The sequence below is a fragment of the Cornus florida genome, unplaced genomic scaffold (assembly GCF_030987335.1).
Source record: "Cornus florida cultivar Cherokee Brave unplaced genomic scaffold, ASM3098733v1 CherokeeBrave_3.0.0_Hap2_Chr11, whole genome shotgun sequence".
Lineage (NCBI taxonomy): Eukaryota > Viridiplantae > Streptophyta > Magnoliopsida > Cornales > Cornaceae > Cornus > Cornus florida.
Genome location: NW_026775581.1, coordinates 124,002,781 through 124,074,869, shown reverse-complemented (window position 1 = coordinate 124,074,869; position 72,089 = coordinate 124,002,781). Strand labels below are relative to the sequence as shown.

General features: G+C 37.2%; 2 protein-coding genes and 3 pseudogenes across 2 annotated transcripts; 3 read left to right on the top strand and 2 right to left on the bottom strand.

The window, feature by feature from the left end:
• Window positions 1–20,182: 20,182 nt before the first annotated feature.
• LOC132285088 (xyloglucan galactosyltransferase XLT2-like) lies at window positions 20,183–22,056 on the bottom strand. Its single transcript, XM_059787254.1, has one exon. The coding sequence runs from the start codon at window positions 21,729–21,731 to the stop codon at window positions 20,295–20,297; it is 1,437 nt and encodes a 478-aa protein (XP_059643237.1). The 5' UTR covers window positions 21,732–22,056; the 3' UTR covers window positions 20,183–20,294.
• A 3,217-nt stretch (window positions 22,057–25,273) lies between these two features.
• Window positions 25,274–33,253, top strand: LOC132283689 (zinc finger protein 3-like; annotated as a pseudogene).
• Window positions 33,040–34,045, bottom strand: LOC132283688 (probable indole-3-acetic acid-amido synthetase GH3.1). The gene is made up of 3 exons (XM_059785686.1): window positions 33,542–34,045; window positions 33,293–33,394; window positions 33,040–33,199 (listed from the first exon to the last, which is right to left on the bottom strand). Exons 1-3 carry the CDS (start codon window positions 33,862–33,864, stop codon window positions 33,040–33,042), a joined length of 585 nt encoding a protein of 194 aa, XP_059641669.1. The 5' UTR covers window positions 33,865–34,045.
• A 5,743-nt stretch (window positions 34,046–39,788) lies between these two features.
• LOC132282053 (indole-3-acetic acid-amido synthetase GH3.10-like) lies at window positions 39,789–41,765 on the top strand (annotated as a pseudogene).
• Window positions 41,766–52,931: 11,166 nt separating this feature from the next.
• On the top strand, window positions 52,932–59,882 carry LOC132284265 (zinc finger protein 3-like; annotated as a pseudogene).
• Window positions 59,883–72,089: the final 12,207 nt, after the last annotated feature.

Sequence of the window (72,089 nt, the reverse complement as noted above, 5' to 3'; positions counted from 1 at the left end):
CTTCTTTAATGACCCAATGCCCTATTTACGGCTGTCGATTGGAATCAAGTTGGTCTAACTGTATCGATGGTTAAGATCTTCTTCATCATTTAACGGATTTCGTTGAGCTATCTATGGTTGAGATTTGCTTTATCATCAATAACCGATTTCATTTATCCTCGTAAATATAATGGCAACATCTTTATCATCAGCAAGTTGATTAGAAATAGTGGTTGGTCAACACAGGGTTAATTTTTTCCTCATCAGTTGCCCCATATTTCCTGGTTCGGAACGGATTAAGAAACATATATATATATATATATCCCAGACACTATTCACGTGGTGATTTTTTTTTACCCCAGGTTACTATTCTCGAGGTGAATAGCACTTCCGGGTACGGCTCCCGATATGGGATTTTTTTTTTACTTCGTGTCAGTATTCTCGAGGTGAGTACTGTTCCCAATGTGGGTTTTTTTTTTCCCACCCCGAGTCACTTTTCTCGAGATGAACAATACCTCCGGGTATTGTTCGATTCCGAGGTGGGATTTTTTTTCACCTTGAGTCACTATTCCCGAGGTGAATAGTACCTCTGGGAGATGTATTAGCCTTTGGCCCTATGAAGGAATTGAAAATCACTGTAACTTAGCGGTGCTTGTTTGCCTTTCAAAGTAGAAGATTAAGGGTTCAAATTATAAAAATAAATGGGTGTGTGACTGTGTTTCATGATAAATAAATAAATAAGAAGAAGAATGGGTTAAAACACAAGTATATTTCTGTTTATATATTTCCTTATTGAAGATGCAAGAAATTCGTTCCCCTCTTTCTCTCTCTAGAATTCTTACACTTCAACCAAAAAGATCCCCTTTCCCTTTCATTCATTCCCTTATTTATAGATATTTACAAGATATTTACAAATATTGACTGATTGCTGGATCTGGGCCTATTCCTCCATAAGTCCTGGTCACCTTTGATGGGCTTACTCGCATTCGGCCCATATGGCAGTGTCTTTATATGGGCCGACCCAGCAGTACGGACCGAATGTAATGCTTGCAAGTCGGATCCGGCCCATGTCGTCCTGGGCCTCCTCAACTGCCCCCATAATTGCCCCTTATTTAATAAGGGGTAATTATTGATGGCGTCTCATCATGATGTTGACGGCTCGAGAGAACCACGTGGGGGAACGGACGGTCAGATCCAGAATCAATGTTCCGGGGCTCGAGGAATTTCTCGCCTTCCCGACGCTTCGGCCCTCGGGCCCCCTCGCCTTTATAATGCTCTAGAATACCACTTCACGTCCTTTTACCGTCTCCATCATCAGTCAAATCTCTCTCTTTCTAGAACAGTGCTAAGCTTTTCCTGGTGAAATCCTTCAAGAGTCATTCTTCCAGCGATCTTGCAGTCCTCTGAGGTTAGTTTTGTTCCTTTTTACTTTCGGCAGGCTTCTATTTACCCCCTTTTAGATCCTTCAAGCACTTCCACCATGGTTGTAGATCTGGATGTTCTTCGTATGAGACTTAGACTTCCTGACAACATCGAGGTTAGAGTTTGCCCCCAGGACGTTAACATTATGACCGGTGCCGGCCTCCTGCCCGGCGAAGTCTTATTCACGAACCTTCAATTGAATGTTGTTAGGTTCCCTCTGCACCCTTTCTTTAGTTATGTCTTCAATAGATTGGGGATATCCCCCCTGCAGGTCAACACCAACTTCTTTAGAATCATATCTGTTATGCTCCTGTTGATGCGTGACAGAAATCTGGACCTTGACCTCATAGACCTTCTTCTGTGCTATAAGGTCAGTAAGATCCGTACTAACGAGCCCTTCTACCACCTCTACCCGTTCGAGAAGATGTCTATATGTACGGACACAATAAAATCTGAAAAGGGTTGGAGGGATAGCATCGTGGGCATTAGTGGGGCTTGGTCTTCGCCGGCTGCAGAGGGTTACCCAATCCCGAGCGCCTTTGGTGTCTGTTCTGTCTCCTCCTATAAGAAATTCAAATCCCATAAACATGATTGCCCCTGCGAAACATGCGTTCCCCGTTTTTGTACTTTCTTATGCCGTTCCTTAGGAATACCTTGTGATGACTTGAGCTACAGTGTTTGCAGGGATAGGAGTAATTACTTGAAGAAATACGTTCTGAACGATATTCCTTCCTGCTCAGACCTCCTCACTTCAGACAACCTCTTAGTGCTCTCATCACTCGGCTACAACATGAGCAGGCTTCAGATTCCTTCTTTTGGCAGGAAGAAAAATACTCCCCCAGCCACTCCTGCTGCTGGGGCGACCTCCTCTCCTGCGTCAGCCTCTTTCTCAGCCACCATCTCTGACACTGTCCCGAGCACAGTGGCTATTAACTCTGTTGCCAGCACCCCTGCTGCCAACCAGAGCGCGTCTCCCCAAACTACCATATCTCCTGCTGCTGCGGGGGGCGTTCGGGACAAAGAACGAGGCAAAAGGCCTCATCCTGACAGTGAAGTCGATCCTGAGGAGGAGCCTCTCATAAGAAGGACCCGGGTCTCCGGGCCGGGTGCTCTCTTGCACCGTGCGATCAGAGCTCCTGCTCCCTCTGGGCCTACTGCAACTGGTGGCTCCGCTTCTGCTTCAGGCCCCCCTTCTATCCCCACCTTACCGCCATGGGCCCCTCGGTACACCCGAACGGATGGGACGTTCGTGAAACCGAACGAGACCATGCTGAAGGATGGCCAGATCGCCATGGCCTACTATAGGAGCATGTGGACTCCAAAGGACCTTGAGGCGGCAAAGGGCCTATCCCAGAAGGATGTGTTCAGCCGCTTTCCCCGATCTGCTATGGAGGTGACTTTTATTTTCCAACTCATGAATTCTCTCATATTATTTGGTCTTGCCTTCGCCCGACCTGACTATTGGCTTAACCGTTTTTAATGTGCACCTATGCAGACATTGTTTGGAATGATGGCCATGCAGAAGCAGGTGGAGATGGGGAACGCCAGGGCTCGTAAGTTTTCTGATAGCCTGGAGGTGGCTAATAAAGAAAACGACCTCCTCGCCATGAAGAATACCAAGGTACTGGCTCGGCTTGACAAAGTTGAACAAGAGAGAGATGTCCTAAAGAAGGAGAATGACTCCCTTCAGGATGAGAAGGACGCCCTCCAGCTTGAAAAGAGCGTCTGGCAGACTGAGCGTGACTCAATTAGAGAAGAAAAGGGAGAACTCCAGCGCCTTCTAGCTGATGAACAGTCTGCTCGGATGGCTTTTGAAAAAAGAGCTCTGGACGAGCGTACCGCTCTGATCGATGCGATCAGCAGAGTGAGTGGTGGGATGCTGGCTCTTCACGCTCGGTTCTCAAGGGTCGGTGCTCTTAGGTATGCTCAAGGATTCCGGGAAGGTTTCGCCGACCGGGTTCCGGATGAGGGACAGACCAGCTCCACTCCGGATGAGGTCGACAAGGATCTGGGGATCGAACCTCTGGGGGTCTATGTCGACCCAGAACCCACCGAAGCGGAGCGCATATTCGATGAGTGCCAGGACATTGCTTCCTCAAGGATCATCACAGCTCCTCCTACCGCTCTGCCTCTGACCGCTCCTCAATCGTCAACCGTGGTACCTTCCATAGCCACTGCTGACGCTGAGCCCTAGCCGAACGATTCAGTCATTCACCTTGATTCCCCACCTCGTGAAGGTGAGACGGCTGATGGGACCGAGGAGGCGAGTCGGCACGACCAGGATGCTGTTGGTACTGAGGCGTCTAGCTAGGGCTCCTTTGGACTCTTCCATTCCATATCTTTTTGTAATGATGGACATCTCTCTTTTGTAAACTCAATGCTCAATATTAATGAAACGACAGAACTCTTTTTCCCTATGTGTTGTGCTCTATTCAACTTATTTTCAATACATACATATCTTTTCTCTTTTTTTCTTTTATATTAGCTTTGCCGTGTGTTTGTTTATGGCAAGTGCCTGGCGCTCGGCTAGAATGCCACTTGCCACTTGGCTTTAAATTTTTAGCAAGTGTCTGGCGTTCGGCTCATGGTGCCAGCTGCCACTTGTCTTGCTTAAGTGCCTGGCGCTCGGCTAGAATGCCACTTGCCACTTGGCTTTAAATTTTTAGCAAGTGTCTGGCGTTCGGCTTATAGTGCCAGCTGCCACTTATCTTGCTTAAGTGCCTGGCGCTCGGCTAGAATGCCACTTGCCACTTGGCTTTAAGTTTTTAGCAAGTGTCTGGCGTTCGGCTTATAGTGCCAGCTGCCACTTATCTTGCTTAAGTGCCTGGCGCTCGGCTAGAATGCCACTTGCCACTTGGCTTTAAATTTTTAGCAAGTGTCTGGCGTTCGGCTTATAGTGCCAGCTGCCACTTATCTTGCTTAAGTGCCTGGCGCTCGGCTAGAATGCCACTTGCCACTTGCCACTTGGCTTTAAATTTTTATAGTAGGCCGTTGGAAAAGAAAGTTATTTTTTGTAAATTTCAGTAACTTGCTCATTCATACGTATTTGATTGACAACAAACAACATCCAATTAAAGCCGGAACTTAGCTTTTATTGGTAGTACCTCTTCAGAGACGTGGCGTTCCAGGGCTTGCTGACCAACCTTCCCGCCATGGTTTCCAACGTATATGCCCCCTTGCCAATGACTTCTGTAATTCTGTATGGGCCTTCCCAGGGTGGCATCATTTTTTTGACCATCCCCACCTTTCTTTTCAGAACCAGATCGCCAGGGGCAAAATCCCTGTGTTTTACTCTCTTGTTGTGACTATTCGCCAACACTTGCTGATACGATGCTAACCTTATAGCCGCTGCGTCCCTCCTTTCGTCTATCATATCGAGGTTCAATCTTAACATCTTGTCGTTCTGATCTCGACTCCATGCTAAGCTTCTGATAGTGGGGACTAAATGCTCAACCGGTATAACTGCCTCGGTACCATACGCCATTGCGAACGGGCTCTCCCCAGTCGGCCGCCTTGGGGTGGTTCTGTAAGCCCATAGAACGTTCGGGAGTTCATCCAACCACTTCCCTTTATGATCTTCCAGCTTCTTCTTAATGCAGGCGAAAATGGTTCTGTTTGTGATTTCTGCTTGTCCGTTGGCCTGAGGATGACTTACTGCAGCCAACTTCTGGTTGATTCCATACTCCTCCAGCAGCTTTCTTACTTGCCTGCTGTCGAGGTTTGTGCCATTGTCCATGACTATTGATCTGGGAACACCGAAACGGCAAATAATATTGTTCCAAATAAATCGTCTCACATGAGTCTGAGTCACGCTAGGATATGGTTCTGCTTCCACCCATTTAGTGAAGTAATCCGTGGCCAGTAACACATACTTGTTCTGAGCTCTTGCAGTTGGTAGAGAACCGACCACATCCATCCCCCGTTGCGCGAAAGGCCATGGCGAGGCCATTACGTGCAATTCCTCAGGTGGTTGGTGGATCAATGGTCCATATCGTTGGCATTTATCGCACCTTCGAGAGAACTCCTCCGCACCTCTTGACATGTTTGGCCAGAAATACCCTTGTGTCATTGCTTTATGCGCTAACGATCGCCCCCCAGAATGATTGCCACACACACCCTCATGAATAGCTCGCAATACCTGCTGCGACTCCGCGGGGGTGACACATTTCAAGTATGGGCCAGAGTAGGACCTTCTGTACAGCTGGTTACGCACGATGGCGTACTTTGCAGCATTCTTTTTGAGTCTCCTAGCTTCATCCCTTTGCATAGGCAAAACGCCATCTCGAATATAGGTAATGATGGGGTCAATCCAACTCGGTTCATACGGTATGACGTTGACTTGCCAAGGGTCAGAGTCCAACGGTTCTTCGAAAATAGATGGCTGGGTCAATATTCCTACTGGAATCACCCTCGCCAATGTTTCACCGCAACTCGAAGCACTACATGCTAACCGGTCTGCATCTGCATTCTGTTCCCTCGGCAGCTGTATGAATTCAATCTTTGCAAAGTCCTTGGCTTTATGCAGAATGGCAGAACGATATGCCCCCATCGTGTCATCCTTGGTCGCGTACTCACCATTTACCTGCCGAACAATCAGCTGCGAGTCACTATACACTGTCAAACTTTTGATCTGTAGCTTTCTGGCCAACTTTAATCCATTTAGCAACGCCTCGTATTCCGCTTCATTATTGGTGGCTCGGAACTCAAGTCTGAGTGCTTGGCTCAAGGAAGTACCCTCTGGGGTTTGCAGTTTGATCCCAATTCCAGCCCCCATCTGGTTAGAGGAGCCATCCACAAAAAGTTTCCAAGAGCCGCATCTAAGGTCTTCTTCCGTATCTTCGGCGTCACATTCTAGCAGGAAATCGGCTACCGCTTGCCCTTTAACAGCTGTTCTCGGCTCATACGTTATGTCAAATGAACTCAACTCTATGGCCCACTTTGTCATTCTGCCCGAGAGCTCTGGCTTGTGCATAAGCGTTCTGATTGGGAAAGTTGTTAGAACAGCTATGGGGTGGGATTCGAAATAATGCCTCAACTTTCTTTTTGCATTTACAAGTGCAAGTACCACCCGTTCGGCCTTTGAGTATCTTTTTTCTGCCTCCGTCAGTGTTTTGCTTACATAAAATACCGGGTATTGCACCCCTTCCTTGCAACGAATCAGAACGGCACTCGTCGCGACACCAGATACTCCAAGATATAGAAATAACTTTTCTTCCGGATCTGGGGCTGACAGGACTGGTGGATTCTGCATATATTCCTTCAAATGAGTCAATGCTTGTCGTTGCTCATCCCCCCAGACCTGCCTTCCATGGCTCCGAATCGTGTCAAAGAACGGTTTGCAGTGATCTGACAATTTTGAAATAAATCGACTTAATGCAGCTATTCGTCCTGTGAGGGCTTGCACCTCTCTGATCGTCTTTGGCTCGGCATTCTTAATCAAAGCCTCTGCTTGAGCGGGGCTAACTTCGATGCCTCTGCGGTTGACCACGTGTCCCAGAAACTGTCCGGAACTCACACCGAACGAGTACTTGGTTGGATTGAGCCTCATCCCATATCGCTTTAGTACATCAAATACATCTTGCAGATGCTTCAGATGATCATCCTTCTTCTTACTCTTTACCACCATATCATCAATATAGGCTTCCACAATCTTACCCATTTGATTCTTAAAAACTTTACTAACAAGTCTTTGATAAGTTGCTCCCGCATTCTTTAGTCCGAAAGGCATAACTTTGTAGCAGTATGTTCCTCGCTCGGTGACAAAAGAAGTTTTTTCTTCATCTGCGGGGTCCATAGGAATCTGATTATAACCTGAATAAGCGTCCAGAAAGGTTAAACGCTCATACCCAGTGGTGGCATCCACCATTTGATCAATCTTAGGCAGCGGGAAGCTGTCCTTCGGACAGGCTTTGTTCAAATTGGTGAAATCAATGCATACTCGCCATTTCCCATTCTTCTTCTGCACAACAACGACGTTGGACAACCAATCAGGGTAGTGCACTTCTCTGATAAATCCCGCATCAAGCAGCCTATCAACTTCTTCCGCTATGATCTGATTACGTTCTGGAGCAAATCTTCGCTGCTTCTGTTTCACTGGTTTGAAATTGGGATTGACATTCAGGGAATGATAGGATACGGAGGGACTAATTCCAGGCATGTCTAGGTGACTCCATGCAAATACGTCGGCATTGTGGGACAAGAAATCCACTAGCTCTTGCTGCTCTTCTCGGGTCAGTCTTATACCTACTCTGGTAGTTCGTTCTGGCCTGGACTGATCGATCTGCACATCCAGAAGGGGCTCCTCGGTCAAGTCGACTGACTTCTCCACCCTATTCTGCTCGGGCGGAGGTTCCTGTAATTGCTATCTGGGGCTTGCCGAATGGACGGGCGCCTTTCCTTTCCCAGCATGCTTTAGTGTGACGGAATAACACTCTTTGGCTGCAACCTGATCCCCCCGAATGTCTATCACTTTATCTCCATCGGGTCCGAGGCACCTCATGACCTGATGCAGAGTTGAGGGTACACCTTGGACTCTGTGAATCCATCCTCTTCCCATCAAGAGATTATACGAGGGGTGAATTTCCACAACCACAAAAGTTTCCATAAGAGCTCGTTCTGCAGCTTGAACTTCCACTTCCACCATCCCGACGGGCTCCACCCTCTTCCCATCGAACCCTAACAAGGGATTTCCAGTGGGCTTGAGCCTCTCTGGTTTAATCTCGAGCCTGTCAAATGTGTCCCTCGGCATGACATTCGCACTGCTCCCAGGATCGATCAGAACTCTGCGCACCAAGCAGTCTGCCACTGTCAAACTGACTACCAACGGGTCTTCATGAGGCAGTTGAACACGCTGCAGGTCTGTCCAGTCGAACTTTATCTGCATCGACTGGCTCTGCTGGTGTAGAGTATTCACACTGCCGACCCTTTTCTTTATCTGCGCCTGCCGCAGGCGCGCCCGGAGCAGCTCATCTGACTCTTCACTAGGCTCGGGTCGACCATGGATAGCATTGATTATACGAACTGGTTGTGAATTGTGGGAGCTTTGTTTATGACTCCTTTTTATTTGTTCCACCGGTCGATTCTGCTCCATCGCCGAACCTTGAACATAACTCGCGAACTCCCCTCTAGCTATCAACATCTCCACTTGCCTCCTCAGGTTCCTGCATTCGTTAGTCTGATGACCGAAATCAGAATGAAAAGCACAATGTTTAGTTTGATCCCTCTGTTCGAGGGGTTGCCTAATTGGCAGTGGTGGATGAAACTTATCTTTGTTCTCCTGATACAGCCTCGCCAGAGTGACCTTCAGCGGAGTAATCAGCTCTTCCTCCCTGGACCTTTTTTCTGCCTTCCAAGAGGTCTGACGTTGCGGCTGAGCCTGCTTCTGCCTGATCTTTGCCTTGGACTTTTCCTCGGTCGACACAAGCGACGTTGTCCGAGCATTAGCTGCCTCCTCTTTTTCTAGGCGCACAAAGCCATCGGCTCTTTCATTGAGTTCATCCATAGTAGTCGGCGTGTTCACTACCAGACTGGTGTGAAACGGAGTTCCGCGTGTCATGGCTAACTTGAAGGCTTGAACTGCTGTAGAAGGGTGGCATTCGATCACCATACTCTTAGTGAGATTAAACCTGGTAAGAAAAGCCTGGAGACGTTCATCCTTGTGCTGCCTCATCGTGAATAGGCTCGAGATGTCCTTCGGCGGGCGCTTGTTCCCATAGTACTGGCTTATGAACCGATTGCACAGGTTTCTGAAGCTACCAATGGAGCTCCTAGGCAAGTTTTTGAACTAGCTGAGCGCCGGTCCGGCTAGGCTTGTAGGGAAACATTTGCACATTAAAGAGTAATTTTCCATATTCAGGGCCATTTTCAACTGGATATGATACACATGATCGATCGGATCGGTCGTTCCGTCGAACAGAATAAAGACTGGCATAGCAAACTTCCTTGGATGCGGGGCATTCAAGATTTCGTTGGTGAATGGTGAATCCACCGTCCGAGCTGCGGATCGGAGAGCTTCATTCTCTCTCTAGAGTCCAGCAGTAGCTCTGTGAGTTACGGTTCTGCCCTCCGAACCGCGATGAGTGATAGTAACCATGGAGGGCCGGTAAGACGGATCGAACGACCGTTCCTCTATGAACTCTCTTTGTCAAGGCGACGCTACTCGACGGCGATCAACCTCTATCACTTCCTCTCGATCGAACCTTTCCCGATGCGGATTAACGTGATTCGATCCTTCGTGGTCTTCAACCCGACGAACATTTGGCGGCAAATTGTCCATCATCCTTTCATCACGGTGGTGAGCTGACTGATTGTTCTCGTCCTGTTCGCCTTGACGCGCGATATTAGATTGAACACCTCCTTCACCGACCGGAAGTGGATGCGAAACCGTAGGTATTTGCCGATGTTGCATTCCAGCTTTCAATTCTGCATTCTCTTTTTTGAGAGCTTCAATCAAGTTCATCAACTCCTCAAGCTTCGTTTGCTGGACAGCCTCCATCGGATTGGAGCTTTCACCTATCATTATTCCTGAACGGAGTAAAGGCATTAATCTCAAGTTCGCGAGTAGATCCGAGCTTCGTGAGTGGGAATTTTTCAGATCTGGCTTCGAATTCTCCGAATTATGCTCACTGTTTACGAGATCTGAATTGCCTGAACTCGAAATCCGTCAGATCCTGCCACAATCGAACAACTCGTTGTTGCGTAGATCTGAAGCCACTCCTGCCAAAGCTTCAAGAATTGTAATTCCTCCAGAGTAGGTCACAATCGCTCAGATCTGGATCCAAATCCCAAAGATCGAGTCTCGATCAACCGAATCGGTTTGAATCCACTCGATATTCCTCATTGATCAACCAAACTTCCATGCGATTCCCACAGACGGCGCCAATTGAAGATGCAAGAAATTCGTTTCCCTCTTTCTCTCTCTAGAATTCTTACACTTCAACCAAAAAGATCCCCTTTCCCTTTCATTCATTCCCTTATTTATAGATATTTACAAGATATTTACAAATATTGACTGATTGCTGGATTTGGGCCTATTCCTCCATAAGTCCTGGTCACCTTTGATGGGCTTACTCTCATTCGGCCCATATGGCAGTGTCTTTATATGGGCCGACCCAGCTGTACGGACCGAATGTAATGCTTGCAAGTCGGATCCGGCCCATGTCGTCCTGGGCCTCCTCACTTATCTTTCAAAGTGATAAATTATCTCTATCCTCACAATCAAAATATTTTTGTTTTCCTTTAAAAGTTAGGTAAAATGTTTTTTGTGGTATTTTATATCTTTTGGTGTTGGGCCTAAATGAAAAGCAAATGGAAATAGGCCAAATACATTTGTAGCTTGTGTTTTGGACTTGAAATTGGAGGGTGTGGATATGACGTAGGAGAGAATAGAGAAGATTTTGAAGTTCATTCCCATTAAATTGATTGAGAAAGAGAGAGAGAGCATTGAAAATATATATCATAGTGGACTAGGTGAATTTCCATTGTTGAGTTTGCGTGACAAGAAACATATATATCTATATATATATATATATATTTAGATAAGGGAGAATAAAATTTTCTTTATCCTTGTTAATGTTATACATTCTGCGGGGTATGACCATAGCCAGGGACGGAGGCACATTGAAGTCGGTGGGGGCAATTGCTCCCACTGATTTTTTTTTTTTTTCTTCCTGTTGTATATCACTAAGTTTTTTTTTTTTTTTAATTTTTAATTATATACCTATAAAATTTTCACTTTGCCCTTCCTAAAATTACCAAAAAAAAAAAAAAAAATTACACTAAATTCACTTTTGACCCCATTCCACAACTTCCTGGATCCGTCCCTAGCCACAGTCTACAGGCAATGACCGAACAACAATTTTGTTGAGAGGGGGAGTCATTGTAAAAAATAAAATTACACATAATTTTTTTTAAGTAATATAATAAATATAAGAATTTAATTAATTGATAATATTTTTGTTTATTAAACTAGAGAGGGGATGAATGGTGGGTGAATACCGAACACTGGGAGTAGGGGCGGAGGGAAGGGGGCTGGTGGGGGCCATGGCCCCCCCTAATTTTTTGGAATTTTTTTTTAGTATAGGTAAAAATATACTAAAAATAAAATAGTATAACATATATGATATAAAATCTATACTTGGCCCCCCTAAGAAAAAAAAAATTATTTCTTTAATTAACATTTTACAAAAGATAGTTTATATATAATCAAAATAAAGTGATTTAATTGACGACTATAGAACCTCAATCAAAATTTAATTTGGCTATCTTAAAATTTCAATTCAAACACCATTCTTTCTATAATGTGACTATCTTAAAATCCTTCCAACTCAAGCACGATTCTTTCCATAATCTTGTTATCCTAAAATTCCATCTCATACATGATTCTTTCCATCACTTTTTTTTTTCTTTTTATTTATTTTTATTGGAATGCTTTTATAAGAATTCTATAAGAAATTAAATTTTACAAAATCTAGAACAAAAATTTCATTTGAAGTTTTGAATATCAAAAAAAATCGATGATTTAAGAATCTAAATTCTTATTTTATTAATTTGTTTGTGTTTTTATTATCATTGTTATTGTTTTGTTAAATTTTCAATTGTTACTTTTTTTTAAAAGAGCTATTTTTGTTTTTTTTTCTTTTTGGTAAATAAAGAGAGTTATTTAATTGAATTTTTTTTTATAATTTGGCATAAATCTTATTTGTGTTTGTTCAGAAAGTTTGATAAAAAATTTCTTTAAATAATTATTATTTTTATTTAAATAAATTGGGAAAAGTTTAGATAGATATATTTTTGTATGAATATAATAAATAGTAAAATATTTTTGCCTACGTAATTTTTTTTTTTTTTCAAAAGTTCTAGTTAGGTATTGTTGTTTATAATTTTGGCCCCTCAACCTCAAGATCTTGGCTTCGCCCCTGGTTGGGAGAGATAGTTGATTACCATCTAAGAAGCACGAACACGTATATAATTTGACATAGACACAACGACACAATAAATCATAAAAAAAATAAAGGGTAAAGTACATAGACACCCCCCGAGGTTTGGGGTAAGGACAGGTAGATGAAACTTAGCCTATTTTGGAATATAGACACCCCTTCAAGTTTGATACAGTAACCAAAGACACTCCAATGGTAGTGAATTGACATTTTTGCCCTTTAACTTTTATATTGACCCATGTGAATATTGAAATTACCTTTCTAACCTCTATATTTTTAGATATATATATATATATATATATATATATATATATTTATTTATTTATTTATTTATCTCTCAATAATTTGTATATACACATATATATAATCAACGGAAAAGACGGCGCATCCTTTACCTTGGTGTCGACGGTGGCCTGCTCCTAGCCGGCTCATGATTCTTGTACAGAGCTTCGACGAGTCCATGGCAGAGAGCTCCGCCGACGACCGTGGCCCACTCCTTGCGGACGCATGATCTTTTACAGAGCTTCGGCTATTCCATTGCAGAGAGCTCTGTCGACTCTAGATCTTTCGAATCCGACGAGGCCAACTCTAGATCTGCAGCTCGCCTTCAATTCCATTGACCCATAGAGCCCCATAGTCGCCGATAAGATAAGTGCGGCGATGGTGAATGGATATTGTCGCCGTTGTCGCTGCATATTGCCGGCCACCATAACGTCGCTGCCGCAAATCGCTGCCAAGCTGCGTTCTCTCTCTCTCTCGCGAAGGTGACTGCAACAGCTAACTGGCGATTTCGAACTCCGGCAAGTCACAAAAAAATCCGGCCAACAGAATCCTCATCTCCGTTCCAAAATCAAAGCTCTTATCTTCAACAGTGTGCCCTCTGTTTTATTTTATTATTATTATTATTATTATTATTATTTTTTATTTATTTTTTTTTTGTAATTTGCGTGGTGATATTAGATTGTTCTTAATTTGTATTTTGTTCAATTATTTATTTTGTTAGGTATTAATTTTCAATTGTATTGAACTGTGCGGAACGATTCGCCAGTGAGGACAATCTGCAGATCGCTGCCGGAATTGATGGGGTCGACGAAATCCATGGAGCCCATAGTTGCCAATGAGGTGAGTGCTGCGACTGTGAAGGCGGGCCGCGGATCTAGAGTCAGCTTCGTCGGTTTCGAAGGATCTAGAGTCGATAAAGCTATCTTAATGTAAAGGACGCGGCGAAGCTCTCTGCCATGGACTCGTCGAAGCTCTGTACAAGAATCACGAGCCGGCGAGGAGCAGGCCACCGTCGGCACCGAGGTAAAGGACGCGCCATCTTCTCCGTTGATTATATATACGTGTATATACAAATTATTGAGAGATAAATAAATAAATATATCTAAAAATACAGAGGTTAGAAAGGTAATTTTAATGTCTTTGGTTACTGTATCAAACTTGAGGAGGTGTCTTTGTCCCAAAATAGAATAAGTTTCATCTGCATGTCCTTACTCCAAACCTCAGGGGGTGTCATGTACTTTACCCAAAAATAAAATAAGTAGACGGTGGAAATACAATGACTAATAAATATATCATTATATGTATATGATTCTGTATTATAAAAGTAATATTATTTTGGGTCAAGTGCAAAAAATCTACTATACAAAAAAAAAAATCTTTGTATAGTGTAAAACCCCCCTTATACTATTGATTTGATGCAAATACTCCCTCGAGATTTAAAATGACTGTAATGCACTTATGACTGTATGCTATGACAACTTTCAGAGCAGCTCCATTAGTGCTCTGTTTGGCGAAAATGGCCCAACTTTTGGAGATTGCATACTTCAATGGAATATGGGAAAAGTAGGCCCCAAATTTGTGATCGCCATGAAGATCGCCAAAAAGGGCCATTAGGGCTCACTTTTTGTGGGCCCATTTTTGTTTTCTTTTATTTTTTTAATTCAGGCCTAGAACACTGTACTAGCCCAGAACACTGTTCCTAAAGGCATGTTTGGATGAAATAAAAGTTAAAATTTAGATTTTGACTTACTTTGGTATCTTTTTTTTTCCTCAAAATAATTGAACGAAAGAGCCGTTAAGACACTATTTGGCTTGCACAAACAGTGCCTTAAAGGCTCTTTTGGGCAAAAGAAAGTTTTAAAAAATTGAAAAAAGTGATTTTTTTTTTTGTTTTCAAAATTTTCAATGTTCCTATTGACATTATAGTCATTTTGGGTACTGTTTGGCTAACCCAAATAGTGCCTTAACGACTATATTGGCTAACCAAACAATTTTTTTATTTATTTGATTTTCCTAACAAAATGAAATTTATTTTAAAATATGATTTTTTTTATTAAAAAAAACGTGTCTTTGTTTTCACTATAAATTAATAAATCAAATGATATTAGATATTGTATTGTTTACAAGATTTCATATATATTGGCTAAATAATTTAATGAACAAACAATTTAATTATTTATTTCAAAATAAAACATTACACAATAAATATTCCATTACATAAATTTAATAACAATTTAAAAATAAAATAAAGCAAAAAAAAATTAAACACGTTCTTCACCAAAGCAGTTCCACAAATTTTCAATTAACTCTTTCTTCAACCACGTATTTGTCTCCTTGTTGCGAATTTGGACTTGGCGAGAGTAGATGTGTACCGTTAAGACTGATGGATTTTGAATTAAAGTGGGAATCGAGATTGTCTCCTCCGGTGGCGGAGTCCATCTTCCAACATTGGCATGGCGTTCATCTTCAATGATCATGTTGTGAAGGATGATGCTGTGATATTTCTGATTTTCAGCATTTTTCAATTTTTCAGAAATTTTGTCGCCGCAAGGGTATTTCGGTCTTTTCACGTTTTGCGTACGGGTATTTTAGTTGAGTCCACTTGCATTTCGTATATTTTATTTTATGAGATTTATGTGGCATTTACTTGGTGATGTATTACATGTATAGATGGTGAAAAATTAAAGTAAAGGAAAAGGAAAAGTCAAAGGTTGGTGGTGGGACCCACCACCATTGTTTAAGTGGTCTGGAGACCACCTTTGCTCCTTCATTTTTCTATTTCACTCCCGTAACTTCTTCCTCTCTCTCATTTCTCTTCTTTTTTCTTTTCTTTTTGAGAAGCAAACTTTGAAGCTTGATTCCATTCTCATTTCTTGGTGATTTTGAGTGTCGTTTGAGGTGAAACGGAGAGCACGACGAGTTCTACGCGTGAGTACCAACAATTTCAGATTTGGTGCTTCCTTTGGATTCCGAAAATCTAAACCCATTTCGAGGGTTTTGCTCAAATTCGAGATAGGGACCCTTAATCCATGAAGTCTTGTGCTTTAGTGAGTTGATCTACTTGATTTGTATCTTAGAATGCTTAATTATGTTAATTACAGTTTAAATTAACTTGAGTGAGATATGTGAACATGTGAGAATGTGTGTTAAATAGGTTGTATGACAAGCATGCTTATATGTTGAGTTCCTATGCCTATTATGTTGTTAACATGCTATAAATGATGTATGAGAACATGCTTAATTGTGTTGTGAGAAATTTCTTAGTATCATTGTAATAAAAGTATGAGACACATATGCACATCATTGGGTTTGCATGGAAGGAATTGTTTTGAATTGAAAAAAAAAAGGGATTTTGGGGAAAAAGTTTGATTAAAGTGTTTTGTGAAAATCAGGTCGCCACGGGAGTATTAAAGGGCTGAAAGGTTAATATAGCCTAGAGGGAACTAGGGAGATTGCCTTAGCGTGGTTGAGCTAGTTGGGCCCCATAATGACGCCGCGAGGGTACCAAGGGTCAGGGACACTAGCCAATCCTTCTCTCGTGTCGCTGCGGGGTCACCAAAGGGCGGGTTATATTAACAGTTTACAAGTGATGGTTTTGATTATGAAAACGGGGAGCGACATCGGCATACATTGCATTCCCATTGCATTATGTTACTTATGTTGAGATTGATTATTATGTTGTGGTTTCCCTTTATGGTCTAATCCCCATTCTCATTGCTCTATTCTATGTTTGAATTCACGGGGACACAAGAAGCGTGTCTTAAGTGCTACCTATAATTATCATTTTTCAGGTTACGGAAAGGAACCGGCGGATGAAAATGCACCCCAATTATGATGGAGTGATCGAAGTTCACTATTTTGTTATTTTGTATTTTGGCCATTCTTTTGTATACTCAATGTTTTGGAAATGTAATCAGTGTTAACATTTATGGCCATATAATTTAAAAATAAAGCTTACCTTTTATTTGATGTATATGAAACTAATGGAATCACTGTATATGTATAAATTTCCATGAAAATGTACTAGGTGTCGTAGTACATTGGTTGTGTGATGATATTCTATTTCATGGCTGTAGAATGACCCATTTTAGATTGTTTTGTTCAAGTTCGGGCGTTTTAAAGTCCTTTACTCAGTTTTCTTTCATTTCTGTAAGTGCAGCATCTCAGTAATAGGTTTTAGGCTCGGAAGAGCCATTTCGGTCCACTGAAATGGCACATCGGTCGACCAAACCACCTACAGACTCTCGGCATCTCCCTTTTCGGTCAACTGAAATGGGGTTCGGTCGACCGAACTGTTTTCAGGCTCTCAGGATCTCCTGTTTTGGTCGACCGAAATGATGTTCGGTGGACCGAACTTCCCTCTCACTGTCGGGATCTCACTCTTGGCCTTCATGTCTTGAAAATGGCTTGTTTCGGTCGACCAAAGCTCCATTTCGATCTACCGAAATGCATTTGTTGGCCCACTTGGCTCTTCTTTCAATGTTCTTCCACTCTCGACTCTTGGGAATTTGTTTTGAGCCCTTATGAAACTTAATGATGATCCAATAGGTGATGTTTGACGCTAGAAATGATGAGTTTGACCAAGTGACCTCGGGTTCGAGTCAGGACCCAGTTAATGGTTCGGACCTCCGGGTTCAGGTCGTTACAGATGCACATTTTCATTATAAGGCACAAGTCCCTTTTATCCCAAAAATGCGCACTGGTCCTTACGTTATTGCCCAATTGCTCTACAAACCCCAAAAGTTTGTTCCACATCTTTCCTATAGGCCTTTTGTCTTTGAGCAAAAAGTTTATCTTTTGCTATAGTTGGGCGCAGGATGGTTTGCATCAAAGTTGCCCACTTGGGGTATATACCATCAGATAGGTAATACCCCATTGTATGGTAATGGCCATTCACAACGCAATTAACCAGAGAAATTTGGCCAATAACGATACTATCGAATACCGGAGAATGATTTAGCATATTAATATCATTGTGTGAACCCGGCATTCCAAAGAATGCATGTCAGATCCACAAATCTTTTGAGGCAACTGCCTCCAATATGAGTGTAAGCGTATGAGAACGTCCTTTGTGTGTGCCATACATGCCACGCCACCGGACAATTCTTCCACTTCCAGTGCATATAGTAGATAGAACCAAGCATACCCAGGAATCCTCTCTTATCCCCTTCTTGAAGTTATCGTGCTATATCGGCTTCGTTGGGTGGGCGCATGTACTTTTCCCCATAGAAACTAATAACAGCCTTACAAAATGTCAACAGGGTTTCAATGGTAGTGCTCTCGCCAATTTTAATATACTCGTCACAATGATCGGTGGCACAACCATATGCGAGTATACGTATTGCAGTTGTCATCTTTTGTATAGAAGATAACCCTAAACGACTTGTTGCATCCCTTTTTTGGACGAAGTAGTCGTCATAAGCTTTAACATCATTCAGGATACGAAAAAATATTTCTCGTTGCGTCTTGAATCGTTTGTGAAAGTATTTCGGTGGATATGTGCAATTCTAGTCAAAGTAGTCTTTCATTAGTTGACGGTGGCTTCCCTCTCGATCATAATGAATATACCACCTCTCAAGAGGTTTAAAAACTTGCTCAACTATCTCTGGGTTCACTGAATTCAAAATCTCACAAAAGACATCTTGATTACGTTGAATCATCGAATCAATAAGGTTATCTGATGAAAAGGACGATGAAGAAGAAAATGAATAAGATGAAGAATTAGAGACTGACAAAGAAAAAAATCGTGATGAGGAAGCTATTCTAATTTTGAGATTGAAAGAGATGTGAATTGATATTTTACTAAAATAAGTTGAGATGAATGTAATGATGATGAGATGATCAAATGGTTGTTTATATAACATGAAAAATATAGCCGTTAGGAAAAAAAGTTTAAAAATAAATTTTATTTTAAATATTAAAATATTAATATTTTTGGAGAGCGAAAATGCACCATTAGAGTATATGCGATAGCTAAAATTTGGAGACTTTAAAACGTTGACGTGACTATGAGAAATGCTGATGTGGCAAATTCGAAGAGCCTAATTTTATAGAGTCTATCGGAGATGCTCTCAGCTTTGTTTATAAGAGAACTCTAAGGCCATCTGCACCAGCCTCTCAGAATTTTGGCTCTCTAAAAATGCCACTTCAGCTTTTTCAAGAGTCACGTCAGCAGCTTTTGCTCTCCAGAAACATAGACTCCATCAGACTCTCCGATTTTTCAGTCTCCAAAAAAAAATAAAAAATAAAAAATAAAAATTAAATTAATTAATTATTTTTTTTTTTTTAACTTTTCCTAAACGACTATATGTGTCAGCCAAACAGTGCCTTAACGGCCAAATGTATTGTTTGTGGTAAACATTTAAAATTTAAAGCAAAAAAAATAAAAAATAAACAAATTTTAAGGGGAAAAAAAAAAGGTTTTTAATTTATTTTTGGCCTAAATAAATTTATTTTTGGACAAACAGTGCCTAAACAAATATATTTTTTATTTAATGAATTTTTTTTTTTTTTAAAAAAAAAGAGCTCAAAATAACCTATTTCTAGGTTTTTTTTTAAAAAAAAATTCTGCCAAACATTGCCTTAACATTGTTCAGGACCGGACGCCGTTTTGCAACTGAAAAAAAAAAATATATATATATATATATATATATATATATAACGTTCGCAGGCCGGGATTCCCAAAGTTATTAATAGAAAGCCGGCCGCGAGGAATCGAAGAATTGCAGGTGAATCTACAAAAAGAATTTAATTGTGTGAACAGAAAACTTAACATTGCTATCACAAGAATTGCAAAACCTTATGGAAACCCTAACATTCTTGCGGAATTTATAGCCGGCTAGCGATATTCCGCTAGCAAGCCCGCGAGGCAAACTTATGCCCCGTGAATTTAAGCTAGCCCGTTGCGCGGCGAAAGGGCCACTTGCTCACGGAAATGGGCCTTTAGTTAGCCCGCTGCAACTGCTCTAATGCCGGTGTAAAAGCTCTGTAAGCTCCCTTAAATGAATGCCAGTTTTAGCTATTGGTTGGAAGTAGTAGAATTAATAATACCCATGTCATGCTGGGAATTGGAGCTGCATATCTTTTTTAAACTCAGGGCCAAGAGATCTCCTACCATTTACAGTAGAAAACACGCAAGGGTCATTAGTGGGGACGATGATAGAAGCCTATACCTCACTCTCCATGTGCAAATCAATACAAACCCAGTAGCTTCTGACTGGTACACCAATCTCAATCAAATAATTCAAATTGTGGTCACATTGTAAGTTACAAACAAATCATTGCAAAACTTTGTCCAAATGTCAAATTTACAATTTACATTAATACATGCGGTGATTTGAGAGAGACTAATACATGCGGTGATTTGTGAGAGATTTCAAGTAGCCAGTAACTCAAAATGTTTTATTGAAATGCGGACACACTCCAGCCTTCAGAGTTCAGACATATCACTAATCAACGTTTCAATTAAAATAAAATACTTATGGTGCAAACTAATAACATGATATAAAGCTTCATAACCACGTAAAAATAAATAAATAAATCCTTGGTCACAAATGCGAACATGAACAAAATAAAGAGCTTGATAATGTTATTTCAATTGTATATACAATACTTGTATCCTAATTTCTAACAAAAATTGAATTACTTGGCTGAATTTACCTCATTCATTTCTCTTCAATTATACATGTTCTCTATCTGTCTTTGCCCCTTGAACCTCTTGAATACTCCATCAATGGCAACATCAAAAGCATCTCTAATACTCTCCAAACCCTCACTGGGCTTTGCATACACAAACTTGGGTATATACTCTATCACTCTCTCTCTCATCCTTCTCACCTCTTCTCTGCTGTACCTCTCTAGCACCCCCTTTATTGATGTCCCATTCCTCACATCATAATGGTCTATATAAACCGAATAACTCTCCGGTTCAACCGGCAAGAACCACTCGTACTGGTTGTAAGCCGTCCGGTTCCAGAAGAAAACCGGGATCGAACCGGCCACCATGCAATCGAACGTGGACCGCCGAGTGTAACTATCCCCTCTCGGCTGTAAACAGAAGTCGGAGCTCAAGAACGCTTCCAGACTCTCCGAGTACCCGATCGAGCACCGAGTCTCGGAACAACCCACGGCTCGGCACGAGTCAGACTCGTTCGCGCACTCACTCAGTAACAAACCTCGAAAGTCGTTCTTGATGTCGCCACGTGCCATTCCCACAAAGCAGTAGAGGCTTGTACGGTTACGATTGCGTACAAATTCCTGCCATTGTGATACGTCGTCGTCTGAACGAGGGTGGAATCCCGTGGGGTAAGGCACACCGACATCGAGGTATTCCGATGGGGCCCTCTCGATCGTGAAGCGCGTGACGTTGGTCATCGCCGGCATGTTGACGAAGCTTGACCCCCAGCCTAGTTCTGGGTTGTTCAATCGTCTGAAATCCCATATGATTCGACCCAGCGTGATGAAGTGATCCCAGCCGTTTGATCTCTTCCAGAAGGGTTGGTCCTGGACCCACCTCAGTAACATCTCGCAGTCCCGGTCACGCATAGTATGATTCTGGATCCACAAGTACTTCCCGACTGCAAGTCCAGCGTAGAACGGTATGTAGAACGCCGTAGCAGATTCCGGATCTAGTGTTCTACACTTGTGGCTCAACATCCGATTGTGAAATAAAATCTCCGACGAGAACTGGTTGGTCTTGTACCACGCCGGAGCCAGATTTTCCGGGAGAATCCCGGCGAGCTCGGTGGCTCTCCGGCCAAACCCATCGTTGGAAACCGCCTGGCAGCGCCAATTATATGGGTCTGAATCGTTGCAATTGTCCGTCAACTCTTTGTTAAACATTGCCGGGAGGTCGTATACATAGACTTCGCCGGAATTACAGTCTCCGGCGGCCGGAGCCGGTGAAATCTGCTGGAGGGATGGAGATAGTGGTAGACCACATGTGACGAAGACAATGACGATTTGGATGACGAAAACGGCCATGAAGAGCCAGAAGCAAGGGTGTAAGGCGACGTGAGCTCGAATTGAGTCGAACATGTTTTTGATTTCTAGGGTTTTGGGTTTGTTGAGGGTTTGAGGTTCAGTCGACAAGTGGCCGGAAATTGAAACCATCCCACCTAATTGTGGATGTTTTTGGTTTAGAGAGAGAGAAAGAGAGTAGAGGAGTGGCAGTGCTTCTAGGCGTGATTGATTGAGGATTCCAAACGTATTACATACTCTCAGAGATTTCAGGCAGTTATATTATGCTGAATTGACGGGTTTGACCCTATATGACCGACACAGAAACAAGATATGTGGGCAAGAAACGAAATAACTGGAAGGGTGGTGCTATCAACGCTGCCTAATTGTATAAACTTTTTATAATTATAATCTACTACTTTATTAAAGTTAATATTACAATAAGAACACTAGTGAGAAAAGAAAGATGTCGTCTTTGGCCTCAATTCACCGTTCCTCTGTTTGATGGCTGAAACTGACAAAATTGATATTATCTATGATTATTGAGCCCTTGATGGTCCAATTCATGCCCATGACTCTCTCTTTCTTTTTGGTTCCTCTGCATCTCTTTGTCCTGTTCAAAATGAACTATAGGCATCAGATGTTTTCTACGGCTCTCTAAAAAGGAATAATAGAGTTCGAGTGCTTGAGAGGTACTATTATTGTGAGTTTGTGTTTGCTCTCAGCTTTGGAGAAAAAAAAAAAAAAAAAAATCAAATTAAGGTCCAAACGAATATGATGACTTCATTTCAGTAGCTATCTCAGACCAATGCTGAAGTTTCTTTGAGTTTCTCTTCGTAAAATAATACAGGTACTAGCTAGCTTTGAGAATAGGGATGTTTGATGGAACAAATTACAACTGATAAGTGCTGTAAAAGTATAGTGTTCACTCATATATGTGTCATACACACATAAATAACCCATATGAATATGAATAGGATACGATGCTGATACTTGGATATCTCAAATTTTAAAAAATAAGATACGAATATGGTTTGAAAACGGTTATATATAAATTAATATGAACTTTTATTTATATTCATGGATTGAGTAATAATATTATAAAATTTTAATTCATTTCTAATTTTATGTTAAAAGTTGTAATGACTTTTATATTGTATACATTGTTATTACACTATTTTGTCATAATAGTGTTTGTATTTTAAATAGACATATTATTTAATGCCTTCGCTTGTGATCATATGTGTATACTGTCAATTTTTATTAAAGGAAAAAATTGAACACTTTAGAATGTGTTCATATTATTTTTAAAATTATTGAGTAGGTTTGTGTTAGAAATGTTTGATCGTGTCAACCTAAGTATCCAAGAAATGTGGTGAAATGTCAAAAAAGTGTCTAAAATAATAAAAATTTATTTTTATTTACGTATATGAGTGTCCGACTATAGACACGATTCTTTCATAAAAGCATTCGTGCTTCATAGTACGCAACTGATAAGAGGAGAGAGAATAAAGGGATAACAGAGAAAAACGAGAATAGAGAGAAATAGAAATAGAAAATATTAATATTAATAATATTAGAGAGATGAAAATAAGAATAAAGAGAGATAGAAATAGAAAATATTAATATTAGAATACCTACACTTTTAGTAATATTATTACTATTATAATTGTTGAATAGCAAAAAAATAATAAAAAAAATTGTTTTTACTTTAACTTTTTGATTTCAAGCATTACAATTTTTTTTTTTTTCCTTTTTTATGACAAAAAAATGAGAAAAAAAAAAAAAAAAAAAACTTTGTTTGAGCAGGTTAAGATGAGTACCCACTCTTCACTCACCATTGAATTGAATGAAAACTCACTTTTTATCCATTATTGTCTCACTCACTTAAATTTGAATACCCAAATAATTAAATTTTAGTGAATGGACTTGGGTGATTTAATCAATTTGGACTTAAATTACCTCCCCTATATTAAACTTCGATTTTGTATATATATTGTCGTATGTAACATTATTGAAGTGTGAATAAAACTTGTACTTATAAACTATGAACAATCATGTGAATAAAAACTTTTAAAGGCCATAACGTTTATACCACTAGGTCTATCAGTTGTGACAATCATTTCCAAAATCAACACTAATTAAAGTACAAGAAGTAATTAGTTCCAAATAATGAAAATATACCCTTTACACTATACTGGTTAAATTTTGTAACATGCATGATTAATAATGGCTTTATTTGAGAGCAATTTTCATTTTGCACCGAGAAATCATGTGTATTCATTCATTACAACCACAATAATATAGTATGTGACTTGTCAAAATGCATCCAATAATCATTAAAGAAGCTCACATGACTACGTAAATATGCAAACATATTGACCAAAAAGAGTCACAGCCATCATCACTTATTGACCACGTACCAATAAAAATATTGACTTTTAAAAAGACACTGCAGATCAAAAAGAGACACAGCCATTATCACATAAGGACCTACTTTTATGTGTCATTTTCTCAATAACACGACTCCATACTCCATATTTCAGTAGACAAGTAAATAAGTACCCCCTTTTTTGTTTTTTTTTTTTCGATTGACGGAAAGGAAAGAAATATTATTAGACAAACAGAGGGCAGCGTAACAACATTAACAGTTGTGAACCAAATCAACGAAGATGATCATTCCCGCCACCGACGCATTTGGAGATGGTACTATTCATTTGTGAATCAACCCCAAAGACCCATGACACATGGGGTCGATCTACTGCTTCGATTTAGGTTCCAACAGGCAACATAATAAATGAATGATAAATGTTAGTTTCTTAAAATGATTAACTTATTATATATATATATATATATATATATTATTTATATCAAAACATGAAATAGCTCTTCTTTTTCCAGACTCAAAAAAAGAGCAATTACAAGATTACTAGGGGCATACGGATACCCCAAGGCCAATAAGGCCCAAAGGGCAACAACAACAACAACAAAAGAAATATATGGGTTAAAGTCTATTCTAAAAAGAAAGGATAACAAAGTGGTTAAGAATCGAAAAGCAGAGGTCAGTCTATTCTAAAAAGAAAGCATAACAGAGTGGTTAAGAATCGAAAAGCAGAGGTCATTAATGTAATTCACTACAAATTTGGGATCTCCAAAGCATATCAAAGTGGATTTAGAGTCAAAAAGCAAAGGTCATTCACCTACCCAAAAATATGTTTCTCAACAAATTTGGGATCTTGAAATAGGGGTCAATTAATAGATTGTGTGCATAATAAAATTTTGTGCTAAAAATAAAAAAATAAAAAATAGTTTCTTGGTGGGTTCTATGATTATCTGGTAGAGCCAATCAGCCTAAAATGAAAAGAAGAAAAAAAAGGGCATAAAAAAGTTGTAATTTGACTGCAGTGTTCCCCAGAAAATGCGGTAAAAGAATCCCATGGTGCATATATTCAAGAAATACCTTCTATCCGAGTAACATGTATCATCATCTCATCGTGGTAAGTGCTACAAAGAAAATATATTTTTATTTTTAGAGAGTTAAAAATTGTACAAAAATTTTGCTTAGTTTAATATTTTTTTAAAAAAAAACTTAAAATATTTATTTTAAGAACTGTCTTTTATAATTGTTAAAAAATATATTTTTTTGATTTTTAAATTGTTGAGAACTATTTAAACCAAACAAGCTCAAATACTCTTCTATTATGTTTTGGCCCCTTAAAAGTAAAATTAAAATATTGATTTCAAACACAACGGTCGCCTTGGGCCGGTCGCCTTCCGCCTTGGTTGCCTTGGGCCTCAAATTTTAGAAGGCCTCAAAATTTGAGGCCCATAGAGGATGGACAAAAAAAAAAAAAATTAAAGTTAGGACAAGTCTTGGTCGGCTTGGGTTTCAAATTTTGAGGCCCATAGGGGATGGCAAAAAAAAAAAAAACGGAGTATTAAGTTAGGGCAAGTTTCAGACGACACAATCTGCTTCCACACTCCGCAGGACGCAGCCTCCGCTATCGCCTCAGGTGACAAGGTATGTTCATCCTCTCTCTCTCTCCTCTCTCCTTTTGCATGAATCGATCTTTTATATATGTTTCTTTCTTTCGTTCATCTCATCATTTGATTTGTTCTAAGTTTGGACCTTTGGTTCGTTTGATCCGGGCCTTTACCTTTGTTCCCATACTGAAAAGTAGCTTCCAAACTAGGGTTTTTTGTGTGTGTGTGTCACTGTGTGTGATGGCTATCAAGAGCTGAATGAATATATTATAGTTCTCTTAGTATTTTAATAAATGTGTGCCTTTCTACATGCGTCTTTCATGGCGATCGAGTCCATAATCTATGGCAGGCACTTTTTTTTTTTCCTCTCCCTAATTCCACTCCAATCTCACAACAGCAGCAATCATACCCCTTTTCCTCATAAGTTTTTGCATTTTCACATTCAATCCTACGAAAATTAAGGATCCCTTCTTGGTTGAGCCGTTGAGGTAATAATTAACTTTTTCGGTTTCTAAATTATGCTCATAATTAAAAGTGCCAAATTAAGGGTTTTATTTATTTATTTATTATTATTTTATTATTTTATATATATATATATTTTTTATATGAAGATACATACCACCATTATTGATGTTATTTGAAGTTGGCTCAGCTAGAATTTCAGTTAATAATACTGTCAAAGCACTTGCCATCAGCATGTACAAACACATGGAAATCAAGAGCAGGCTTTAACAAAACAAAAGTTAATGGTTTTTTCTATTAATTTGCACAGGTCTTCTGTAGCAATGATCAATCAATCATTGCTACTAAAGTTGATTCCTCATCCTGAAATCAAGAAAGGGGTAATTGGCTCCCAAAAAACACACACAAAGTGTAGTTAATATAAAGAGTGAAAGACAAAACTATACATGATAGTGGATGCCACATATAACCTAAAAGTCCCACTACTTCTTCAGCACTACAAGTTCAGCCTCCTATATATATATATAGTCACCTCATCCCCACATATTTTTGTCATCCGTAATCATCAAATTTTAGGAGCTATATAAACAATGAATTTAAAAAAGTAGCTGCAGTTTTCTGTTCCTCATTTCCACTTTTGGACTGTATTTTGGATACTCTGTTTTGTCTTCTCTCCTCTCCTCCAGATTCCAGTGCAAACTCCAGCCAGGAGATCATTCGACCAAACTGCTTGATTTTAGATTTTTTTTTTTTTAATTATATTTATTGTATGATCGGCAATGCTTAGTTATTGTTGTTTGATTCTCCATCCGTTTTATGTTAATTGAGATCTTCTTTCACATGCTAGCAGGACACTCTTCTTAGGATCTCGTGAGGTTATTTGCCTTGAACTTGAATCAAATCATTGCGTATTGAGGTAATATATATGTTCTAAAAACAAAGCAAATTATTATCATTATTTTTTTGAAGTCTAGTTTCATGTTGATTATGGTTCCTGTGATTTAGATTTCAAGGGATTTCATTATGTCTACAATAAAATTTGAATCTGGGCATGAAAAAACGAAAAAAAAAAAAAAAAAAAAAAGAAGAGAGAAGAAGAATTGATTTAATGAATGAAGATCATAGGAAGTTAGTCAATGAACATGAAGATGTAATGAATGAAGATTATAGTTATTAGTTAGTTGTCTTATGCACAATGCACATGTGCACAATTAAATTAGCTATAGAATTTGAAAACATCGTGTGAAAATTCCGCACTCTTATAATTTTTTTTGCGCGTGTGAAATTTAAAGGCCTCACATTTGAAAGTTTGCCTAGGGCCTCTCAAAATATTTGGAATCTTAGGGCCGGCCCTGGTCTCCGCCCACCACCACTACTCCACGGCAACTGTCCCAACTCTGGCCGCCTGCTTTCCACCTACCCCAGGTGGCTGCTCTGCTACTTCCAATTCTTGGGTTTTGATGATCTCTGTAAATCTTATTATTACTTTAATTTATTTACACCCAACAATGCTGTCTTAATCAGTGATACACTCATACCCACCAATTCATTGCTCTCACCCATTTATTCTATTATGCTATTTTTACTTTTATGTACGTTATGTTAAGAGAATTTTGTTTGGTGTTCGAAGTTTGAGAGAACTCTTGGAATGATTTTTCTAGTCTTTCATGCTCTATTAATTTCCAGTTTCTTAAGCAAACTGTTTCTTTTACCTGATTTAGCTAACAATTACCGCCAATTTGTTACATTTTCTGGTTCTATCGATTGATGAAATTAGGATACTCTTTTCTAAAAAGTGGTAAGTGAAGATGGCGAGGGTTCTAGAGCCAAAGGGGCAAAGTGGGTATGCGAGTGGTTTGTGTTTATTATCCATGAAAAAAAAAAAATTAGTATGGGCAGAGTTTACTATTTTTTTACTTTGAATATATATCTGTGTGTGTGTGTTGCTGAAAACCTTCATGGAAGAATATTTGGGTTATGAAATGCATATTTTTGGTGGCTGATAGCAGTAAGATGGGGTGTTGTTTTACACCTTTTACTGCTTAGATTCACCCTTTAACCTAATTTTTGAAGCAGTTTGCACAAAGAAAATGTATGGACACACTGTAACAACAAATTTTCTGGAATAAGACCTTACTCTTTTAATTTTTCTGGAGTAATCAGAAGAACTATAAGAGAAATAAAAAGATCAATTGGTTCAATCACACTCGTTATTTTCTCTGTTATGTCTTAGTTATTTTTGGTCATATTAGGTAAATTGATTGCAATGTATGTTCTAACCAGTTTTGCAAGTATGTTCTTTTGTCAATAGTTAACACTGTGAGTGCTTGTCGTTTGTATTTTCTTTTGTCAATCGTTAAATTTACTCACAAACATATGCACTCACTGGGGGATTGAACCCTCATCCTCCCCTTTGAGGAGGTAGAAGACATACCACTTAAGCCAAGGCTTTGGCCGTGACATACCACTCAAGCCAAGGCTTTGGTGGTTTTCTTTTTTATTTTTATTTTATTGATTGCTGGATAACTTTTTCCAACAATAGGTTGCTGGTGTTGAAAGAAAAACAGGGGAGGGAAACATGGTCGTATTTACCAGCATTTAAGGTTGGGCATATATCATTGTTATAAATATAATTTAAACTATATAGAAAAATGTAGTGTTCTTTTCTAATAAAAACCTACTCTCTTTTTGAGAAGTAAATTCTATATATGCGAGTGAGTGGGGGTTTTATTGTATGTGATGTTTTAGGTATAAAACCCTTTTTTTAATGTAATTGATGATCTTATTGTTTGTTGTACGTGTTATAATTGACTGTAGGGTCAGCATGCCAAGTGCTACATATTGTGAAGTTTTAGAAATATATCTTGTGGGGACATGCCCTTGGGAGAGAGAGGCTTTAAGTTCCCTTTTTGTTGTTTTGAAAAAAAACTTGGTGCATTAGGAGATTGTCTTGGGATTACATTAAATTGATTGTGTGTTAAGCCATCATGTGATGGTTCTTTGTGCTTCATGCCGGCACATATATGAGTTATTGCTTCATCTCTGAAATTGATGGTATGTTGGTAATATACATATATATGTGTATATATATATATTGCATTTTGTTGCCTGTTTTTGCATATTTGGTCTTCGTTAAAACAACAAACTCTGAAAATTTGATGGCAAAGAGGGTTTCAGAACTTCTCCAACCCCTAGAATCAAATAGAAAAGTGGTTGACTAGTTGCATTGATTTCTAAACTTACCTACCCTAGATTAACTATTTTTGATACCTCAATAGCAGTGTTTAGGCCTGCAAAATATTGCACTGCAAGCTATTTATCAGCAGGAAAAAGGACCTATATTAGAAGACATATTCAGGACACTGGCAAAGGTGCTGTTTGATAAAACTGAAAAATAAGTACTGAAATTTTTAAGAGCTGACTTTAAAGTGCTGAAGTTTTCAAGTGGTATTTTAAAAATAAATATTTTTTGATATCTTTTTTGAATTTTCAGCGTTTAGCATTCAGTATAAGTGATGTCTCTGTCACTTAAAATTTTACTCCATTTTAACTGACGCTTATCATTTTCAGCGATATTCAAAGTGCATTATCAAACGCACTTAATTGGATAAGCGCTGAATTGAGTAATCAAACAGCACCAAAGTTTGTTAGTGCTTGTGTTATTATTGATCTTGTTCAGATCAACATTCTCGGCCAAATCTGAACGACCCAGCATATATATGAAGGATGCTTTTATGCCTGGAATACTGGTGTCTGATGGAAGTATATATTCAGTGTCAACATTCTCAACTAAATCTAAGTTTCACCTATCCATCTAATAAATGATTTAATGATTCCTGAAATAGGTGAGTGTCCTGTTGGAAGTTGGCGTGGCATTGTCATAATGCCCCATCACTGTTGAAGCATGTGATTTGAGACTCCTTACTGGTTCCACATGGATGGAGTTTGGGTTACTTGACCATAGTGCCTGAATTGCATATTTGGAATTGTTCTGACTAACTTAGAACAGCAGGTTGAATTTAGGTGTGCTCGTGTGCTGAAATGTGGTATAATTTCTCCTCATAGAGACACGTGTTTATCTTTATGATACATGTCTGCCGGCATAACGCCTGTTGAAAGTGCTATATTTTTTACCACATGCGTCTGTCAGGCCGTGCCACACACCCAGTCCCCCCAAGTTGCACCCCTATAAGTTACCCTAAAAAATCTACTTTGGTATTTTTGGGTTGATTAAATCTAGAAGCCTGTTCCATTAGAAATTTGGTTATGATTGTTGTTTTTTCCACACTAGTCATTTCATTCTACTTGTAGTAGAGCTGCATTTGGTCATTTTAAAATTATGTATGATATTAGCCTATGGGTTACTATTTAGTTTAGGTCCAAAAGGAATTACTGATTCCAGTTGCACGTATAGTATTATATAGTCAAATCCTAGTTCCATCTATTTGTTACTTTTCATCTTTGAAAAGTATAGTTTGGCAGAGGGCAGTACATTAGTATGTCTAGTATATGGTTTGATGACACAAACATCAGGATTTGGAATACGGTATACCTGACAACCGAAATACTTCAACTCTAATTACTTTTTGGGTAATAAGCTGTGAACTATACAAACTAACTTTTGGTTGTTTTGCATTTTGTTTTTATGAATTGTGAATGCTTATTGAGTCATCTATTCTAATGGTTTTTACTGATCTAGCCCCCCTTACTGGTTTGATCTTGGTATGTTCTTAGGACATCAGCAATGATGAGCATAAACGAGGATGAAGAAGCAAGCTGAAAGCAATTTGCATACAGTTTATCCAAAGTGATCTATTTTATGCCCTCATCTGGTTTTGAAAAGTATTCTTAGTGAAGCAACCAGTAATAATAATTGAAAGGGGCATTATTCCTGAAAATTTTCTCCTGAAGTATTTAAAGCTGGTTTATTACCAATTGAACGGATTGGAAAGTGGAGTTTAAAGCTAACCTAGCTAGAATAGGAAACACCAAGAGGGATCCCTTTGTATATCTCTCTATTTCATGATGGAAATCAGATCCTTTAGAACAAGTTTGATAAATATATGATACTTTTCAGAAACTATTTTGAACTCAAAACCAACTTTTGGGAGAACATAGGACATGTCGAAATGGATGTATGAGTTATTCTCCTTTGAAGAGATTGCATCAACTTTTTTACAATATTGTGGCTGTCGCCTTCGCGTATAGAATCAGTACATCGAAGGCATCCTAGAATGTTGCTGGATGTGACTCGTGTCTGGTCCATCTTTTATCACTCCATGACACACATGCGCACGCACACACATTTATATTATTCTCTTCACTCACTCCAGTATCTTCTGACAAGTCCGTAATATGCTAACTAATTTTAATTTCCTTTAATCTCTCTCTTGAACTCTAGTGTTGCACAGGAAGGCCTTCCCGTTTTTTTACATTGAAAACACTTTTTTTTTTCTTTCCTGGTGGTTTTCCTAAAATATGAAATGAAGCTCCGCTTGCTTTAGCTTCTTGAGAACAGTTTCCTACTCTTAGATGACTGAAAATAAAATATTTGAAATTTTATTTGGTTGTTTATCTGTTCAATTTTTCATTTTTTTCCCTTTTTTGAACCGAGTTAACAAATTTCTAAATCCATACAACTATGTTCTATAGTTATCTAAATTTTTTTGTGTGTTTTCAAAGTTCTTGAAAACCTATTTCCAGGGAACTAAATAAAACATGTTCGAAAATTTTGTTAGTTGTAGCACATTTGTCGGAAGTGCATCAGAGAGAGTAATGATGTTGGCTATAATCAGTGATGTGCCTTCCCGTTATGCTCTCTATACGGTCCAACTATGCAACAAACTGTGCCTCTCTCTCTCTCTCTCTCTAAGAAACACATATAATTCTTCATATCTTAAGAACATAAATAACATAACGGTACTTATTTTTAGGTAAACAACACACATTTTGACACCACTTGGAGCTTGAACCCCTCTAGGCCGATCACCCGTGGTAATAACAAATTGTGACATATTACATTGTCAATAAATCAAGGGAAAAAATAATAAATCATGGGTTTATAGTTTTTCTTCTGTTACTAACCCCTTTGAGAGTTTTTAGAGTTTATTATAAAAGAAAGAAGATAAGTAGAGATTCCTAATTTTGACATGGGCAACAGGTGAAGATGACATAAGTATTTGCCCTCAAAAGAACCTGCACTAGGTAGGAACACTAATAAAATATCTCATCACTTCCTTTTCCTTGTGCTATATTCCTGATCATTTAAAGCCTCCTTGATCTACCCTTTCTAAAGTCAGGCATGTTCAGTTCTGTAAGCCTCTGTATACCTTGAAGAAATTTAGAGTTGTGTTGCAATGGTCTTTTGGAGGGAGAGAGAAACAAATGAGATGCCGATCGACAACCAAAACAATGAGTCAAAAACAAGTGACGATGAAAGAAGTGTTGAAGATGAAAATTTAGGTGACTGGTTTAGTTTGAGCCTTCATAGAAGTGAGCCCGTCACTGTCTCAGAGAGTGATCCCAAGACAAAGCCTTCTGGTAACAAGGTCTTCTCATGCAATTTCTGCATGAGGAAGTTCTTCAGTAAACAAGCTTTGGGTGGTCACCAGAATGCACACAAGAGAGAAAGAGGAGCAGCAAAAAGGTATGGCCAGTTTGATGATGATGATGACAACCAGGGGGTCTCCGTTTAATTCAACATTGCCACCATCTCTTGGTGTCCAGCCCCACTCGCTTGTGCACAAACCAAGCAGAGGAGGGAGTAGTATGGTTGCAAGATTTAGTGATGCCATCACAGGGTTTAGAGTGGCATGGACACCCTTGATAGTTGAAGAAGCGATGGATTTGATGACAGGAAGCTTTCACATGGACAAACAGGCGAAGCAAGCATCGGATCCACATGAGCTCGACTTAAATCTCCGACTGTGATATATTTATCTTATTATAGAACTTGATTTGGAATTTCTCTTATTTACTGTTGTCTATGTCAAACTTTTCATATACTCATCTGAGTTTACATGCTTTGGAAAGAGTCAGGACATAGAATGGCCTCATCAGGACTCGTATAGACCATATAATGGTCATATGGCCGAGTCTTGAAATGGTCACTTTTGGTCTCGGCCTTCACGAATAAGAAGTACAGACACGTCCCTTTGTCCAATCCTGGCACATAACTGTTCAAAATATTTCATTAAATTAATTATCTGGATTTTATATTTGCTTATAAACTAACATGTGTGTGTGTGTACTCATTTTAAAATACTTACAGGTTCATCACAGGCATGAGAAAACTGTACAATAGCTGTCTTCTGTCCAACTCGTCTTGAATAGTTGGCATCAGCTTTTTTTCACCAGCAGATGTCCCAGAACTGCAAGTCCTAACTTCATCATCAACACACATATATGACACGTGCATGCAAAACAAATTTACATATACATGCATGCATATAAACAAATATATATATATATACATGCATATATGATTTATATAAAGAATTATATAATGAGAGTTTAACCTGGTGAGGAACTCAGAGATGGGGTGAGACGAGAAGATAGGGGAGCGATCGCCATTAGCAATTCGTTGGATATCGGGCTGAAGGTCCTTATAGGTGACGACCGGTACTTTTGACTTGAAGGTGTCTTGGTTGGTCAACCCACTGAGTAGGAACCGCCGGAGGTACTCGGTCTCGGAGTTTCGGGTCAGTATTTCGGCTAACACCTTCTGTTGCACCACATCAGTATTTTTGGTCATCTCTTCGATGAATTGAAGAGCTTTGGCGTCCTTCTCGCAGGCTGGAGGGCCAACTGGGGACGAAAGACGAGAGTACTCTACGGCCATGATAGTATCGGAAGTTCAATTAGTTGTAAGAGAATAAGCTAATTGAGTGAGAAATCAAGGGATTTTTGGTGCAGGGTGATGAAGGGAGAAGCAGGCTTTTATAAAGGGAGCTCAACAGAGGCTTTTATGTCAGGTGAGGTGGCATCCCAATTGTAACAACCACCCCTCTGGCATATTTAAAAAATTGTGAGTCATGCATATAATGAACTTGAATGTGCTTAAATAGGCAGTATATAATGCACGACCCGGACTCCACCTTCCTCGCACTTTCCGTCTGGCCTTTCACCTATAATAATGACAAAACCTAAACGTAAATTTAACAAGAATAGACACACAATTCCATCAAGAGTTTAATAACTGCTAGTACCTTTTTCAGTAAATGAGTAATGAGCAAGATTACCAAAATTGGACCACTCTAGAAAATTTGGTGGATTGCCATGACTCTTACCTATACCTTGACTTGACATAAATGAAGGCACAAATTTTCGATGAAGACATAAATGAATTAAATGGACTGATTGAATAAATGTTATAGTCCCTCTTAAATTAAGTGTTTAACGACAACACTTAATTGGAAATGAAGCAGTATAATGCACTTTTATTATTACCCTTTAGGGCTAGTTTGGTGTAATGAAATGAATTGGAATAGAATGAGAATGGAGGTAGGAATTGAATGAAATGGAATGGAATGGTCATTCATTTTGTTTAAAGGTGGAATGATTTTAATGGAATGACTATTCTATAAGTATAGTGGAGAATGATGATTCCAACTTTAAAATTGACACCAAACACGAGAATGAAAAAAATATTATTTCATTTCACTTTCTTTTATTTCATTCCATCACACCAAACTAACCCTTATTTCTTACTCTGCTTCTTCTGATAGGCAAGGTTAAAGCACAAAAATATAAACAAAAGTCCATACAGAATTTAATAACTGCCGCACTTCTTACTTTTCTTGGTAACGAGCAAGATTACAAAATTGACCTGGCAAAATCGGTGAACATGCATGGTCTCGCCCATACCTTGAAATAAACGAAGAAGGCACAAATGTTCTATACATTAAAATTGAAAAAAAATAAAAATAAAAAATTATAAAAAAAAACAAGTAGATATGTAAAACTTTTTGAGAGGTAAAAAAATATTACTATACCTATTTTTATTACATCAAATCACATTTTCAATGAGTTGAATTGATTTCATGATAATGCCATACAATCAATTCAACAAATGAGAGCGCAACAAATGCGGCAAAAATAATCCCAGAAGATAATTAATGATCCATATTATAGACTTTATATTTAATTTAATTCATGTACTCTGTATTATTTTATTTTATTTTTACAATTTTGTTCAGATGATAATGTATTTTTGTAGCATAAAAATTTGCTGTCTCTAACCGCCCAATCTCAACTACCAGTCCACTACACTGTCTATTCTCGCTTAAAACTAAAGCAAGCACAATTGAAAGCAGAGGCAAAGCCATTCCTTTCTTTCTCTCTGTAAAATCTAAAAGCAACCGAATTCCAGAAACATGCCACCTGACGAAGAACATCAACAATTGCTCCTCAACAGAACATTCGATCCCGACGAGGAATCATAAAGATCCTGATTCCATGACATTAACACAACCTCATATTTATTTATTTATATATTATATAAACACATGTATAGACATTTGCTTCCAACTCATATACCATAACCCGGCTTTAAAATTTTTATAATATTTCATTTTTGAACAAATAAGGCCGCGAATGCTAAAAATACTAAAATGTCAGTTTATAACTCACTAAATGCTATTTTTGACACTACAAGTGTCTCCAATGCTAAAAGCTAAATTCGGATGCCAAATTTATATTTTGACAGATGTTACAGTGTCAAAATGCTACAATTTAGCAATTCTGCTCCAATGGTGCAAAATGCTATTTTTTGACACTACCACAATTCATTTTCAACTACCATTCCCACCATTCATATTTGCATCAATAATATTAATATTAGGCACATTCCAAGTCAAGTTGTAGATATTAGAAGGAAATTAAAATTAAATCTAATTAAAAATGAGCAAAAATCTAAAATATCTAGTCAAAAAAAAAAAAAAAAACAAAAAAAACAAATTTTTTATAATTTTTTTACACCTATTTGTGAATTAATTTTTTTATATAATTTTTTGTTATATATATATATATATATATATATATATATATATATATATAGGGATTATTACATATAAATGGGATTAGGGCTCCATATTTACTAAGAGGCTGAGTCAAAGTCCCATAGTTTCCCTAATATGTATTTGACCCAAAAGCTGAGGTGGCACATGGATTTTTACTGTTTAGAACTTGTGGTGCCTAAAATGTCTTTCTTCCTGTTTTATGTGTTGCCTAAAATGCCCTTTCCTACAATGACCTAATTGCAAGCCCTAATATCATAACCTTTCGTTCAATGCAGCAGCCCTCTCTCTCTCCGCCTCTCTGTAAAACAACGCCCTAACCTGACGACTTTCGTGCGACGAAGAAGACGATGAACAGCGAATAGCGAGTAGCGAGTAGCGATCAGCGACTAAAGGGGAGTGACGAAAGCCAACGACCAATCACTGTTGTTCAGTTCTACCAGTGAGTAAGCAAGGACGAAGGTACCTTGTTATAATCGCCTAATTCTGTGATTTTAATCGTTATTATTTCTGTTTCTGTCCAGTGAATTCCCCTCTTCTCTTCACCTATAGTCTAGTAGGAGTGATGAATCCTTTAGGACTTCCATGACGAAAGTCAGTTTCCTGAAGAAAATTTGATATTAAAATAAATCTTTCTCAGCAAACAAGTTCGTTAATCAAGAGCTGTTGGCACATAGTGAAATTTCTGAAAGGATTTGTAGGCAGAGATGAGCGAATGTCTCCAAACCTTAATTAATTGACAAATCCATTTGCCCTAATTTCAATTTAAATTTTTGATTTTCTATTGTATCCAAACATCTAATTTTTTGATATTTCCATTAAAATGGTATCTCTCTTTGATTTTGGATCATGTGTGTGATTATGAAATTATATGTTGATTTGTAAGGTTGTTTTCAGATTTGGACAAAAATAAAATGAAATGCTCTATAGTTTGCTGATGTAATGAGCTTAAAAATTTAAAATTATATGCTTTGAATATATATCAGTCCATGGCAACTACTGCTTAATGATAAATAAGCCGTGAAACTACTTTGATCATATGTAGCTTATTAGTAGCATCATGATTACTACTAGTTTTGTGTATGTGTTCCATTATGTACTAGTGAATGTGTGGTATTTAGGCCTGTGGCTAGTGTGTGTGTGTTAAAATCATGTATAAACATACATATATATGACAAAGTTGTGCTATGTTTAAATATTTCAGCCCAACTCTTGTAAAAATCAAAACGAATTCATGTTGGTTTGGATGACTCCTCAAGGTTTTTTTTCGGAAGGTTAAACAAGTATTATTATACCGTTTCTCTCATTCCTTCTCTTTCTCCTTCCAGATCGAGGTACGTTAGGGTTTTCTCTCCCCTATTGGCACACGTGTTCTATGGACCTGTATAGTTCACACTATGATTCTTAAGATTGATGTGCTTATTGACGGTCTAGTGCTGTTTCAATCTCCTCCTAACAGCACTTAAAATAATCATAAACTAGATTTAGCTCAGCCATTTTGTCTTGAAGTTTTTCCTCAATCTCATTAGGAAGCTATTCATGTAGTGGCTAAAATATGTTTGTTTTTTTATGATCCAAACACACTCAAACAAACACCAAACAGTGACCAATAGCTAGCCGCAGAAGTTACAATAGGTGTAGCTAGCCTATGACAAGTGTGTTTGTGTTAAGATCTAGGTCATACAATTCTTTTTAATAGGTGTAAATCTAGCTCCCATTCTCACTATTTGTTTGTAATTTTATTTTGTTGCTTTTGCGCTTTAGCTACCACTTTATGCGACTTAGTATAAAACCAAATATAAATAAAAACTTACTGAATTTTTCTGTTACTATCAAATACCATTAAAGCAAAATTACAAAATTAGAGGGAGACAAGAAACAAAATTTTTAAAATTTATTAATCATTCTAATCGATTACAATAGGCTACTAACATAGTTAATTGAGAGTCGATAATTCAAAGAACCACAACCACCCGATGAACACTCAAATTCTTCATCAAACAAACAAAACTCAATCTTCTCACTTATTGGGAGATCAATTAAAATCAACTACATGGATGAATTCCTCAATAGTGTTTGGATTACTGAACGAAACCAAGCTTATTCAACTTCCAACCAACCATGAATATATGGATGGCTGCTGCCACTTTAATCCCACTTTGCAATGAAACCGTGGAAGAGGTCTTGTCGGAGATCAATTAAGATGAGTCCACGCAACAGCAGAGAACCCGACACCATTAACAACGATCATTAACTAAATATCATTATTTACTATGTATTTACATTGTATAGAATTTATAAATTTTATCAATTTATTTATACAAATAACAAAAAAAAAAAAAAAAAAAAACGAAAAAAACGAGGGCGGGGGAGGACATAGGTAAGCTCATCTCTTAACGAGACAGGTATGTATGTGAACTCCAAGCGGGTACTAATTTGATTATAATAAAGGGATTTTTACATATAAATGGGCTTAGTGGCCCATATTTACCTATACATAGAGTCAAAGCACCATAGTTTCTCTAAAATGGGTTTCACCAAAAGCTGAGGTGGCACATGAAAAATCACTGTTTATAATTTGTGTTACCTAAAATGCCCTTCTTCCTATTTTATGTGTTGCCTAAAATACCCTTTTCTACAATGACCTAATTGCAAGCCCTAATGCCTCTTTCATATTCCATTCGTGCAGCCTTCTCTCTCCCCCCTTCTCTGTAAAACAGCGATCAATAAACCCCTAACCCTAACATTCCATTCGTGCAAGCCCTCACCCTCACACTCACCCTCACCCTGAACCCTCTCTCTCTCCCCCTATCTGTAAAACAGCGATCAGACGATTCAAACCCTAGCTGGCAGTGATTCTGTAAAGTTCCCATCTTTGTTGGCCACCACTGATTGGCCATTTTTTTTTTTCGGTTTCCTCTCCATCTCCCTCTCCCAATTATTTCCAGGTAACTTCATATTACAATTTATTTTTCGTATATGCATGTCTTTATGTCAAACTTCTCGAGTGTCATTGTTCTTTACCCAAAAATCTAATAAATTTATCAAATTGCATAGGTATCCAAACACTAGCAAGTTTTTTTTGGTTATTTTTTATTTATTTATTTATTTTTATTATTTTTAAATCAACTATTTATTCCGTTTTTTTTTTTTTTTTCTAAATTGAAACATATTATGGAATGTTTTATAATGGTTATGTATGCACTAGAGATCTGTCTCTCAGCTAAGAAAGGTAAAATCTAGAAATAAAGAAACCACTGCCTCAAGATACACAGATAATATATGCAATTATATATGATAAAAACAAGAATAAATAAAAATAGAAATAGAAAATATTAAAACACCTATTATGATCTTATATTAAAATTCAATCAGAACCACAAATATTCATGAAAATTGGATTTGTTCATTAATTAATCTTATTTTGTTGGATTTGTCTTACTAATAAGGGATTATGATATATAAATGGGGTTAGGGCACCATATTTACTAAGAGGCTGAGTCAAAGTCCCATAGTTTCTCTAAAATGAGTTTGACCCAAAAGCTGAGGTGGCACATGAAAAAATACTGTTTCATATTTCTGTTGCCTAAAATACCCTTCTTCTTATTTTATGTGTTGCCTAAAATGCCCTTTTCTACACTTATCTAATTTCAAACCCTAATGCCTCTTTCACATTCCATTCGTGCTGCCATCTCTCTCTCCCCTTCTCTGTAAACAGCAATCAACAAACCCTTAACCATTTCCGTGCCTTTCAAGTGGTGACTACAAACAATCCACATACTGTCACCTCCTCATTCGCCTCTTCTTCTCTAATCAAGTAGAGTTCATAACGTTGACATTCGCTTACAGCACAGTCCAGCGATTTCGATCATTCAAAGAGCTATGGAAAGACATATGCAATGACATTAGAGAATGCACTCTCTAAAAATCACCTTGCCAAAGATGAGAAAAACTGTCTTTGACATCATCACACCAAACCATTGTTTGGCTTTGAGGATCCAAGATTGTTGAGAGGAGTTGAAGGATCTAGACTGGTTTGGTCTAATTCCTAAACTATGGCCAAATGTGAAGTATGTGTCCTCTATAATGACTGTATCAATGCAACCAAACTTGAAAAAACTAAGGCATTATGCCTTGAATTTGCCGTTAGTGAGCACGGACTATGGATCCACAGAGAGTTGGATTGGGGTGATGTGGATCCTTCTTCTCCACCAGAGAATGTTACTTTTGCAGTTGTACCCACATTTTCTTACTTCGAGTTCATACCGCTGCAAGAGTACTGCCTTAATTCAACCACAGATGACTACTTAGAAGATAAACCATTACCACCGTCTTAAGTCAAGGTTGGACAGGAGTATGAGATTGTCCTAACTACTTTTACAGGTATGTTAAATTAAATGAATTACTTAAACTAAATTCCCATTTCAATATATATATACTACCATATTTAATTCTATTTAATTTGTATACAATTCATACCCTTAATTTGATCAGTTATGTATGCAGACCAGTTCTATAACCTGACTTTGCATGTACACTTTTCAAGTTACATTACATGTACGAACAATATTAAAAGTACATCGTTTTTGTCATTGACTGGTGTGTCAATTATAGAAATAAACAATATGAAATTCTACACGAATTCAGGATATTAAGGACGGATTAAAAACAACTAAGAGTCCTTCAGGAAAAAAAAAAAAAAAATACTGATAGCATTATTTTTGAGGAATATTTTGCCATGTGATTGTTTGAATTTTCAATTGTACAATTAAAGAAAGTAGTTTAGAAACTTGTGAAACATGGACCATCACAGTCATTATAGTTTATTATTAATTATATATGGACCTTATGGTAATGTTCAATTAATTATGTGGTCACTAGTCACTGTTTAATTCTTGTGTCGTTATTTTCTTTTGATTATATATGTCATTTGATGTTGATTTCTTCAACTAACTGATCACTCTCTCATGTCCTACATTATGATCAGCGCTTTATAGGTATCAAGTAGGAGATGTGGTGGAGGTGGCTGATTTTTACAAAGGAACTCCAAAACTGACCCTTATATGCAGAAGGAAGCTAATTTTAACTGTAAACATAGACAAAAACACAGAAAAAGACCTGCAGTTTTTGGTGGAGAGGGGATCACAGATACTGAGCAAGGCGAGAGGCGAACTAGTCGATTTCATGAGCCATGCTGACAATGACAAGAGACCTGGTCAGTACATAATTTATTGGGAGATCAAAGGGGCAGTGGAAGAGAGGGTTCTGAGCGAATGCTGCAGGGAAATGGATGCATCTTTCGTCGATCATAGATACGTTGTGTTGAGGAGAACCAACTCAGTTGAGGCTCTGGAGCTTTGCATTCTGGAGAGATAGACTTTTAAGAAAATTTTGGAGTACTACATAAGAAATGGGGCAGCAATGAGCCAGTTCAAAACCCCTAGGTGCACCAGCAACCAAGTCCTGTTGAGAATTCTCACTTTGGGAATATATTATTACTTGGGAATTGGCCCAAGTAAGATGTATGGATTTTGCCTTTGTGGTTTAATGGAAAAACCAGCTTAACTTTCCAAAAAAAAAAAAAAAACATTCTCTCTCTCTCTTATACACACACAGAGTAGAAATTTGTTAACAACAGTACTTTGTTAACAAAGTTTCTCATTATTAAATGTCGGAGATGCCATCATCTTCCTTTCTTATTCATGAATTCTGGACACATTCTCTCTCTCTCACACACACACACAGAGTATAAATTCTGCATGGCTGTTTATTGTCCATTGAAGGAAGGAACTTTTCATTATATTAGAAAGAAAAAAAACACTAAATTCATACACATATAAAATTGACCAACAGACCCTTCAATAGTATCTGGATTAGCAATGCTTATTGTTGATGAATCATATATAATTTCTTTTAAAGGAATGAACAAATTTTTATTTTATTTTTTCATAAGCAAGGAATGAACTGTTTCATTAATTACATCAAAATTATACAATTACATTTTATATATGGCATTATTACCAATTAACATTTCATTATCCATAACACTAATTATATAATTCAATACTAAACAAATAACAAACTTTATTTATATATAAGATTGGGTGATTTATAATAGGGATTTTTACATTCACTATTTAAGTATCTACTTTAGGAAAATTTTGCCTTTGTTGGTGGGATAAAACTGAGTTTTAAAATTAATTTTGTTATACATAGGAGAGCAACATTTTGTTACGCACATTGCAAACATATACAACAAACAGAGCAACAACAATCTTAATTGCAGAATAGAAATTTTATATATATATATATATATATATATATATATATATATATATATGATTACATAATAAAAATTAAAAGAGGAGAATATATATAAACATAACCTAGATGAAAATCAGACATCCATTTGGGAAAAAAAAAAAAAAAAAAAAATTATGACACTAAATCAGGGCCATAATCATCTAAAAAATAAACGTGTGTGTCTATGAGAGAGAGAGAGAGTACTTACCATATTACTACAACAACAATAAATGAATGGCAGAAGTGGAGAAATGCTTCGCTGGGTTACAGAAAGGGGCAAAGAGAAAGGGCGCACCAATGACGGTTAGACGTGGATAAGTGCTTCGCTGTTACAGAGGGGGAAAGAGAGAGGGCTTGAATGAAGGATAGGGCTCAACAGCTATGCTTCAATCATGCTACAGAGGGGGGGGGGGGGGGTGGGAGAGAGAGGGGGGGGGCTCTTGAGGGCTCTTCAGAATTATAGTCAACTTCTATTTCCCACTTTTTACCCTTGGTCGATGTGGGACATAGTGGTTTCATTACGGTCTTGCTGTATGTGGTAAACCATTGCCGTAAAAGATTAGTGTAGCATGATTTTGGTTTTGAGTTTGCTGTCTTTGTTGGGTTGAGCAGCTCTGTGTGGGGTTGTTCCCCTTCCCGGCTTTGGTGCCGCCGACAGGGAAAATGCATATATAGAGGTGGGTCTATGATTTAGGCTTCTTCTTCTTTTGCATTGTAATACCCCTAATTTTAAAAAGGATATTCTTGGTATTTAATGGTATTTAATTTATTATTTAAGTGCATTTTATTTGATTATGTGTCATTATTTTTTTATTAGGTGCTTAATTGTTTTCTTTTGTGGTGATTTAAATTATTTAAATGATATTTATTTTTAGTTATTTGATTGGAATTACTTGTTAGTGATTTAATTATTTAATTGGCATTAATGGTTTAAGTGTAATTGGTTTAGTTATTTGATTGGAATTACTTGTTAGTGTTTTAATTATTTAAGTGACATTAATGGTTTAAGTGTAATTGGTTTAATTATTCTATGTGTGTCTTATTTTATGTGTGTCTTATTTAGTTTAATTGGGTTTACTAATTATTATTTTGTTCAATTAGATTATTTGTTAAGTATTTAATGGTGAATAGGGTAATTAGGCAAATACCTCTAACTAGGGTTTTAATTACAGTATAAATTAGGGTTTTATATTATAGCCGTCGTAAGTTTCTACGTTAATTGGATGGGCCGGTTAGGATTGTGAGTTGGACTTAAATGAATCTAGGGTTTAGGAAAACTTTATAAGTATAAGGTAGACGTCTGTGTAGGGTTTTTTTTAAACAAAGCACACGTTTTGTGGAAGTGGAGAAGGAAAAACGCAGTTTTTCACATTCTGCCAAGGTTTGATCCAAGCTCCGATCCCGCTTCGTCCATGGTCCGATCGAGCTAAATTTTGGAAGAGAGGTTCACGACTCAGTGACGCACAATCTGAATGGTGGAGATCGGAGTTTGACCTCCGGAACAGTGATTCGTACTCGTGAACAGTAACCGGGTCGCACATATTTTTTTCCATTCTGCCCAGATTTCATCAAACATCCGATCCCGCTTTGTCCGTGGTCCGATCGAGCTGAAATTTGGAGGAGAGGTTCATGACTCAGTGATGCACAATCTGAACGGTGGAGATCAGAGTTTGACCTCAGGAACAGTGATTCGTACTTGTGAACAGTAACCGGGTCGCACAGGTTTTTTTCCATTCTGCCCAGATTTCATCAAACATCCGATCCCGCTTCGTCCGTGGTCCGATCGAGCTGAAATTTGGACGATAGGTTCATGACTCAGTGTCGCACAATCTGAACGGTAGAGATCAGATTTTGAGTTCGGGAATAGTATTTCGTACCCGTGAACAGTAACCGGGTTTTGGAACTCGCCGGGATTTTTTTAAGAAGACGACGTTAAAACTTTGAACAAAAGTTTCTGAGGCAAGATTCTATCCTTACTCTTTCCCTTAGGCTTCATACTCTTTGCACTCTTAAATGATTTCAGGATTAATGAAGATTAAACCAAACTAAAATAATATTTGTTTTGCTATGAAACTGGTAGTTACAGTAGTGTTGTATGCTTGTTCAACCTAGACTAAGCATGTTTGTGGATGCATTGTGGTTCTGTGGTTCACGTTTTTCCTTACCACTGCTAGTATAAATTATTGGAAGGATGGGTCTAGATGATAGCTATCTTAACTTCTGTAATAGCAACTGTTGGAACTTAAATACTAGGAGGATTTGAGTTTAACACTAGATCGGTTTTGTGGAACACTATAATTTGAGCATGTCTACATACATACTATGAATATTGTTTTGATGCTTACATTATCACAGTTAGTATCAACTGGGGAGGTTAGGATTTTGTGATACATACCCCATATATCTGTATGTCATTTGTAAGGTGTTAAATGGAAGTTTTAATTAATTCTGTCTTTATATCAGACTAAAGGGAACAACTTATATTGGGCATGTTATGTTGTTGTTGTGACCCTGTTTATCAATGCTTATTTTATCACTGCTAACATTGAATGTTGGATGTTGGAATTTAGTTGATATATACTTGATTTATTGGTATTATTGACTACTGGAGGATTGGAAAGTAAGCACCGGTATGGGACAGTGGCATACTAAGGATGGGTTTGGTTTTTAAAACAATACCATTACCCACCTACTTGGAATAAGGATGGGATTAACTAAAAGTTAAGTCCCGTGGATTTGTATTGTCATGGCAACTACTTGTTGAGCGGCAATACCAGGGATTTTGGATGGATTTTATATATGTACTGTTATGGTGCCTCGGTATGAGCTTGAGCCTCAGGACCGATGGCTAGGGAGCGTATATGCATCGGGATGTGTTGCTGGCTACGATGGTTGGAGGTGTACCCTGTTTAGGTATAGGTATATATGCCCACTTCGTGTGCGTTTTAGCATGTTACCTCTATTCAGGTTGAGACCGGCCTGTAGTCCAGTGAGAGTCCTTTAGTGTGACTATATATATATTTACGGACTATTAGCTATTGTTGAATTGTTTATGATGTACATGCGTATCGAACCTCTGTTTGGATTGTAGTAGTATAGAACTTGCGCGTGGGCCTGACCCACTTCTATTTTTCAGGTACACGACAGTTCCAGGCTTAGACGTGTTCGTGCTGAGCAGAGGTCTCTATTCACTCTTCCGACGATGTAGGGCTCTCTCTATAGTTTTATTTCTAGACGTTTATTACAGTTGTTCTATCTTCCGTTTAGATGTTTAATAGGGGTCCACTAGAGATGGATTCCCAAGTTGTAAACTGATGGAGTTTTGGAGTTTGGGTTTGATGGATTTTAATAATTATAATATTTTGCGGATTCTATTTTTAGTTCCTTCCAGGTTTAATTTCATTTCTTAATTTATTTTGTATTCCGTGTTCATTATAAAATATTAATTGTTTGATATTCCCTCGGGTTTGGGCCTGGACCTGATCAACCCATGTCTCGGATCCGAGGGGTATCTCACGCATCCACTACAACAGCTGCTCCTACAACCGTTCTTTCTGTAAGTTCCAACCATTCCCTGTAATTTATCCACAGCGCTTCTTATCTTTCTTAGTTGTCTAAGCTTTTGTCGCATTCTTATTTGAATGATTTTCACTAGGCCTTGGGGGCCAGAGTGAGCCAGCTCCAGTAGAAAATGAGGGAGGAGTATCGTATCACGTAGAGTGGGTAGCATTGATCACTGGTAGGCGCCCAACCAATCTCTTATCATGAAACCACTTTGTCCCACATCGATTAAGGGGAAAAAGTGGGAATGAGAAGTTGACTATAAAATGAGTGGGCAGGTGAATTTGACATATCAGTCCCTTTTTGTTCTCCAATTTGGGCCACAGAGCAATTTGTATAAGAGGGAAAAGAAAGAAAGAGTTTTTGAAAGTTAGTCGGAATGAGTGAGTTGGAAAGAGATTTTATTGAAAAAAAAATTCCGATTCCACTCGTTTCGACTAGTTGTCAATTATTCTTCTCTCTTTTCTTCTCTTCTATTGCAAGTTTTTAAATTTTATCTCTATTAATTTTAAATTCTTCTCTCTCCTTTCTTCTCATCTACTGCAAGTATTTAAATTTTATCTTTATTAATTTTAAATGTTATTTACAATGGATTGTGGGGATGTACTCAAAGAAAGAAAAAGGTCAATTTATCATATTTGTCAAGCTTTCAATTTATTATCATATTTGTCAAGCTTTCAATTTATATATATTTTGTCAAGCTTTTGGTCTTTTCTCAAAAAGTCAATTTTCGTGAAATAAAAACTTCTGAAACTAGACCAAACTAAAGCAAGTTCTAGAACGCAGTAATGAGCTCTCTTCAAAGTAACAAAATCAGACCTATTTCAAAATATATACCGGTATTTGTATATATAAGTAAGCAAAATTCTTGGCATAATTAATGAATAAATTCATAATTTTGCTATAGAAATAAAAATAGCTACAAAAAAACATATCTTATTTCAATTTTGCTTATAATTCGTCAATTCACATGTTATTACTAATTTGTGACAACCATTATTCAAGAACAGCCTGAACAGGTCAGGATGAGATTTGGTCCTAACTCAAGCTCAGTTTGATGACAAATCTTTGTTCAAGCCTCACGCAAAGCATTAGAAATTGGCCCAAAGTTTGTAACACCAACTTAATACAATAGCTCAGTTTGACATTGTTGGGCTAATTGGTTGGTATTGGGACCAGTTAACCAAGCTCGAAACTGATTCAACTAACGCAAAGCAAATTTACCGTGTCCCATGATACTCTAGTCTAACTATAAATTACCTACTCATCCATGAGTAGTTACTCTCCACTTACGGCTGATGTGGTTCGATCTTACACTAATACATGATTTTTAATTATAAATTTAAAAAGTTGAAAATAAAAATGAAGGAAAGCCTGGGAGTTCAATTTTCTTATTTATTACTTTTCTATTCTTATTATATTGTAGTACTTCTTTTTGAAGTAGTTTTTAAGTAATTGGAACCTTGTAATGCTTTTTCTAAAATTCAAACAATCATACTATTAGATAGATACACACAAAAATAAAATCTCCACAATTTCCTCTCCCCAAACAACTAATAACAGAATCTAATGTACATAATAATCAAATCTCCATGTGTGTGAACTTAAAGAATAATACCTTCCGAAAAGAGAGGGGGGGGGGGGGGAGCGGGGGAGAATAATACCAATAATGATAATGGGACTAAGTGGGAACCTGTCTTTGTTATGGAGAGGGCTATTTTCTATTTTAATTAATTTGTAGAGGTTGCACAAGCTGCCGAGGTTGATAATTGCAACTCTTCAAATGTCGTTGCTCTAAATCAAATTCACAATCTCAAAATCAAAATCAAAACCAAACTCCTGCTAAGGATGACAACCCCATGATTTTGTTAAGCACCAAAAGGAACAAAATGAACAGAAAGAATTCAAGAATGAAAAGGTACCTTCGTCCTGGTAGAACTGAACTGAACAACCAAAGAGAAAATGTGATACCCCCTAATTTTGGAACACGGGTTGATCAAATCCGTGCACAAAATCAGGGGATATCAAAACAATTAAAGTATTTAAACAAGCACAGATTACAAAATGAAACAAAGAATAAAATAAAACGCTGAAGAAACTAATAAATAATAAGTCCCTTAATAACTTCCAAACGGTTACAACTCGGGAATCCTGTAACTCAATGACCCCTTAACCAAAAATCCATAATCCAGAAGTTCCTTATTAAATACTAGTAACAAACGAAGAAATACTAAAATCCTACTTTTAAATAAAGCGAAAGACTGGATAAGTCCTCCAGCTGCGGATCCTCAACCTTAAGACTTGAACTTCTAATAATCCTAAAAAATAAATCGCGGGTTAAACCCTACGAGTAAGCTCTCTTTACTAAGCCTCTGAAAACCAATAAACAAATCATCTATACCAAAAATCAACCTTACTAAAGTTTTAACTTTATTACACAATGCTACAATTATATATAAATACTTATATATGTAGTACAATAATCCTGTCTATTAATAGGTTCACTTAAATTGCCAAAACCATTAACCAATGGTTAATTACTAATCATACCTAAACTAATCCGACAATATATATTTCTTTTAAAAGAAACTCATCAATTCTTTAATTTTATCAAAGATAGTAATTTAATCATCTAAGCAATAAATAACAATTAACCGAAGAATGAATTAAATCCAAAACCTAATAGTGATTTTTAGTTATTTAAAACACACCACTAATATACAGGCCTTGACAAATCATCCATGTCACCCAACGTTATTCTATTTATATATATAAAATAACGCACTAACTGGTAAGTATTGGATTATTTTAGTCCTAATCCAACATATACATACAATATTCACAGATGAAATTTTAATCATCTAACACGTAATAATTTAATTCTGCAATGGCAACTCAACCATGCCATTGTAAGTATATCTATTTATGTATTAGCAATTCAACCATACTTCCTTAAGTATATTTATTTATACTTTTAAATAGCAATTCATCCATGCTTCCTCTACATGAAATTATTCATAAATAATAAAGCCATATATATTTAAGCCGTTGGCAACTCACCCATGCCTACAATTCAACCATGTACCACATTAAACGTAACTATTATTTAATCCATACGTAAACATCTTATGCATATTACACGCAAAACCTTAATTTAATAATCAGTCAATCCAGATACTCATAAATCATATATATATATATCCCCGTATATGTTATTTAGTGTGTATATATATATATATATATATACCTCCTTCCATAATAATCATATATTAATTAATTCATACATTACATATATATATATAACAAACATACCTATATACACTTCTTTCCATCCCCAACTATTAATTTAATATATGTACGCACATTAAATACTATAGTGACATTATATGGCTCTCAAAATACCACAAACGCATACTCTAACGGTTGTTGTCAACCCCAACAGTTTAAAAACCAACTCCGATAAATCACTAGACCCCACAAAAGCTTTCCTGGTCCTCAAACACCTCTGCACGCGCCTCCACGCGCCGCCCCACGCTCCCGGACTCACTGCACGTGCTTTCACGCGCCACCACAAGCTGGCGGGTATCTTCACGTGCCTCCACGCGCGGTACACGCTCCCCCACGCGCCTGTTCTTCATTCTAGAGGACGTGGCTGCTTCTGGTTGGCTAGAACATCGGGCTTTGGTGAGTTGCGTCACACTGGATTAATTTTGTTGTTGACTGGACTAAGTCAACAGTCCAAATACACACCCACACAGAACTCCATGCGCCGCGATGCACCGGATCCCATCTTTGTTGACCAGATTGATCCAAGGGCCTAGATCAGTGGGTACACCTTCTACCTATGCACACACCCACATTGGACAATCCGAATATCATCAGGACCATCCTAAGGTCCTGATTTGAGGCGCACCAAAGTGCTGCGCTCCGCGACTCACTGAATCAAAACCCCCTATTTGTTGCGCCGATTTCTTTAGCATCCTCCAGTGCATATATATGAACAATATATATAAATATATATATACAGAATATATAAAATAAATTCTAAAAAAAAACATAAAAGAATTCCAGAAAATTCTAGAAAAATCCCAAAAGCTTAATTCAATTATTTTGGGCCTAATTGAACATATATAATTAAATTAAGATCTATTTAATTTAATTAATCATGCTACACAAGATTAAAGCAATCTATAAAAATTTTACAAAAAAATAAAATTTAATTAACCTAACCTCACATACAAAAATTTAAATTATGAGAGTAAGGCATACCTATCTTCACATGTTTAATTCTATAATATTGTAAAGATTAAATATGCTCAGATAATCCGACTAATAAATTATTCTTAATCAACAAAATAACCATATGATTTTGATACTCAAGGTGCAAGGTTTATGAATTCTGAGAGGAAAAGTAGAGAAGAACTTGCCTTTCTTTTCCAAATCCGGTCTCCTCTTTCTTTAATCCGGTTTCTTCTTCGTTAGCCCTTCTTCTTCTCTCTCTAACTTTCTTATTTTTCTAACGTAGAAAAACTCCTAACCCTAAAGTCTTATGTGTCTATTTAAACACATAAAAAAAAAAAACCTAAATCCTTTTCCCATTATGATTACCATAAAAATAAATAATATTTATCTTTTAACTAATATATATACATACATATATTTTAATATAAATATATATATTACCTTCCATATATAACCATTAGTTAAATAAATTATATATACCTATATATATCAATATATATTTATATTGACATATATATCCCTCCAGATGAATAAATATACCTATATATATCAATATATATTTTTATACACATGTAATTATATAGGTATAATTATGTAAAGATAATTATTAAATATCCTCACAACCATGTGCCTTTAATAATTAACCCAACAAGGCTTCCTTCAAGTCCAATATCACATCCTTTGGCCCAACCTCCCTTAAACCCAATCCAAATATTTTAAATACATAAACTAACTAAATAAATAATACACACAAGCGTAACTACACCCAAACCCAATAAACAATTCACTCATTAGCATTTCGCAAACCAAACACTACAATTTTAACAAATAAAATTATAAAACATAATTCAATTAAAACAAGACAATATATCTACACAATTAATTAAATAAAATAAACCACAATTTATCTACGCATTTAATTAAATAAAATGAATCATAAATAAAATAAATCATAAAAAAAAAAAATAATAATAAAATAAAATATTTAATTTTAATTAATTAATCCTTTAAAAATATTGGGGTATTACAGAAAATGACTATTCAGTACCAAACAGTTGGTGATGAATCGGGTAGAAACTAAAAGAAGGCAAGAAAAATTGGGTGTGAACTTTCTAGTAAAAAAATTCTTCTCTTTACAGAAATTACAAAATAAAAAATAAAAAATAGTTAGAACCCAAATTAGCAAAAATCCTGCTAAGGATGACACGTTTTTCATGATTTTATTAAGCAACAAAAGGAACAAGATGAACAGAAAGCATTCAAGAATGAAAAGGTACCTTCATCCTGGTAGAACTGAACAACTGGTCGCTGGCCGTCGCTCCCCTCTGGTCACTGCTCACTGATTGCCGGTCGCCGGTCGCTGTTCGTTGTACATCGTCTTCTTCGTCACACGAAAGGCACGAAAATGGTTAGGGGTTTGTTGATCGATGTTTACAGAGAAGGGGGGAGAGAGAGGGTGGCACGAATGGAATGTGAAAGAGACATTAGGTCTTGAAATTAGATAAGTGTAGAAAAGGGCAATTTAGGCAACACATAAAATAGGAAGAGGGGTATTTTAGGCAACAGAAATATGAAACAGTATTTTTTCATGTGCCACCTCAGCTTTTGGGTCAAACTCATTTTAGAGAAATTATGGGACTTTGACTCAGTCTCTTAGTAAATATGGTTCCCTAACCCCATTTATATGTAATAATCCCATATATATATGTGTGTGTATATTATATATATTTGATTATATAATTATTAAAAATATATATATTTTTAGGGTAAATCATATCAACCTCCCTAATCGCCTCCATCTCATTCTCAACTCTGAGAGCTTGCCCTTTTTCTTTCTCTCTGCGCAACTGCAATTTACAAAATCTATAAGAATCAGAAGTTCAAAACCCATATATTTTAGTTCATCTTACCATCCCATCCCACCAATAGGCTAAGAAGACTTGAGGAATTTACTACTGTAAGTGTCTTCATGGGATCTGAACCCTCAATGCCGGTATTTGGATTATTTTCATTTCTTCTTTCAAGGCTGACAATTGGAGCTGCTGACCCAATGGAATCTATCTGTCTGCAAGAATCCAAAGTTCAAAACCTATTACCTATATCGGAGTTACTATTTCATCATATTCATCCGATCTCTGGTCGCTGCCGCCTTCTTCACCGGAGTTCATGCCACAACCCAGACTCACGGCGACGGCGAAGGGAGCCACAATTGGACCACCCAGAACCACGGCTGAGCAGCATCTTCCCAAATCGTTGAATCCGCCGCCGAAGTTCAGAATCCGGCAACGGCAGAAGCCACAACCGGTCGTTGCAGATGAGAGGGAGAGAGAGACGACAGAGAGAGCGATATTGAGGGACAGAGAATTAAGGGAGATATGAAGACGTTGCAGATGAGAGAAAAATGGTTGTTGCAGATGAGAGGAAGAAACGGCGTCGTAGGCCACTAAACAGACTTGCCAAAAAAATTTAACAGCTCTTACATTTGAGAGAAAAAATGAGATTTTCAAATTTTGAGAGGCCAAATGAAAGGCCATTGGAGAACTTGTTTTTTTACTCATCTTTCAAATTATAAATTTGAGAACCCAAAATGAAAGAGCATTGGAGATGCTCTAAGAAGGATAAAAAAATAATTAAATGTAAAATAATTAAAGTATCCCTACATATATATATATATATATATAATATTTTCTAAATTTTATTTTTTAAATTGGTGCAAATTACTAAATTTATAATCGAACAATGATTTTAAGTGATTCTTTAATTATTTTTCAAACTTAATGGTAAAAAAAAAAAAAAAAAAAAAAAAATTCTTTACAACTAAGTCTTATAAAGCGGCAGCGGGAGAAGTAAAAGGGTGCGAAACGAGAGCAATAGGGAGAGTTAGAGTAAGAGCGCTGGGGACGGGAAAGCCACACCTATTGAGAATTGTGTGACTTAACTTCAGATTAATATATACTCAAAATTTAAACATTTTGGTTGTTTTTTCCTCTCTTTTTAATTGTTGTTAAAATCCAAAGACTCTTGGCCTTGCTTTTTGTAGTTCAATTCAAACCATGTCTTGGATCTGCCGATCGCTTGCTTTCCATTTCTTTGGGGTTATGTCTCCGCCCACCACCACCACTCCACGGCAACCGTCCCAACTCTGGCCGCCTGCTCTCCACCTACCCCAGGTGACCGCTCCGCTACTTCCAATTCTTGGGTTTTGATGATCTCTGTAAATCTTATTATTACTTTAATTTATTTACACCCAACAATGCTGTCCTAATCAGTGATACACTCATACCCACCAATTCATTGCTCTCACCCATGTATTCTATTATGCTATTTTTACTTTTATGTACGTTATGTTAAAAGAATTTTGTTTGGTGTTCGTAGTTTGAGAGAACTCTTGGAATGATTTTTCTAATCTTTCATGCTCTATTAATTTCCAGTTTCTTAAGCAAACTGTTTCTTTTACCTGATTTAGCTAACAATTACTGCCAAGTTGTTACATTTTCTGGTTCTATCGATTGATGAAATTAGGATACTCTTTTCTAAAAAGTGGTAAATTAAGATGGCGAGGGTTCCAGACCCAAAGGGGCAAACTGGGTGTGTGAGTGGGGTGTGTTTATTATCCATGAAAAATATATATACATATGGCAGACTTTACTATTCTTTTACTTTCAATATATATATATATATATATATTTTTTTTTTTTGTGTGTTGCTGAATACCTTCATGGAAGAACATTTGGGTTATGATATGCATATTTTTGGTGGCTGATAGCAGTAAGATGGGGTGTTGTTTACAGTGACGGGGTCAGGATTTCAAGTGAGGGGGCCACACTGCCAAACAAAAAAAAAAAAAAAAAATACAATACGGAGTACACACACAAATATGAAATAGTTAAAAGTTAAAAAAGACAAATATAAAATTAAAAAAAAGACAAAGAAGAAGAAAATTATTAAAATATAAAAGGAAAGAAAAATGAAAGAACTTTAATATGAAATAGTTAAAAAGTTTCAATTGAGGAAGAAAAATTTGACTTTTTCTACTAAGGAAATTTAAGGAGACTTTTTCTACTAAGGAAATTTAAGGAATGTGAAGAGTAAAAGAAAAAATAAGAATATAATTTTATGAACTACAAATTTGAGGGGGCACTATATAAATTTTTTCATGCATATGGAATTTTTTTTAAAAATTACCACATATATTAGAGGTTGCTGACCAACTCAGGGGGGCACGTGCCCCCCCTAGGCCTTCATTGGCTCCGTCCCTGGTTGTTTACACCTTTTACTTGTCAGATTCACCCTTTTACCAAATTTTTGAAGCAATTTGCACAAAGAAAATGTTGTTTCTTTATGTAATTTCCTAGGAACAACGCTTGCATTTTTAAGCTTGTGAAGATGAGTTATCATGCTACCTTACCTCATCGTTGTATTTAATCTTGTCTCTCTTTCTCTAAGTCGCGTCTTGAGCCTTGGATCTTTAGCTTATCCATTGTTTCATCTAAGATGCATGAACACATATCTACATGATTTGGACACACTGTAACAACAAAATTTCTGGAATAAGACCTTCTTACTCTTTTAATTTTTCTGGAGTAATCAGAAGAACTATAAGAGAAATAAAAAGATCAATTGGCTTTCTGATCTTAGCTGTTGTTCACACTCGTTATTTTCTCTGTTATTTCTTAGTGATTTTTTGTCATATTAGGTAAATTGATTGCAATGTGTGTTCTAACATGTTTTGCAAGTATGTTCTTTTGTCAATAGTTAACTCTGTAATTGCTTGCCGTTTGTATTTTCTTTTGTCAATAGTTAAATTTACTCACAAACACATGCCCCCACTGGGGATTGAATCCTCATCCTCACCTTTGAGGAGGTAGAGGACATACCACTTAAGCAAAGGCTTTGGCGGTTTTCTTTTTTCTTTTTATTTTATTGATTGCTGGAAGTAACTTTTTCCAATCCCAACTGGGGGATTGAACACTCATCCTCCCCTTTGAGGAGGTAGAGGACATACCACTTAAGCCAAGGCTTTGGCGGTTTTCATTTTTCTTTTTATTTTATTGATTGCTGGAAGTAACTTTTTCCAAGCATAAGTTAGTGGTGTTGAAAGAAAAAAGGGAAGAGAAACATGGTCGTATTTACCAGCATTTAAGGTTGGGCATATATCATTGTTATAAATATAATTTAAACTATACAGAAAAATGCAGTGTTCTTTTCTAATAAAAACCTACTCTCTTTCAGAAGTAAATTCTATATATGCGAGTGAGTGGGGGTGAGCTTGTATGCGATGTTTTAGGTATAAAACCTTTATTTTATTTTTTATTTTTTTAATGTAATTGATGATCTTATTGTTTGTTGTACGTGTTATAATTGACTGTTGGATCAGCATGCCAAGTGCTGCATATTGTGAAGCTAGTTTTAGAAATATATCTTGTGGGGACATCTCTTTGGGAGAGAGAGAGGCTTTAAGTTCCCTTTTTGTTGTTTTGAAAAAAAAACTTGGTGCATTAGGAGATTGTCTTGGGATTACATTAAATTGATTGTGCGTTAAGCCATCATGTAATGGTTCTTTGTGCTTCATGGCTGCACATAGTTCTTGCTTCATCTCTGAAATTGCTGGTATGTTGGTAATATACATATGTTTGTGTATATATTGCATTTTGTTACCTGTTTTTGCCTATTTCGTCTTCGTTAAAACAACAAACTCTGAAAATTGGATGGCAAAGAGGGTTTCGGAACTTCTCCAACCCCTAGAATCAAATAGAAAAGTGGTTGACTAGTTGCATTGATTTCTAAACTTACTTACCCTAGATTAACTATTTTTGATACCTCAATAACAGTGTTTAGGCCTGCAAAATAATGCACTGCAAGCTATTTATCAGCAGGAAAAAGGACATCTATTAGAAGACATATTCAGGACACCGGCAAAGGTGCTGTTTGATAAAACCGAAAAATAAGTACTGAAAATTTTAAAAGCTGAATTTTAAGTGCTGAAATTTTCAAGTGGTATTTTAAAAATAAATATTTTTTGTTATCTTTTTGAATTTTCAGCGTTTAGCATTCAGTGCAGTGATGTCTCTGTCACTTAAAATTTTACCCCATTTTAACCGACGCTTATCGTTTTCAGCGATATTCAGAGTGCATTATCAAACGCACTTAATTGGATAAGCGCTGACTTGAGTAATCAAACAACACCAAAGTTTGTTAGTGCTTGTGTTATTATTGATCTTATTGAGATGAACATTCTCAGCCAAATCTGAACTACCCAGCATAAATCCGAAGGATGCTTTTATGCCTGGAATACTGGTGTCTGATGGAAGTATATATTCAGTGTCAACATTCTCAACTAAATCTAAGTTTCACCTATCCATCAAATAAATGATTTAATGATTCCTGAAATAGGTGAGTGTCCAGTTGGAAGTTGGTGTAGCATTGTCATAATGCCCCATCACTGTTGAAGCATGTGATTTGAGACTCCTTACTGGTTCCACGTGGATGGAGTTTGGGTTACTTGACCGTAGTGCCTGAATTGCATATTTGGAGTTGTTCTGACTAACTTAGAACAGCAGGTTGAATTTAGGTGTGCTCTTGTGGTGAAATGTGGTATAATTTCTCATCAAAGAGACATGATACATGTCTGCTGGCATAACACCTATTGAAAGTGCTATGTTTTTTAGCACAGGCGTCTGTCAGGCCATGCCACGCACCCAGTCCTCCCCAAGTTGCACCCCTATAAGTTACCTTAAAAAATCAACTTTGGTGTTTTTGGGTTGATTAAATCTAGAAGCCTGTTCAGTTAGAAATTTGGTTATGATTCTTGTTTTTTCCACACTAGGCATTTCATTCTACTTGTAGTAGAGCTGCATTTGGACTTTTTAAAATTATGTATGATTTTAGCCTATGGGTTACTATTTAGTTTAGGTCCAGAAGGAATTACTGATTCCAGTTGCTCATATAGTATTATATAGTCAAATCCTAGTTCCATCTGTTTGTTACTTTTCATCTTTGAAAAGTATAGTTTGGCAGAGGGCAGTACATTAGTATGTCTAGTATATGGTTTGATGACACAAACATCGGGATTTGGAATACCAGACAACCGAAATACTTCAACTCTAATTACTTTTTGGGTAATAAGCTGTGAACTATACAAACTAACCTTTGGTTGTTTTGCATTTTGTTTTTATGAATTGTGAATGCTTATCGAGTCATCTATTCTAATGGTTTTTACTGATTTAGCCTCCCTTACTGGTTTGATCTTGGTATGTTCTTAGGACATCAGCAATGATGAGCATAAACGAGGATGAAGAAGCAAGCTGAAAGCAATTTGCATACGGTTTGTCCAAAGTGATCTATTTTATGCCCTCATCTGGTTTTGAAAAGTATACTTAGTGAAGCAACCAGTAATAATAATTGAAGGGGCATTATTCCTGAAAAATTGCTCCTTAAGTATTTAAAGCTGGTTTATTACCAATTGAACTGATTGGAAAGTGGAGTTTAAAGCTAACCTAACCTAACCTAGCTAGAATAGGAAACACCGAGAGGGATCCCTTTGTATATCTATCTATTTCATGATGGGAATCAGATCCTTTAGAACAAGGGTGATAAATATATGATACTTTTCAGAAACTATTTTGAACTCAAAACCAACTTTTGGGAGAACATAGTACATGTCGAAATGGATGTATGAGTTATTCTCCTTTGAAGAGATTGCATCAACTTTTTTACAATATTGTGGCCATTATTGAGGCTGTCGCCTTCGCATATAGAATCAGTACATCAAAGGCATCCTAGAATGTAGCTGGATGTGACTCGTGTCTGGTCCATCTTTCATCACTCCACGACACACATGCGCACACGCACACGCACACGCACACACATATATATTATTCTCTCCACTCTCTCCAGTATCTTCTGACAAAGCCTGTAATATGCTAATTAGTTTTAATTTCCCTTAATCTCTCTCTTGAACTCTAGTGTTGCACAGGAAGGCCTGCCGTTTTTTACAGTGAAAACACTTTTTTTTTTTTTCTTTCCTGGTGGTTTTCCTAATATGAAATGAAGCTCCACTTGCTTTAGCTTCTTGAGAACAGTTTCCTAATTTTAGATGACTGAAAAAATAAAATATTTGAAATTTTATTTTGTTGTTTATCTGTTCAATTTTTCATTTTTTTTCCCCTTTTTTGAACCGAGTTAACAAATTTCTAATTCCATACAACTATGTTCTATATAGTTATCTAATTTTTTTTTTTTTTTTTGTGTTTTCAAAGTTCTTGAAAACCTATTTCCAGGGAACTAAATAAAACATGTTCGGAAATTTTGCTAGTTGCAACACATTTGTCGGAGTGCATCAGAGAGGGTAATGATGTTGGCTATAATCAGTGATGTGCCTTCCCATTATGCTCTCTATACGGTCCAACTGTGCATCAAACTGTGCCTCTCTCTCTCTAACAAACGCACATAATTCTTCATATCTTAAGAACATAAATAACATAACGATACTTCTTTTTAGGTAAACAACATGCACATTTTGACACCACTTGGAGCTTGAACCCCTCTGGGCCGATGGCCGGTGGTAATAACAAATTGTGACATATGACATTGTCAATAAATAAAGAAAAAAAAATAATAAATCAGGGTTTAACTGGGTTTATAGTTTTTCTTCTGTTACTAACCCCTTTGAGAGTTTTTAGAGTTTATTAGAAAAGAAAGAAGATAAGTAGAGATTCCTAATTTTGACATGGGCAACAGTTGAAGATGACATAAGTATTTTCCCTCAAAAGAACCTGCACTAGGTAGGAACACTAATAAAATATCCCATCACTTCCTTTTCCTTTTGCTATATTCCTGTTCATTTAAAGCCTCCTTGATCTACCCTTTCTAAAGTCAAGCATGTTCAGTTCTTTAAGCCTCTGTATACCTTGAAGAACTTTCTATTAATCCCTGCTAACTCAAGAGTTGTGTTGCAATGGTCTTTCGGAGGGAGAGAAACAAATGAGATGCCGATCGACAACCAAAACAATGAGTCAAAAACAATTGACAATGATGAAAGAAGTGTTGAAGATGAAAATTTAGGTGACTGGTTTAGTTTGAGCCTTCATAGGAGTGAGCCCTTGACTGTCTCAGAGAGTGATCCCACGACAAAGCCTTCTGGTAACAAGGTGTTCTCATGCAATTTCTGCATGAGGAAGTTCTTCAGTAAACAAGCTTTGGGTGGTCACCAGAATGCACACAAGAGAGAGAGAGGAGCAGCAAAAAGGTTTGGCCAGTTTCAGATGATGATGATGACGACAACCATGGGGTCTCCGTTTAATTCAACGTTGCCACGATCTCTTGGTGTCCAGCCCCACTCGCTTGTGCACAAACCAAACAGAGGAGGGAGTAGTATGGTTGCAAGATTTAATGATGCCACCACAGGGTTTTGAGTGGCATGGACACCATTGATAGTTGAAGCAGCAATGGATTTGATGCCAGGAAGCTTTCACATGGACAAACTGTCAAAGCAAGCATTGGATCCACATGAGCTCGACTTAAATCTCCGACTGTGATATATTTATCTTATTATAGAACTTGATTTGGAATTTCTCTTATTTACTGTTGTCTATGTCAAACTTTTCATATACTCATTAACTATACCAGAAATTTGACTTTGGTGCGGCTATCACCCTACAATGTTGATATTGAACACTTATACTCTGTTGAGATTGAAATTTTGAGTAAGAAAAGCATCCCTTGCTATGTATAAAAACTCTTGATTTGAAGAGGAGCTTGACAAGGTTGATATTTATTAGAAAACAGGAGTGTTGGACTAGTGAATTGGAATTCACATTAGAAACCTAATTGCTTAAAGCAGATCAATCTATAGCTGTAATTTTTCATTCCAGTAAGACATTTTTACTCATTTGCTCTGATTGCTTCCTTCTATAGCTGTAATTTAACAAGAAGTTGTTTCGAACTAGAGCCCCAAGCATCTGTAGTTTCAATAACTGTATACTTAAAACTCCATATGGACTTAGTTTGACATCCGTTGGGTTATGCATGTACAGCTAAAGTTTGTCACACTTCATATTGATCCACTTATTTGTTTAACTTGACTTAGCCAAATTAAATTCGCAGAGTTTTCGTATCATTACTCATTTAAATAATGCTCATTGTTAAAGTTTCTTCTCTTACTTCGTGTAAAATTATATTAATCCACTCGTAAGGTCTTAATTGAATTTAAAAATAATCATTGGAATGGTATTAGTATTGTTTGATTTTATTATTATTATCCCTTTTAAGAGACATTGTTTGATTTTATTATTATGTTTTTTTCTAAAACAAATTTTATTAAAACCAAGCAAAGGCAACAAAACAAGAGACCAGAACCTCAGGAAACCACACATAAAAATGCACAACCACCTCTCAACTGAGGTACGCAAAGAAGAAAAAGACACTGTTTGAATTCCTGTTCTCTAGATAGAATTGCCACTTTTCTGGTTGAGATTTATCTCAAAATTAAATTCTGTTAATATATAACTTTAGTATTTTGACTTTTTTTTTTTTTTTTCTTTCATTCTAGGTCTTTTGTGAATCTAATTTGTTTCTCCTACGTGCCCTGTGGGTTCTCTTAAGAAGTTAGTGGGCATTAATTTATTAAACCCAGACTAGAATCCAGGAGTGTCCCAAAGTTTTATGGACCAAATTTCTTCTTGTAGCTGTATTTTTATCGGAATCAATAGAGAGATAACAATAATAATTAAAAATTCACTCTGGAATGTGCCCTGCAAATAGGGCAAACAACCCTTTTTTCATACTCGCATTAGCTGGTGCCAGTATCAGAAGGCTATTCATGAAGAATGAATCAATTTTAGAGTACTAGGATATCCATATCCTATAAAAACCCATGTGAGGATATATATATATATATATATCTATAAGCTTATATATGCTTTGACCAAAACATTCAATTTATATAACCAAGAAAGAAACACAGTGACTTAGAAAACTATAAATCCTACTAGGATGTCCCGTAACAAACACGTGTGTGTGTGTCTATATATGTGTGTGTGTATATATATATATATATATCTAATATGTTGTTTCCTCCACATCCTTATCCTCAAATGAGCCTGAGTCCATTTAGCCACCACATTCACAACACAATTTCTCAATATTTTTTTTACGCTTTAGACCATGCATGACTCTCTACTTAATTATGAAAACAGAGCTGGAAATTGTTTTGAGTCATGCATGGTTTGAGCTGGCCCATGTCAAGCAGCGAAACACCATGAATTCCTCCCTATGTTTGGCCTAAGGGAGGCATGCCTCGACATCTCGCTTCATGTGAAAACAAAGTCTGTTGGTGAAACATCATCGCTTCCATTTATTTCAATATATCACATGTTTATTTTTGAAGCATGGTAAAAATAGTACATGTAATTCAGAAACTCTAAGATTTTATTCACTTCTTCTAGAAACATTTCATAAAATCATCATAAATGTCGCTAGTTTTTACTAATTTTTTTTTTAAAAAATAAGAAGACAATGCATCTTCCTCTGACTTTTTCCTTCCAACAAAATGAAACTAGTTATTGAATCTAAATCGTTCATTCTTGTACGAAACAACTAGCGTAATAAAAATATAATTTTCGCAAAATGTCACAAGAAGTTGCGTATTCATTTTTGCTTTGCTAGCTATGGTACAAGTTTGGCAGCTATATGTAAACTATATTATTGATCCCTAAGTTCAAGTATGTATGTGGCTGAGGATGTCCTTCAATCCAGGAACAGTAAAATCTGGATACGATGCATGTGAAACTCAAGGGGCACTATCAACATAAATTGGGACCATATCAACATTATTAATAATTGTCCCCATGTATATGCACTTCTGTGTGTGCACGTGCAAGTCCTTTAATTCGAAAATTCTTAGATCGATTAAAGCCACACCAATGGAGACCCAAGACTAAGATGGATTAAGAAAAATAGTCTTTAATGTCCGATTGCCAACTATCCAAGTTTGATTTGTCACACTCACGAGCTAATCGTTGCCCATGCAAACATATATCAATCAATAGCCCACCACATATGTCACTCGGTGATTTGAAGAACATACGAATTTTGTTAATAAATGAGGCGGCATTAAAATTAACAGTAATAACATACAGATTTTATCTGATTCAATTAAAATTTAAGGTTACATTTATGAGTTGCATGATAAAACAGTCAAGGAATACAAAGAGTTCGGATTGACAAAATATTTTCGCATTAAAATTATATAACAAATTGAATCCTCTGTATATGATGTCTGGCTTATTTAAATGTGGTACAAGTAGACAAGTTGTAATTGTGCTTTCCTAAAAAAATGTATCACTGTCCTTAATTATGAAAATTTTAGGGTGTACGTATTGTCGACATAGCTTACTATTAGCAATGATATACCTCTATGAATTTAGAATGTGAAAGAGTGGTAATGGAGTACACGTGTATGCAAAGAGAGACATTTTTACGCCTCAAAATATAAGGGTAACTAAGTCGCACAATAACATCTTAAACTATCAACTAATTTTGTTCTAATTTAGAAATTTTGAATAATACCCAATACTTTCAGTGTGGTGCATTGGCAATTCTATTAAATTGACGACAAAAGGAAATTTTATCAAAAAAATATGTGGCTATTAATTAAATTTGATTAAATCAAGAAAAAAATCAAAATTTTATGAAATGGTATATCCTTCTCTAATTCCATTGGTACAATTAGGTGCGTACTGCTGACTCACCTACCAAAATAAGCCAAATGAATTGCCTTCTACTAACAAATGAATCCACGGTGATCATAAGAGTTACTAAAACCCAAGCAACATATGGTGTAGACCTTTCAAGTCCTACTTTGTGTTGAAAAGAGTGCATCATGGCATCATGCAACACTTCAAATTGACCGATCACAATTAAAGACTTAAATGTGTTGAATTAATGTATTATGTGTCCAGTTGTGATTGGGTAAGATTATATGATCCGTGGACAGACACGGATGCAATATTATATGTCTCTTTCCGAGAGTAATATTATTGCAAGTTAATATGAGTTCAGCGTAGCCAATCAGCACGATAACGATACTTTGCACGCAACAAAAAATGAAAAACGTATGAAAACCAAGAGCACTGTAAAGTCAACATTACGTACGCAGGAAGGCAAAGATTTTCCAAACCCATGTGTTGGATTGTCTTCATTTTATGTAATTTAGTTATACAAGTTAGTCAGTTGAAGTTTGCCGTATGGGTTTAGCGACCTAAATTAAGTGCATGCTTGTGAGCACCCTATAAAGAGAATCACCTTTTTATGTGTCTTCCTTTTATTGGTCCAGCATCTTCAGTGTTCACCACCAGCTATGTTTCAGCAGTAAGTAGGAAGTCAATATTCGTTAAAGTCTTTGAAAATTTATATATATTATATATATGTGTGTGTGTGTTCATTAACATCATGAACTGCCTTAAAAAAACAAAAAAAAAAAATTGACATCATAAAGGTCAAAAAACTGGATTTGTCGACAAAGTAAATTGTAAAATAATTTGAGATATGGAATCCCATTTCAAAATTGGAATGCAAACCGATTAGTTTAGTGTGTGGGTGACATGAATTATAGTACTTTTCACATATATGAACAAAAAATCCTGTGTGATTGGTGCGTGTAACATCACAAAAAGTCTTCAAAGCCAAACTGAAACTTCCTTGTAGCTTCTCCAATTTTCCATCCTCTGCGCATGTGTCCTTACATGAGTCCTTAAGTTGACAAACGTATTATCAATCTTATTAATTAAGGAATATCTTAACAACTTATTTATTTTATTTTTTCACTCCTGCTTTATTGTTACTGTGCATTAAGAGCAATCTTATGGTTTAATTTTTTTTATTGGTTTGTATAATTAATCTAGTTGACAATGACATGAAAACTTCTATTATTATGGATTATATATATATATATATATATATATATATATATATAGATAAATGGATCAATTGTAGCAATTATAATTACCATATCCTCTCGATCTGACTACTCTTTTTAGGTAATGTTTGGGAAACGTTGGTTTCAACAGTGGTGCATGCATTTGGATTGAGGGATACAATTCAAACCCTTTGAATTAAGTTTGCTCTATTTTCCATATTATATATATATATATATATCAATATTGTCACCCGTGACGATTGACAAGACACCACATGGGTGATGTAAATTACTACTTATTTATTCTACAATTATAAGTGTTTCTTATCTTTTGTAATTTGGAAAAAAAAAAATTAAAAAAAAAAATGAATAGATTTGATTATTTGTAAAAGGTTAGTTCTTTCCATTTGGCAGAAAATGAAAACAACACTTTGAAAACCTTGTTCACTTCCACTACCACACATGATCCACATCCTTTAAAAGAAAAAAAGGAAAACATGTTTTAGAAACCGACTACCAGCTACCAAGTGTTGGTTGTGACTGAAATATATTTTCTCCACCACCTCGTTGTCACATTCTTTAGAAAGAGAAAAATAAATTAATTATAAAGTAAAATATGGACTACAAAAAGAGTGCCAAATATAAATATTGAGTGATATCTTCTCTTACTATTTGTCATTCGATCTGACAAAATTGATATATTAATTTATTCATACCTAGCTATTATCTAAGAAAGGTGAAAATAATTAAACATAGAATATTCTTACCTATCACCATTGCAATATATATCTAATAAAAATCAATGAGTAAAGGAATGGACTAAAGTTTGAAGGTGTTGCCCGAATAACAAAGGGTCAAATCTTACCCCATAACTTGAGTTTCGAATTCTCTTTTTCTAACTCCACTGAATACTAACTCTCTAACTATTCTCGAAGTAAAAAATAATAACAATACCGTAGGAATGGTTATGTGCGCGGTCATCTTGGAAATGCTGGACGAAGGCCCTTAAAAATGTATATTGCATATCTGTGTTTATTTATATATAGAGAGAAGAAGTTACTGTAAAATAATCAACAATGCCACGTGCGCGTGTATCATAATTAACAATATAATTTGACCTCTTCTGCTCTTCAATAATTACACCGAAACTACAAAATAATAATAAAAATAAAAATAATAATAAATTTATTTATTTATTTTTGTTTAGGTGGGTTTAAGAATTAATATTATAAAGGAATAAAGAAGTCTGTACAAACTACAAACAAACAAGACTGAAGATGGCCAACAGAGCAAATACAAACGGACTAGGCAAGATATATGAGGAGGCCCGATAGGAGATGGGCCGGATGTGACTTGCAAACGCGGCATTGAGTCCGTACAGGTAGGTCAGGCCCATAAAAAGGCACTACTATATGGGCCGAACGCGCATAGGCCTATCAAAGAGGACTGGGACTCATGGAGGAACGGGCCTAGATCCAGCAGTCCATCGACATTTGTAAACCTCTATAAATAGGAGGAGTAAGGAAAAGAAAGGGGATCTTTTTGGGTTGAGATATAGGAATTCTAAAGAGAGGTGGGAGAAGGAATTTCTTGTATCTTCAATTGGCGCCGTCTGTGGGAATCGCATGGAAGTTTGGTTGATCAATGAGGAATATCGAGTGGATTCAGACCAATTCGGTTGATCGAGACTCGATCTTTTGGAGTTGGATCCAGATCTGAGCGATTGTGACCTACTCTGGAGGAATTTCAGTTCTTGAAGCTTTGGCAGAAGTGGCTTCAGATCTACGCAACAACGAGTTGTTCGATTGTGGCAGGATCTGACGGATTTAGAGTTCAGACAATTCAGATCTCGTCAACAGTGAGCATAATTCGGAGAATTCGAAACCAGATCTGAAAAATTCCCACTCACGAAGCTCGGATCTACTCGCGAACTTGAGATTAATGCCTTTACTCCGTTCAGGAATAATGCTAGGTGAAAGCTCCAATCCGATGGAGGCAGTCCAGCAAACAAAGCTTGAGGAGTTGATGAACTTGATCGAAGCTCTCAGAAAAGAGAATGCAGAATTGAAAGCTGGAATGCAACATCAGCAAATACCTGCGGTTTCGCATCCACTTCCGGTCGGTGAAGGAGGTGTTCAATCTAATATCGCGCGTCAAGGCGAGCAGGACGAGAACAATCAGTCAGCTCACCACCGTGATGAAAGGATGATGGACAATTTGCCGCCAAATGTTCGTCGAGTTGAGGATCACGAAGGATCGACTCACGTTGATCAGCGACATGAGCAGATTAGACGGAATGAAGCCATAACCTTCGATCCGCATCGGGAAAGGTTCGACCGAGAGGAAGTGATAGAGGTTGATCGCCGTCGAGTAGCGTCGCCTTGGTAAAGAGAGTTCATAGAGGAACGGTCGTTCGATCCGTCTTACCGGCCCTCCATGGCTACTATCACTCATCGCGGTTCGGAGGGCAGAACCGTAACTCACAGAGCTACCGCTGGACTCCAGAGAGAGAATGAAGCTCTCCGATCCGCAGCTCGGACGGTTGATTCACCATTCACCGACGAGATCCTGAATGCCCCGCATCCAAGGAAGTTTGCTATGCCAGTCTTTATTCTGTTTGACGGAACAACCGATCCGATCGATCATGTGTACCATATCCAGTTGAAAATGGCCGTGAATACGGAAAACGACTCTTTAATGTGCAAATGTTTCCCTACAAGCCTAGCCGGACTGGCGCTCAGCTGGTTCAAAAACTTACCTAGGAGCTCCATTGGTAGCTTCAGAAACCCGTGCGATCGGTTCATAAGCCAGTACTATGGGAACAAGCGTCCGCCGAAGGACATCTCGAGCCTATTCACGATGAGACAGCACAAAGATGAACGTCTCCAGGCTTTTCTCACCAGGTTTAATCTCACTAAGAGTATGGTGATCGAATGTGTAATACCCCTGATTTTAAAAAGGATAGTCTCGGTATTTTTTTTAATTGCATTTAATTATTTAGTTGATTTCTTGGCTAATTGTTTACTTGTTTAATTGATTTAATTATTTGTTAAATGTGTTAATTGATTTAATTGTTTAAATGAAATTGTGTGTGATGATGTGTATTTATTTAGGAATTTAAATATATATATATATATAAGGAAAGTCATATATATTTATATATTACATATAAAAAGGATTACACATAGATTATACGTACCATATATTTTAGTTACCTTTTTAGTATTTAGATTTTATTTTATTTTTATTATTAGTTTGGCTTGGATTGGGAAAAGGATTAGTGTTATTTTATTTGACTATAAATATATAATTATAGGGTTGTGACAGAGGTTAGAAAATATATTACGTACTATATTTTAGAGAGAGAAAGAAGGAAGAGGAAGGAAGAGAAAAGGAAGAAGGAGGTTAGGGTTTTTATCTAATCCCTAAAGGCAAGTTCTTTTCTAACTCTTCTCCTTTGATTCGTACCCTATGCATGCTCGATTAATTCTAGGTTCTTTAAATAAATTAATTGAATCTAATTATATAAATTTATTTGAAAAATTCAGTTCATGTGTTACTAATGGGTTTGAAATAATTTTCATATTTTGATAAATTAAATTTTCATGTGTTGTATTATAGTTTGGGTTTTAATTATGTTGTAATATATTATGGGTTTAGTATAGAGTAATTTATATAATTCAGATGGAATTAGATTTGATTCACACGCGCCGAACAAGGAAGCCATTGATAGTTGTTTTTGAAAAAAAAAAACAAACAAACAGATTGTAATTTAATGTTAATTAGAATTTCTGTTTGTTTACTTCATGCACGCGTCACGAGAAATTTCTTTTAGCATTAGCATGAATCAAATTGGCATGCACCAGTTTTATATATATATACGAATCAGTGTGGTTCCTTGTATACACGCCGAACGAGGTCAACTATATATGTTTCCATTAATCAGTTTATGAATGAAGTATATAAGAATTCAAAACTAAATTTTCTTTGTAAATTTGGCACGCCGAAAAAGGAAGTAACCATCAGTTTTGGTCACTTTTGCATTCTAGAATTCTATGCATTAATTGTAAGCAACAATCTGTTTGTAGCAAGATATGACTTTAACATAAACTAGTTTATAATATAATTATAATTGAAATTTGTTTTATTCATAAAGTGTACACGCAGAACGAAATTTGTATAAAGTATAAGTCAGTTTAATATATTTTTGATTGATGAATCTGAATTAAATATTTATTTAATTTAATTAGATTCATTAAGAGTTGGAATGCATGTTTTAAGTGTACATGCTAAGTATGGAATTTAATTAATTTTAGAAAGGATAAATTAATTAAATATTGTTGGATTAAATTAGTTTAATCAATTGTTTAGATTTAAATTAATTTAATGAGTACATGGGGATGTGCAATTTAATTGAGATGCATGTTAAATTCTTGTGATGTAAATTAAATGCATGCTAATTAGAATTGACATTTTTGCTGAAATAAATGCAAAGGACGTGTATAAGATTTATATCATATTTATTTGGTTTATTAGATGTAAAAATATATATATATTTACATTATCCTTGGGTTGGAAACTGTTATTTGGATATGTTATGGATTAATGCACCATTATGGGATGGGGGCATATTAGGGACGGATTAACTTACGAGTTAAGTCCTACCTATTTTTAATAAGGGAACGGATTAACCATAGTGTTAAGTCCTACTTATTCGTGTCAGGTCAATGGAATAGTTGGATGACATAGTATTGAAATAATAATTGGATAGATTATTTTTGATGGTTGGATAGGACGGATTTTAAATATATAATTATACACCATGATATGAGCTTGAGTCTCAGGATCAGTGGTTAGGGTGCGTATATTGCCAGGGATGTGTAGCTAGATATAGCGTAGTTGTGTACCCTGGTAGGTCTAGGTACTCATGCCCACTATATGTACGTTTTGCATGTTGCCTACTATTCAGGTTGAGACAACTCTATAGTCTAGTGAGGTTCCTTTAGTGTGTGTATATATCTATATATGGACTATTTAGTTATTGTTGAATTAATTAGGATGTGTACGTGTATCGGGTCTCTGTTTGGGATGTAGTAGATTAGAACTTGTATGTGGGCCTGACCCACCATTATTTTTCAGGTGTTCGTCAGTTCCAGTCTTAGAGATTGTTCGTGCCGAGCAGAGACAGCCATTCATTCTTCCGACTCTACGTAGGACTTTTCTTCATTAGTAACTTATTATTTTTTCGATTCAGTTATGTCAGTTAGGATATTATTAGGGGTCCACAGTATGGATTCCCGAGTTGTAGTTTAATTAATTACTGGTATCAGAAGATTGGAGGATTTTATTATGGAATTTTAATCATTATTTATTTGAGGATTTTTAAATAAGAATTTATTATTTAGTTTTCCTTTCAGCTTATCTGTTTATTTTTAATTCATCTTGTATTCCAATGCTTGTTTAAATATTAATTGTTTGATATCCCTTGTATTCTGTGCTCGGACTTGATCACCCGTGGCTCTAGAATCGAGGGGTATCACAGTTGGTATCAGAGCACTCCAGATTCAAGTGTCTCTAGGGATCTATCGTTTTAAGACTTCCGCGTAGCGTATTCTTTTATTTAGAGCCTAAGATTAGGATTCGTTGTATTCTTTACGGTTCGGTTAAATCGTACTAATGTCTGTCTTTCTATATTAACAGAATGGTTAACGCTAGAAGAAGACGGGACAATCAGAGAAACAGGCAACGAAGGGAGGCGGCTCGTAGGCAGCGTCAGGAGGATGAGGGTCAGTTCTATGAGGAGCATGAGGAAGTTCAGCAGACTCGGGATCAGGGAGGAGATCCAGAGTTTCCTCCTCACATCAATGACCTTATTGCTCGGGCTATAGAAGCGGGGGTAACCGCTGCACTTCGGAATCAGCCTCAAGTACAGCCGGCACCGTTACCGGCACCGGTTGTTCAGATTGATACTTGGGAGAAGGCTAGGAGTTCTTTCACAAAGGGGAGCCCACCTGAGTTCACAGGCTCCACCGATGCGAGAGCAGCTCATCAGTGGAAACAGGATATCGAGCGACATCTTCGCTTGGTTCAGTGCACGGAGGTTCAGAAGCAGATGCTTGCTACTTTCAAGCTAGTTGGGGATGCACTACAGTGGTGGGAGTCAGTTACCACCGCAGCGGAGAGGATGGCATTGACTTACGATCAGTTCAGTGCACGCTTTGATGAAAAGTATTTCCCTTATGCAATCAGGGCAGCCATGAAGACTGAGTTTCTTAATTTGCAGCAGGGGAACATGACAGTAGCGGAGTATGAGCAGCAGTTCACACGCTTGTCTCTCTTTGCACCGGAGGAGGTGGATACAGAGGAGAAGAAGCGCAACAGTTTCGTCAAGGGACTGATGTGGTCTATCAAGAGAGCTATTACGGGTAGTCCAGCCTATACTACTTATGCTCAGGTGGTAGACGCCGCTCTACAGCAGTATCAGTTGACCGTGGATTTTAGACAGGCCAAGGGTGAGAAGCGGGGTGATCGAGACTCTGCTAATCAGTCAGCTGAGAAAGGGAATGGGAACGGACACCGACAGAATGACAAGGGCAAATTCCAGGGACATCAGCCTTGGAAGAAGCACAAGGGTGGTTCAGATGCTCAGCAGAATGGGGCACCTATTCAGAGGCAACAGAATGGGGGACCACAGGCAGGACAGGGTCAGCCACAGGCTAACCGACAGAGGAGGCCATTTGGTACTTTCCAGGGTAGTTGCTATACTTGTGGAGAGTATGGTCACACTTCCAGGCAGTGTCCTACAGTAAGACAGGGACAGAGACAGGGACAACATGTGCAGCAGGGGCAGAGGGCACCAGTGCCTTTACCAGCTCCACAGGTTCCACGGATTCAGGGACAGACATATCCAGCTTTACCAGCGCCGCCGCAGCCTCAGGGACAGGCATCGCAGCAGTTACATTATGGCAGGGTGTACAACCTCATGCCACAGGATGTTCGGGCACCTCAGGCTATTGAGGGTAAGTTTCCTATTTATGGTTTACATGGACGTGTTTTATTTGATACTGGTGCTACACACTCATTTGTAGCTAGGACTTTTGTTGCTTTATCTGGGATGAGGACGAGGGTATGCACTAAACCTCAAGGTATTTCTACACCATTGGGCGATACAGCCATTTTACATGAGAGTGATGGGCCTGTGACACTAGATATTGGTAGACTTAGATTTCTAGCCAATCTATTGGTCCTGGACATGCACACTTATGACGTGATACTTGGGATGGATTGGTTATCGCATTACCATGCCCAAGTTAATTGTTATGATAGATCAGTTATTTTCACTATACCTGGTCAGGACATGTACGTCGTCGCTATGCCGCGTTCTAAGGGGATCACTAGCACCTATTTGTTTCATATGGAGGAGGAAACGGATGAGGGGACTACTGTATTATTGGATAATATACCAATTGTACAGGATTACCCGGATGTATTTCAGGAGATTCCAGGGTTGCCGCCTAGTCGCGAGATCGACTTTGTGATAGACTTAGCTCCAGGCACTACGCCTATTGCTAAGGCACCATATAGGATGGCACCAGTGGAGATGCGCGAGCTGAGGGATCAGATTCAGCAGCTACTCAGCCAGGGTTTCATTCGCAGGAGTACTTCACCCTGGGGAGCACCGGTTTTATTTGTGAAGAAGAAGGATGGTTCGCTCCGCTTGTGTATAGATTACAGGGAGTTGAACAAGGTTACTATTCGTAACAAGTATCCTTTGCCCAGGATTGATGACTTGTTTGATCAGTTGAAGGGAGCTACTTATTTCTCTAAGATTGATCTGCGGTCTGGATATCATCAACTTCGGGTTCGGGAGCAGGATGTCCCGAGGACAGCGTTTCTCACTAGATATGGATCTTATGAGTTTCGGGTGATGCCATTCGGGTTGACTAATGCACCAGCGGTTTTCATGGATTTAATGAATAGAGTCTTCAGAGCTTACTTGGATCAATTTGTCATTGTCTTCATAGATGA

Coding starts and splice junctions, on each gene's coding strand:
- LOC132285088 (XM_059787254.1), bottom strand. CDS start 21,731: ATGGTTTCAATTTCCGGCCACTTGTCGACTGAACCTCAAACCCTCAAC.
- LOC132283688 (XM_059785686.1), bottom strand. CDS start 33,864: ATGGCCGTAGAGTACTCTCGTCTTTCGTCCCCAGTTGGCCCTCCAGCC. Junction 33,395..33,541: donor ATCTCTGAGTTCCTCACCAG/GTTAAACTCTCA, acceptor TAGGACTTGCAG/TTCTGGGACATCTGCTGGTG. Junction 33,200..33,292: donor CTCATGCCTGTGATGAACCT/GTAAGTATTTTA, acceptor TATTTTGAACAG/TTATGTGCCAGGATTGGACA.